Below are 72,089 nucleotides of genomic sequence, written 5' to 3' on the forward strand. Positions count from 1 at the left end.
CAGTCTGTAACTGGTCATTCCAGTCCTTCAGTGAAGCCAATTCAGGTTATTAAACATCTCCACACCGTCCGGTGACCCTCTCCGAGATGACATCCATTTTGCGCACTAACACCGGTAACGCAGCTAAAGCCAGATTTATGCTTCGTCTGCGTCAGTGCGGAGCACATGCAACGCCATTATCCGTACTTGCATAGGGATCCGGCAGGCACGCAAGTACGTACGGAGTCAAGCCCACTTTTTTAAACATCCGTCGAACGAAACGGATTACGCAAGCTTGTGATTGGTCAGGATTCCGCTGTTGTTTACAGCGCCGCCATTGCAAAGAGAGCCGAGGATAACTAGCGGCAGACACGGAGAAGCTTGAAGAATACCTCGTGAAAAAAACTCTAAAAATGTGAACGTTTAATTCTCCCGTGACTGGAGGAGTGAAAAGATGCGCAGCAAGTGTTTTGTTTGTGGACGGAAATGACGGGAAACGTGGGTTTAGAGGTGGGAGAAAGAGACAAATATGTCCGTGTTAAAAGTCTCTTAAATACACAAAAAAACACAATATAAACAAACGATCTTGGACCGATACATGACAGGATACCACAGAACAGCGCTACGCCCTCTGTGGTCCTGCCAGGCAATTGCTTTGCAACACTCTCCAGGAGACAGAGAAGTAAAAGAGCAAATTGGTTCCGTCAATCCGTGCTTGTCTGTCCCTTGCGGAGCTGACGGAGAAGCATAAACCAGGCTTAAGACATTGTCCAGCTTGCGATTCACCTCGAGTAACGTCCCAGTCTGTGAGGTCTCCACCCGGGCGGTGATTCCCGTGGGTGCGGGTCGCCCTCCAATCGCTCCCGTCTACCCAAATTTCCAGAAAACCAGATATCCTCCCACCCCAATCAGAATAAATCCAGTGATCATCAGGCCAAATATCCACATATCTTCGACGTCCTCAATGGACAGCTGAGAGAGACAAACGATCCTCCACGCCTCCCAGGAATTGAGCGCATATCCCGCTGCGTGTGTCCCTTGAGGGCAAGTGGGAGCCCCCTCCTCCGTTCTCATCATAGAAAAGATCTTATCAATCGCGTTGAATGACCAGTTAATTAAATCCATTTCCAAAAAATAGGGATTTCCAGAAGAAATGCAGAGAAGTGCTCTGTAGGCAGACAGGACAAAGAGCCTTGGGAAAAAAGATACGGGAGCAAAAGTGTCTGTTCTCTGTGAGTGCCGGATGAGGAGAAATTAAAAGAGGAGAGTAAAAGCAAAAAATTAAATCCTGAACAAGATTAAGAGGCCGGGGCATCGAAACCGGGTAAAATTTGCTAATCCTGAAAAGCCTTGACAAAAAAATGGGTCTTAAGGCGAGTCTTAAAAACCCCCAATGAGGGTGACTGATGCACCACCAAAGTGCAGGTGCCAACACCGAGAACGCACGGTCCCCCCGTGACCTGCACTTAGTGCGTGGAACGATCAACAGCTCCCTGCCAGCTGAGCGAAGGGCCTGCGAGGGGGCATGTCTATGCAAAAGTTGCCAAGATAAGCTGGAGCCGTTCCTTGTAAGGCCTTGTATGCCAGCACCAAGACCTTGAATTTTGCCCTGCATTGCACAGGCAGCCAATGAAGGGATGACATCACAGTGGTGATATGTTCCCTGCGCCTAGTGCCTGTCACGAACCTAGCGGCTGAGTTTTGTACTAACTGCAAGCGTGCTACCGCACCCTGACTAAGGCCGGCATACAGTGCATTGCAGTAATCGAGCCTTGAAAGAACAAAAGCATGTGTGACAGTCTCTAGATGTACTCTGGACAGCAGCGGCTTAATTCTGGCTAGTCGTCGTAAGTTAAAAAACACGATCGCACAACCTGGTTGATTTGCGCGTCGAATTTAAGGGCTGAGTCCAGTTGCACTCCCAAATTTCGGATGGTGGTCTTCATGTTAGATGCTAAAGGGCCCAGATTCACAGCATTGCATGGGCGTGTAGACATGCCAGGGCTAAGTACAATTACTTCAGCCTTAGCTTCATTCAGATGTAAAAAGTTTGTAGCCATCCAGGAGCGCACATCCTCTAAGGCATCTACAAGCTTTGATATTGACCCCTCAACCCCCCACTGAAGGGGGAGGTAGATCTGACAGTCGTCAGCATAAAAATGAAAACGCATGCCGAACTGCCGAAGAAGATTCCCCAATGGTAGTAAGTAGATGGCAAAAAGAAGCGGACCCAGTACAGATCCCTGTGGCACACCCCACTTGAGGTCTGGCTCTCAATTTCTCTCAGAAATTTCGAGGACTCGTTTGAAAACTAGGGTAGACGGAGCATTTTCGGAGGTGGGACCGAGACAGTGGAACAGCTTACCCCTAAAACTAAGGTCTGCACAGAGTTTAAAACATTTCAAATCCCTACTTAAGACATAATTATATAAACTGGCTTTTATGGCAGGTTAAACTTTAGTTGAATGCTCTTATTGCGTGGTTTTGTCGTGTTGCGCTATTATGATTTTATCTGTTTTATTACACTTTATAGTGTGCTTTTATGCTGATTCTTGTTCTGTTCAGCACTTTGGGGTTGCTCGCATGACCGGAAGGTGCTTTACAAATAAACGTACCTAGAACTTGAACTTGTCCTACACACACACTCGGATTCTTGGAGCAAAATAAGTGATCCTGCTCTCCTCTCCTATGGCAGGGGGAGCAGTAGCATTATGTACCGCTGAGCCTGTAGCCTAGCTAAGCATCAGTAAAAACAATAACATTCACATAAGAATGCGAGGAAGGTCCAGAACGGGGGAAAAACTTAAATCAAAGGACAAACTAGAGAATAGAGGGGAAAGACGTTCGGACAAGAGGACATTTGTTAACTATTTTTTTCCGGGAAAGACAACTCTACGTAAGCTCACCTGTTTAATATGACTGAATGCTTGGTGTGTGTGTACTCACAGCATGATCGGGTCATTTCAGTTGGTGTCCATGTAAATGGAGAGTTGGGATTTCTGATCAACCAAGGTTTGAACCGGGTAGAGGGAATATGGCGCGGGTAAACATAGCTACTGTGACACAGATCTGACTGGCTTCGATTGGCAGCTAATGGAGGAAATGGGGGTAGAAGATGATTTTCACCTTCAACCTGCTTATTAATGTTAAAGTGACCGATCATATTCCAAAAAAAGTTTCTGTTGGGATACTTATAAACCCCTTAACCCTGAAACCTGAAATGAACACACACAAAGAGGAGGGAGGTTGTTTTTACGCTGTGTGGCCAGAGCAGCGGAGGGAAGACATGGCACAAACCTCTCCGGGTCTCCGCCATACTTCTCTGCCCCTCTCTGTCCCACAGTAAGTTTTATTGAAAGACAGGACGAAGAAGGCGGGGCCTTCTCGAGTTACAGAGTTACAGGCTCGTCTCCTAGGGTACCAAGCACACACAAACAACGCACACACATCCCATTCCAAAGACATTCAGGTGGAAAGCTGTTTAACGTAGGGAGTAAAAACAAACCACATCTCCCTCGTACAGAACCAGGTGCATTCAGTCAACTCTATTTCTCATGGGAGTGTAACCCAGTATTACAGAACAGCGTGGTCTGAGGAAGGTCGCTGTCCTCCCTGTTGAGACAGGAAAGCTGGCACAGGATAACACTTTGCATTTAATGAAGCAACAGGTGTTTTACATAAAAGAAAGCAGTTAGGATTTTAAGCAGTAATGTCAGCAAAACCACTTTTTCCCTGACAATTTCTCAGTGAGCTTGGCCTTTTCTAGAAGCATCCTTCTCATCCTCATCCTTGGAGAAGACTTGTCCGTTGGGCTGCTCCCGCCACCTCAGCTGGACGTTGTTTCCTCCCTGACCCTTCAGCTTCAGTTTGAGCTGAAACACAAACGCATCAGTTACTGAGTCCGATCCTCCACGAGGCTCTTAGAGAGCTACTTTGGGTTCAAGGAGCCGTCTCATCAACCCAGAGAAGAGGTTCGGCTTTTTTCAACAGACATTTGAGACCAAGTCACAAGATCCAAAGTCCAAACAGAGGTCCATCCTGCAAGATGATCACCACTTAAAGAATAATGAGGAATGAGAGGGATAACGGGGAACCTGAAAACCTGAGTTAGTGATAAAAAAAACCTGACTAGAACTTACCTGATTCAGCAGGTCTTCCAGCACAACTGGGTCCTTTAGGTTCAGAGAGGAGTCTCTCACCAGTTTCAGTTTCACTGCACTTTGTGCGGCACCTTTGAGGAACAAACACTCATTATCGGCTAAATCATTGCTGTAAAATACCAAGTTCTCATCAGCTCTGCCTGTACTGGTAGTAGGGATGTACATAGTTAACCGGTTAGTTACCATTATTGTTGCAAATGGGTACAATTGCTTTGCCCGGTTAACGGTGCCGTCTTCCTGCTGCGCTGGGGTGTCATATATTTTGTGCCACTAGAGGGTGAAAGAGCGTCGCTATCAAAATATGTTTACTGGCCAACTGCAGAAGAAGAAATGAGCTTGTCACATGACCAAGCTAATGTGCTCAAACATGAAGCAGTTAGCAAAGAGCCAGCGTGGGAGCAGTTTATTCTTAGGTATTCCGTTCTTGGAACGCATGAAGTGCACGCAACACAGCCGCCTCTGGGACGCATCCGTTTCTACAGTTAACCACGGCCAGGCAGGAAATCACACACGGTTTTAGTGTAAAATCTGCGGTTATTTTCAAAAATAAAAGTACTGCAGCAATGCGATTTCATATACGTGTAGCTCACACGTGACTAGGGTTGGGCATTGGGCATCGAGCATCGATTGGAACCGGTTCCAACTGTTTATTTTTCCCGGAATCGCTCAACGTTTTTATTTCGATTCTTAGTTTAGATTCCTAGTATGCCGATGGAAGAGGAATCCGCGGCCTATCTTCGTGAAAAATAAACATGATTTGCAAGTTGTGATCAACGCTTTTCAGAGCTGACCACACCAGCTGTCTGTGTGCAGCACCGAGTCCCCCCTCCCCCACCCAGATATCAACAAACGCGTCTGTCGAACTTTTACTCCGTGACGTAAACTTTAACTCCTGCAGCGTAGAGGAAACGTGTTAAATACGTCAACACGGTGGATTTAATAGAAGCTTTAAAGAACAAACTCTGGACGGCGTGAGGTGAGTTCGTCTCACTGCAGAAATAAAAACACACACGGAGCGTCAGATGGCTGAACAATAACCTGTAGAATAATTAAAGTCATCATGAGCAGCTTCTCTGTGGTGGACCACACCAGCTTCTGCCACTATAAATAATAATAATAAATCACACACAAAGCTGTGAACATTTAAATTTCCTTTCTGAACTATTTCCGTTGAGTTTTAATGTTTAAAATCTGTTAGCTTGTTACTGACAGCAGCTACGTTTAGGTTTCACTTCCTGTTGTGACTGAATGCTGCGGCGGCATGGAGGTGTAGTTCTCAGTCATCCTGGACATGATCATCCTGAGAGTTTCAGCTGAGAACAGCTGGACGTTTCTGGATATGTTGGAGACGTTTAGCCTCTCATCCCAGAGGCGTCTTCCAGACTTCGGTTGTGGTCAGAAACAAACACACTGATTGTGCCGCAAGTATTTTTCTTTTTTCTCCAAAAACATGTTTTTGTCTAAATGAAGGTGATGTTGTTCATAGAATTAAAATTCATGTTGACGTTAAGATTATTTCATCAAGTAGTGTCAGTGTTGACCGGCGGCGGCACGTGGTTTGAAGGAGAGGCAAACAAGTAAATCAGGTTGAGGTGGCTTTATTGCAGCATGTTTTGTCACCAACACCAACCCTAACATGAACACTCACTGCCTTTTATACCCAAGTGACTGATTGGAAGAAACCAAGAAGAGGGGGTAATCAAAGAAATAATAACTAAATAATATTTACAGAACCCAACCACCAAAATAATAAATGGTACCAAACATTATTTACATAAATACAAATCATACTAAATAAATCCAAGTTCAATCAAACAAAAGAAACTAGGTTTCACATAACTCCTCAAAGAATCACCCCTCCTTATTTAAGTGGTATGATCCAGCAGCTTAAAAGCAGCACCTGGGACACAAACTTCCCTTTGCTGCCCCGCCCTGCTGAGGAGACAACACCAGAAAGGTGAGTGAAACTTTGGAGATTAACTTAAACACAAATTGACATTTAACCAACATTTCCTCTTTACACAGGAAGGGTGGCCAGTCCCTCTGCTTCTAAAGAATCTGTTACAAATGCCCAACACAAAATAAATCCCTTCAATAACAAAACCTTTTGTCTGTTACTCAATCAGAACTAACAGAACATAAATCATAAGGAATGGAACCCCTGGTCTCCATTACAAGTAGGATCGTGGTTAGCTGGCTCATGTAAAACATGTCATGTCTTCAAAGAATCGGAATCGGGAATCGATAGGAACCGGAATCGAAACGAGGAATTGGAATCGGAATTGTTCAAAATCAAACGATGCCCAACCCTACACGTGACCCAACGACTTATTTAATCCTGGTATCGTTCCAGAAGTGCAGCGGTGTGTTTTTCATGGCTTTAATCCTGCCAGTGGAGAGGAACAACAACATATATGACATCAAACATGATTTCATCATTTTTGGTTTAATGGTAAACAGCAAAAGCAAACTGACCTTTAAACTAGGCTGACCATACATCCTATCTCCCCCGGACATGTCCACTTTTCACTGTCTGTCCGGAGCGCCCGGGGGGGTTTCCTACATAGAACTAAATGTTCAGTTTTTCATCCAGGAGCAGGGATCGAGTTTTGGGGGGCTAGATATCTTTCAGGGAAAGATCCAGTCTCTGCCTATATTACAATATTTATGGGCTCAGCGTAGCGGGATTCTGTTGAGCGGAGAGGACGCAGAGCGCTGATCGTTGGTGCGCCCGCTGCGTCCCGGCGCACGATACATTCTCAAAACATTATTATTAACACATGATCAATCATATCTGTTTATATCCTCTGGTACTCTGTCTTTTACTCATGCCTGACGCGCTCTGCTCATCCTGTGCTGCGGTGATTTCACCTCACTGACGCAGCATCGAAACGCGCTCTCCGCTTTGCGGTCAGGAGATCCCTTTGATCTACTCAAATGTCACTGATGAGGTGAAAAAGTAGGAATCCAGGCAGCAGTTTTTCTGGAGTGTTTAGAGGAGATGCAGGAAGATGAGAGACAGACAGGACAGGAAAATAGTTACATAAAAACAAGAAAACAAAGCTTGAAAGTAAAATGTAGGTAGATTTATCTCCACTACGCGTTTTATAAAACAATAAGTTATACACGTGTAATATTTATACATCTGTTACAATTCAGATCACCTTCAAACACACAACCAGGGCCGTTTCAATGCATTTTGGGGGCCAAGACCAAACAGCATAAAACAAATCTTTATCGAGGTCAAATCCTCAATATATCGTGATATTGATTTTAGGTCATATCGCCCAGCCCTAGTGTGACATCATCGATAGGCACAGATCTCCTGTCCTCTTTTTTGGAAATGGAAATTTGGTCACCTTACGTTAAAGTCTCGAAGGATCTTGTGATCTCGTCCAGCGAGGAGGATGGCAAGGAAGCTGTTCCACTGCCAAGACTCTCCCGGGGTTCAATGGACAGCATTGAAGCTCGCAAGTAAAACGCTCTGCCCTGCTGATGCTTCCAGTGTGAAACAGGCAACACTAGCGCCACCGGTAGCGTTGGGTACCGAATTCGGTACTTTTTAAGGTACCGACCAAATTCCATAGTGCCGACTGAGCACCGATTCACGTCATTTGAAACGGTGCCTCGTTTCAGTACCGGTTCTTCTTAACAAGAACTTGACTAGACAGCTGCGCATGCGCAAGAGCATTATGCCGTCGGTCGCTGCGAGCGAGTTGTAAACAGAGCAGCATGGTAGAAAGAACGCACACTAAAGCTTGGGTCCACTTCACTAAATGTGATGGGTAACTGGGTGATGATGAAACCAGCAACAACGATCTAAGTGAGACATCTTCATCTTAATCTGCTCCGGTAGGTAAATAAAACGTTTAAGATAATGTTAGCTTGATATGCTAGCTTCCGTTCCGCTAATGGTGTGTTCGCGTTCTCCTCGGAACTCAGAATTTCTGACTAGAAGAACATGAACGCGCTCTAAAGTTTGGCTTCACTTTACTAAATGCAACGGGTGATTGGGTGAAGATGAAACCAGTGACAACGATCTAAGTGTGAGGCATCATCGTTTTAATCTGCTCCAGCAGCTAAATAAACTGTTTAAGATAACGTTAGCTTGATATGTTAGCTTCCATTGCCACCATTGTTATCAGCTAATGGTGCGTTCGCTTTCTCCTCGGAAATTCTAACTTCCCAGTAGGAAAAATCAATTGAAAAAAGACGGCAAAAGGAATGAAGATACACAGTAAATTTAGTTCACAGTAAAGATGTTTGCTTCAGTTTAATTATCAGCTTATAAAACTACAAGGACAATGTTAAAATACAAACAGCTGTATGTTATTTATCGTGATATTTATCAAATATTGTTATATATTGAGAAAAATATATATCTAATTATAAAAGAGAATTAAAATATTAAACACTCAAAAGTATCTAAAATTGGTACCGTTAAGTACCGGTATCGATTCCTAGGTACCGGCAATTAGTACCGAATCGATTCAAATGTCAAAGGTACCCATCCCTAGACCGGTCCCTCCGACCACCACCAGCAGGAAAAGCGGGTTAGTCGTCTTGTCCATGGACACAACAGCATTTTCTGGTGGAAGCTGGGATTGAACCTACAACCTTTTGATTACAGGGCAACCTGCCCTACCTCCTGAACTGCTGCTGCCCTGAAATAACCAGTAGTGTTTAAGATTCAAGATCCTTTTATTGTCAGTGCACAGGTGTACAACGACACTGACTTTGCGCTCACCATCACCCTGTGTGTCTGCCTGGGTTTCTGTGTTCCCGGAGCTCCTGCTTGCAGGTGGGTGCATCTGGGAGCTCCCTGTTGCTGCTGGTTTGGGTTAGGGGGAGCAGTGGGACACTCATTCAGCGCTGGAGGATTACTCACACTGGTACACGCTTGTGTTGCGTGAAGTCTTGTGTCCCAAATTTGCCAGTTAGTCTCGTTACAGCCTTGTTATTGTTTTTACTACAGATGTGATCCCGCCTCTAACAAGGGCGCCCCCAAGGGGTGGCCAGGGGTGGACATGGACCCCCCAGGAAAATTGCTGAACCCCCCCCCCCCTCCGGAAAAGCCAGTGTCAACAAATCATATTACTGTTCAGTCAAACCATATATTGATCTTGTTTATTCAAGATATAATTGTGAAACAAAATAAAATATTACTATTGAGTAAAGAAATAATCAGAATAAAAAATACACGTTTCTGCTGCTCACCATTTTAAAAAGGTTTTTATCTCCATAGTTTTTTTTAACACAAATTAACCTAAAACATTTTTTTAAATTAAATTTGGGATAACATTTTAAATAACTGAAATGTATTTTTCTAAAATGTTTGTTTGTGTTTGTAAAATTTAAGTTAAATGTTTCGGATACCTACAGTTATTTTAATAAAAACAAAAAGAGGTGTAATGCAGTACATTGCCACAGACTAAATTCAACCAGAGTTACCACAAGGATCAATTTGGTGTGCCACCCCAAAATTTCTTTGGCCCCATCCGACCACCCCTATCAAAATTTTCTGGAGGAACGCCTGGTTACGCCTCACCTCCAGGATCTTTGGTCCCCACCACAACAGCCCTCTGCAACCCACCACGTCTCCACGCCTGCCACGTCTCGCTGTTTGTTCCCCCTGGCCATCAGCTCTCAGCCGCCTGCCTCCCTCAGCCTTGCCTCTCGTCTGTCTGTCCTTGGAACCCACAGTGGTCCTCATCCATGCTCAGCTCCCTCCACATCTCCTGGACATCTACCCTCGGTTCTCACAGACCTGAATTTCACTGGTAAAATTTTATTGATTTTTTTTATCTATTATTATTTTTGTCAGATTGAATTTATTTCTGTGACCATTGTGGATTTTTCTTTCATTGACCAACAACTGATTCCACATCTGCATGTGGACTTGTACCTGGGCAGCTGTGTTGTTCTGGGATATTTGGGTCTCAGCGCTGCTTCAACAGCGCGATACCCTCACTAAGGACGAGCAAAATATCAATCATGTTTAATATTCACACAGCAACACGATTGCTGATCGGGAGCTGGTCATGAGGGGTTTATCATCTCTCGTTACCCCCTTTATACTACACGATGCAAAATCGCCCCGACATCAAAGATTCTCGCACGAGAGGAAAATCAGCTCAACACGGGCCAAAAAGCTTTACCGTGGATGACTCGTCTTCCAGAATCTTCTGCCACTAATCTGCACCTGGCAACAGTCACAAACTCACAAACGGGAGGGGACGTCACTCATTCCAGCAGGGACGGCAATAAACCCATTTGACCAGAGGATGTCATGTTTACGCATCTCTCATGCTGCTGCTCCTCATTTCCGAACGGAGCCCGCTGGGATTTGGAGCATCTGACTAGGAGGCCTCTGGTATTAAAATATACAAAATTTCAAGTAACGCCCACTTTTCTTGTCAGAATATACTAATAAATTATTTAAGTAGTAACAACTTGATTTGAAGTGAACTAAACTGAGATTAATTAAGTAGTCTCAACTTCAGAATAATCACAGCTCACTCATATATAATAACTTCACAATATTTTCCACAATTAAGTTTGTTTACCTACTTTTCCTAAGGTATTTGTTTTCCTAAATATTTTCAAGCAAACTTAGCTTGTTAAAATTTACAGTGTAACTTCCCAGATTTTTAATGAATGGAGATCCAGGGCCCGCTGGTTGGGAAACACTGATGCAGCCAAGCATGTTTCTCAGAGATTTATAAGTTAGAAGCAGAACATAGTCAACCCTCTAGCTTCACTTACCGCTGTAACAAATAAAGATTTTCTTTATGTCACACATCCAGTCCTCCCAGAGTCCAGAACTTCTGAAGTTGGCTGCAACGCAGCTCTGCTTTCCTCCACTAGGCTCAGCGTTTGGTGTATTCCAGTACGTAAACGAAAAGGTGCTGTCATCTGACCACATCCAGTTGTTTCTGTACAGACCGAACCAAGAAATTGAAGGTGCTATCAGTTTCACCAGCCCCTGGTTCTCCATCGAGTTCCTCACACTGGCCAGGTCTGTGTGATGTTCTCTGCAGTAGCTCTGAGCCTGAGTCTGGTTCATGCGGATGCTGATGGGGTAAAATGTTGCATCCATCCCTGAAAACAGAACATCTCCACAATAATGCTTGTAACGTGCAGGTGAAGGTTCTCAGTCATCCAGGTTACGGTGAGCCAAAGGTGTTCTAATGAAGGCAGCTGGACGTCTTAGTTTCTTGAAGACATTTTACTTCTCATCTGAGGAGCTTTGTCAATTCAGATTTGACAAACTCCTTGGATGAGAAGTAAAACGTTTTCAAGAAACTAAGACGTCCAGCTGCCTTCATTAGAACACCTTTGCTTGCAACGTTAGTTCGAAAAAGTCAAATACATGTTTTAGTTTTTCAGGAAAACATTGAATTGAGTCTGAAATGGTATTTCAACCTTTTACTCATTACTTCCTCATTCATAATACTACTACTACTACTACTACTACTACTAATAATAATAATAATAATAACAATAATAATAATAATAATAATAATAATAGTCGTCATCTTCCTCCGCTTATCTGGGTCGCGGGGGCAGCATCCCAACTAGGGAGCTCCAGACCGTCCTCTCCCCGGCCACCTCCACCAGCTCCTCCGGCAGGACCCCAAGGCGTTCCCGGACCAGATTGGAGATGTAACCTCTCCAACGTGTCCTGGGTCAACCCGGAGGCCTCCTGCCGGCAGGACATGCCCGAAACACCTCCCCAGGGAGGCGTCCAGGAGGCATCCTGACCAGATGCCCAAACCACCTCAACTGACTCCTTTCAATCCGGAGGAGCAGCGGTTCTACTCTGAGTCCCTCCCAAATGTCCGAGCTCCTCACCCTACCTCTAAGGCTGAGCCCGGCCACCCTACGGAGGAAACTCATTTCGGCCGCTTGTATCCGCGATCTCGTTCTTTCGGTCATTACCCAAAGCTCATGACCATAGGTGAGGATTGGGACGTAGATCGACCGGTAAATCGAGAGCCTGGCTTTCTGGCTCAGCTCCCTCCTCTCCACGACAGATCGGCTCAGCGTCCGCATCGCTGCAGACGCCGAACCAATCCGCCTGTCGATCTCCCGATCCCTCCTACCCTCACTCGTGAACAAGACCCCGAGATACTTAAACTCCTCCACTTGAGGTAGGACCTCTCTCCCGACCCGGAGTTGGCAAGCCACCCTTTTCCGGTCGATATGACAATAGTAATAATAATAATAATAATAATAATAATAATAATAGTAAAAATAACAATAACAGTAATAATAATAATAATCACACTAATAATAATAACAATAGTTATAATAATAATAATAATTATTATTATTATTATAACAACAGTAATATTAAGAATAACAATATTATTAATAATAATTATTATTATTATAATTATAACAACAGTAATAATGAAAATAACAATATTAATAATAATAATGATAATAATAATAATAATAATAATAATAATAATTAAATAAAAATTATTATTATTATTATAACAACAGTCATATTAAGAATAACATTATTAATAATAATAATAATTATTATTATTATAATATTATAACAACAGTAATAATGAAAAAACAATATTAATAATAATGATAATAATAATAATAATAATAATAATAATAAATTTTAAATATAAATTATTATAATTAGTATTATTATAACAACAGTCATATTAAGAATAACAATATTATTAATAATAATATTTATTATTATTACAATTATAACAACAGTAATAATGAAAATAACAATATTAATAATAATGATAATAATAATAAAAATAATAATAATAATAATAATGTTAAAATTTTTATTATTATTATTATTACAATTATTATTATAAATATTATTGTAATAAGAATTTTATTCATAATATTAATAACATTCATAATTAATATTTTTTGAGGTACCCAAAGCTCCCCCTCCACACAATTAATTATTCATTCACTCCCTGGAGGTGGAGGTAAACGACATCTGCCTTGCCCACCAACAATATCTTTATTATCAACACTAATTTTATTATTTTTCTTTAAAGCAGCACTGATGCTCCTCAGTAAAATGCTCACCACTGACATCCATGCAGACTGATGTTGAGTTCTGAGAACATGGAACATCAGCCCATCCACCGACTATACCGTTTATCACTGCACAGGCCTCGTCTCCACCATGATTATCTGGCTGTACGAAAAACCAGTTTCTGAAGTTCTCATTCTGTTGGTAGAAGCTGGGGTCTGACATGGACCACCTCCAGCTGTTCAAATCATTATAGAGTCCAATCCAGGCGTCCTGAAAACACAAACGTTTGTTTCTCTTTACAAACAGCTTCAATGTTCAGACTCATTCATTCACATTTTCATGACTTCTGCCTCCTGATTCACCAGGATATAAGTAAAAAAACACATCAACCACAACATTTGCCAACAGTATTATTGACAGTGATTAATGCCTGGCTCCTTGATGTACAGGTGACCTGTCCAGGTGACTCAGACAACCACAAAGCATGATTTAAGGACCTTAAGTTTCCTCACTGGGATCCTTTAGAACCAACAAACATGCAGCGGAACAACAAGACAGGCGATAAAACCAAACATACGTAGGCGTTTGAAGAGGCGAACATCTGATTTAGATTGGCCAGTTTGTTCAGCGTCGCCACGTCCTTCACGTCCGCTACAGTCGCCAGGTCGATGAAGTTTTCTCTGCAGTAACTCTGAGCTTCGGTCCAGTTCTTTGCCTGATAAATAAAATGATAGTTCCTCTGAGGAACTGTAGAGACGGCACACAGAGCTGCAACCACACACAGTAAATAATCAGTCCAGTGGTTCACATCTAAACTAATAAACCAGGTTTAAAACAACAGCAGTGACGACGTTTCTAATTCTCTCACAGACGTGAATAATGAGCTTTTATAAAACACCTACCTGATGCAACAGAGAAGATCAGGAGAACCTTCTCCATTTTCCCAGGTTCTCGACGTTCTGCTTCTTCACTCCGAGACTCCGGAGGCGCTGAATGACTCTGATGTCTTACGTGAAGTTTTATTCCGAACATTATTTGCATTTTTGTGTAAACTAAGAAATCCTCATTACGTGACAAGTCAAAAAGATTTAAATCTTTATTTCCATAGACAAGGTCACAAAAACCTGATGTCTGAGGAACAAAAGAGGGTTGATCCTGTTTCACCTGTTCTTCTAGACCTCTGTACGCTCGCTCTTTTGTGGCAAGAGCTGAGAGAGACACAAAGAGTTTCTTTTAGCAGCTTTTACTGTGGAAGGAGGCAGCACTGAGACCCGAACACAACCGAAATGGTGAGAGGGTGCTCGCTGCAGAACCACAAAGGCGGAGCTGCATCATAAGGTGGAGCTGCACCAGAGTCAGCCCCGCCCATTCACGCAAACTCAGCCTAGCCCACTGACTTCCGTTTTTGTTTTCAACTTTATCGCAAACTGACCTGACCCACATGAATTACGGCTGTTACTAGTTTACAGTCGTTAATGCTATGTTCTATGCTCCAATTAAACAAGATAAATATAACTTGCTACATGACAAAGACTGAATATATCTCGAAATGAAAAGGTTTCTTTCAGCGAATATCTGCCCACAGCCAGTCTAACAGAAATGGTCTATAACAGCATTACAGACTTTTGAATGGGCTTTGGTAGTCTAGTGGTGAGATCGTCTGAGTTAAGTTTTGCTTTCCCCTCAGCTGATGCTGGTTCGATTCTCGGTGGGGTCGTCAGCAATCTATTTAGCCAGCTGAAACATTTAATTTGTTTATATTTTAGTTGTAATGTTTATTTTCAGCAAAATATTTATGTCTGTAAAAGTTCTTTGAATTTGGTCGTTCCTAAACAGCATTTTAGTTGAAACTCTGCTCACAAATGGACTCACACTGGCTAAATAAACGAATAAATAAATAAAAAAACACATTAGTCATTATATGTTAAACTGTATGCCAGTAAATTGTTGTAAACATAGTACTGGCAAGTTTAGCTAGAAATGAAGAAAAGAGGTTGTACACTACCTAAAACTTACAGTAATGGGAGGCGAACCTGCGCAAAACTGCATGTAAACCTGACTCCATAACCACTACACCACCACATATGTTATAAGTCATGTGGCGTTACATCTAATTGTGCTTCCTAGTATGTCTCTGAGATGGGTTGTATGGTTTTTCGGCGGTGTCTCAGTAGAGGTCATTTCAGAAATAATTTGTCAGAAAATTCACAGAATATCCAGATTTGAGAACCAAGACCAGACCCGCTTCGGGGGAGGAGACCAAATTGAAGCTGAGATGGGAGGAAAATGCATGAATGAGGCTAAAAATTGCTTTGGCATGCTTCTTATGAGGAAATGACAATATAACATGATTAAAAGTTCCAAAAGTTAGATTTTCAATTATATGGAACCTTTACAAAAACTGTTCAATTAACTTCTCAACTCCATCCTCAATCTTGCATTTTTTAGCTATAACACCCTCTTTGGTTCCAGAATGCTATCAAGTCTGACAACTGGAAGGAATTGGACTGACTCTGATGGAATGGGCAGGGCTGATTCTGGAATGGGCGGGGCTGACTCTGGTGCAGCTCCACCTTCTGGTGCAGCTCCGCCTTTGTGGTTCTGCAGCGAGCACCACTTGGAAATGGTTGACGTAAACAGCAGGAATCCCTAAAATAAAAAAGTACATCTGGACCTTTATTCTGGTCTCCTTTTGAAACTCTGGTTGTCCTGGATGACTGGATGGATGCCTGAGGGTTAGTTTACTGGTTCATTGCTCCACAAAGTTTAATTATATCAATAAGACAACCTCAGTACAAAATGCTCCATAATGGAGCCAGGAGGGGTGCAACATGCGCGAGTGGAGAAAGATTGACATCCTGTGGTCAAACTGAGGTACTGCAACCCGTTTTCTAAACAAACAGCTACTGTCTCGCTGTCGTTTGTGAGTTTCGTGGCTGATCAGTGCCAGAAGGTTCTAGATGACCATGTCATACGCATTAAGTAGGTAAATACTCTGTCCTATCTGGATCTAGCTGTTGTATAGTAGGGGGCATCAGAGGAGACGTTGTTGTTTACGTCTTGCTGTTATAGTTCTAAACGAGTCAACAAAAGGAGTAAAACCACACGATTGACTCATTATGCGCTTCACACACATTTCACCGTAATGTGGAGTTGTAATAGAAAAAGAAGCTTGAAATATTTTTTTAAGTTGACTATTTGCTTGTAAAACATTGTTAGCATTATTAGCTCAGTGTTAGCCTCTAGCCCGCTCCAACCAATGTTAGAGTAAAATAAAAAGATGACATGGCTTCTTAGGGGCACGAGAAATGACTTCAGGGGCACTAGACCACGACTGATCAAGGTGACATAAGTTCACGCTATCAGATGCATAAAAAAACATAAATGAAAATACAAAATCATATATTTAGACTATAGCTTTGTACAGATGACTGTGAGTTTGTTTCTGGCTGGAAGTTTACATTTTGGGTCAATAAACCAACTTGTTGAAAATGTTGAGCCTCCACTGTGGACAGAGGCTATCACCTTGTCAGTGTTGTTGCTCTAGAATAATCTATATAAATACACAGGAACCATAAATCAATCCAAATGTTATTAAATGTTTAATCTTATTTAGACTCAGCTCTCAAACGACTTACGCTGAGGAGAAAGGAAATGGGAGTTCACTCACCTGCTGTTTATTTAGAACGCTTAGACTCAAATGAAAATTGGAAATAAAATATATAAGTTGAAACATCTATTTTTATCTACTTTGTAAAATATTCATTTAACCATCAGTCAAAATATGTCAACTAATTGAGAATAAAATAATGCAACTTTAATAGTTTAACTGAAATAGGTCAGTGGTACTCGTGGCAGTGTGTGTGTCCTGTCACAGCGTCCCGATTGATCATGCGTCCTGGCTACTTGGCCAAGTGGATGTCCCTTTGGCTGACTGGTTAGTGCGCATGACTCTCACCTGGGAGTCTGGGGATCGAATCCCGTCCGGGCCCTCGTTTCTCCACCTTGCCACATACTGTTATCAGTCTCATTTATGGACGGTTTTCTACATTTTTAAAGTTAATCCGTTTTATTTGAAATATTCTGAATTTGAACAACTCTTGGTTTATTTAAGCTACTTCAAGTCTGACCTTCTGACTCACAGTGATGCAGGGGACTGTTCTGTTCTGGTCCTGCTGGACCTGACTGCAGCCTTTGACACTGTTGACCATCACCTGCTACTGGAGAGGCTGAGAGACTGGGTTGGCCTATCAGGAACTGCTCTGGAGTGTTTCTTCTCTGTGGCTGTCTCCAAGTTTAGGTCCTCCACCACCTCCTTTACCCATGGTGTCCCGCAAGGATCTGTGCTGGGGCCTCTGCTCTTCCTCCTCTATCTGCTTCCTCTTCAGCACATCCTGAGCTCCTTCAAATGAATCTCCTACCATCTTTATGCAGATGACATCCAACTGTACATCTCCTTTAAGCCCCATGAGATGTCTAAGCTGCAGCTGTTACACACCTGCTCTGACTCTATCAAAACCTGGATGGTGGGAGCTTTCTTCAGCTGAATGAAGATAAGACTGAGATCCTCATCTGTGCCCCAGACAAGCTGGTTCCCAAAGTCAGAGACTCTCTTGGTCAGCTTGCTTCTCACACCAAACCCTCAGTCAGCAATCCCTGAACTGTCTACAGGTGGTTCAGAACGCCTGTGCTCGGCTTCTGACCAAGTCCTCCAAACACACCCACATCAGCCCTCTTCTCCTCCAGCTTCATTGGCTGCCAGTCAAGTTTGGGGTTCATTTCAAGATCCTGGTTCTGGTCTATAGGGCCTTACATAGACAAGCACCATCTTACATTGGTGATCTTCTTAGTCCCTACACCCCCAGCAGGTCCCTGAGGTCCAGTGATCAAAGCCTACTGGTTGTGCAGCACCAGGCTAAAGGTCAAAGGTGACAGATCATCTGCTGCTGTGGCCCCCAGACTCTGGAACTCTCTCCCCCTGAGCCTGAGATCAGTGGACTCAGTGGTCTCCTTTAAACTCGCCTGTTCAGGCTTTGGTGGGACCTTCATCACCACCCTGTCCTTAGTCCGCCTTTCCCGGGATCCACTGATTTCTCCCTTTCCTTACATTTTTAAATCACAATTTTTATATCTTCTAATTTTAAACATGTTTTAAATACATTATGGAAATATTTTTTACACTTGAATTTTTTTCTGTTTTGTTGAAGCGCCTCATGTTTTTTAATCTTTGGAGGCACTAAATAAAAGACTTCTTTCTTTCTTTCTTTCTTTCTTTCTTTCTTTCTTTCTTTCTTTCTTTCTTTCTTTCTTTCTTTCTAAATGGAACAAGCTTCAAACAGATTGGAACTGAACTGAATTAATTTCACTAAACTCCAGAGTGAGAGCTTTTCTGTCAAACTCTTCACACTGTAATTGTTTTTCATGATGTGCATAAAATAGAATTTTTTTGTTTTGCTGTCTCTTGGCCAGGACACCCTTGGAAAAGAGGCTTTTAATCTCAATAGGACCATTCCTGGTTAAATAAAGGTAAATAAGTCTGAAATGTGTTATTGGCAGAGGGTTTTAGACAAATGCGGGATAACTTTTTAAAATTATCTGAATTAAAATTGTTTAAATGTATTTGTATCAGGACGAATCGTATTGGCAGAGGGTTTCTCTGTGTCGTTGATGTATCACATCACTGGTAGCAGATCGAATCAGCCTCAGTGGTGGGGATTCACATCTTTAAAGGTCGACTATGGAGCACAAACAATCCGGTGACCTCTGGTGTTCAGAGGTGGTATTGCAATAACAGGACAACTTTTCCAGCTGCTGGGATGTTGGTTCACTGCTGACATGCTCCAGCACCACGTTCAGAGACCAACCGTACAGGATAAGGACTCAATAAGTTTATTTTACAACAGTATTTACCGTTAGAACATCTTCTGAGCTCTGAATCAGCTGCTTGACTTGTCAAGTCTGCCATTTTACACAGTCCCAGCAGACTTTTTAGAGCAACGGTGCCCTCTAGTGGCTGGTAGACGTAAACATAAACAGTGTCGTGCCCGACAGAAAAAAATTTGATTATTTATCTTTTTAAATATAGCTTTTAGAGGAGAAACTACACTCATTCTGCACACCTCTGAACGCCCTGCAGGGGAATCGTTTTTTTTAAATATAGCTGTTTATTAAAATGTTCCATATTCTAACTTTAATGTGCATACACAGACTCCACCCACACTTCCTCTTCGAAAACGACACCAAAAGGAGGCGTCGCCTGAAAGACTATGAGAGCAGGGCTGCAGCAGTGAGTCAGCTCATGTAAGCTTTTGCCTGAGAAAGGATAGCGTTTAGGTTAGTTTAGACACAGTAGACAGCTACTAGGTCTGGTTTTGTTCAACCACCATTTACTCTTGTTTGATTATTTAATAAAACTCATTTTTACAAAGACTGTCACTCCATTGCAGTTGCCACATTGCACCCCTCCTCCTTTCTATCTGACGGGTGGTAAGAATAGCATCGTTTCCTTGTAAAATTGATAATTGCTTATCTGTGAAATGCCTTATTTGGACAAGGGAAGTAAAGGATTGTTCTGGAATTGCTGTAATTTTCTAGCTGTTGAATCGGACACGTAGATTTGGAAGGGAAATCGTTTATAGCACCAGCTACCACTGCAGTCCTCAGTGATCCACCACTCCTCCACAGAAAACATCCACTCTCACATTTCCTTTTTATTTTATTTTAATTTGACTTTTTCTTAATGTGCAGAAATTTTGAAAACATTCAGCAAATATCATCCAGAACATCTCGAAGTGTTAAAAATAGTAATAAAAACATAATTGACGTTATTCAGAGAGCTTTTTGACCAATTTTATCCAACACATATTGAACAAAAAAGGAATTTTTTGGATTGTGGTGACCATAGCTTTTTATTTGTTAATTAGTAAAGACTCATAAAAAGGCACCAGACAGAAAAGGTGTGAGCTCTTAATCAAAAGGAAGAAAGTTCTGTTTCGCAATGAGCTGAATTTCACACAAAATTCAGGATTAAAGGGGATTTTGTAGAGAAAACATAAAAAGGCACACCAAAAATATTTTTAAAGATTATGAAGAGCATCCTAATGTAGAAGAAATGCTTTAACATGGAAGAAAGAACACCTTTCTAGGAAAGAATTCGTCCTCCTGAACGTTACAACCACTGTACAGAAATTTATTTTTCCAATAAATCCTAGAAAAATTCTATTAGATAAATACTTGCTACTTTTAAACATCATACCTAATATAGACGATGAACTGAAAAAATCACACGCTACATAAACAGCAGAACAATCAAGAGCAATCATGTTTAGGCTTGACTTCCTTTGAAGGATTCTTCTCCTCATCCTTGGAGAAGACTTGTCCGTTGGGCTTCTCCCGCCACCTCAGCTGGACGTTGTTCACTCCCTGACCCTTCAGCTTCAGTTTGAGCTGAAACACAAACGCGTCAGTTTCTGAGTCCGATCCTCCACGAGGCTCTTAGAGAGCTACTTTGGGTTCAAGGAGCCGTCTCATCAACCCAGAGGAGAGGTTCGGCTTTTTTCAACAGACATTTGAGACCAAGTCACAAGATTTAAAGTTCATCGTGCTAAATGATCACAGCCAACAGAATTATTATTGAGAGGGATGTCACCACACGTGCTTAATTCTCATGTTGATGCTTTAAAAGCTGAAAATCTGATTGAATCATAAAACTATCTAGAACTTACCTGACCGAGCATGTCTTCCAGCACAACAGGGTCACTCAGGTTCAGAGAGGAGTCCCTCACTAGTTTCAGCTTCACCGCTCTTCGCGAGGGACCTTAGAGGAACAAAAATGCATCGTCATGGTTTCATATATCAGATTCTCCATCATCTCTGCCTGTATTGGTATAGAGCTCCAGGAGTTGACGTCACTTCTCCCGGCATGCAACAGTTCAAATCGAACGGCGCCATCTTGGCAGGCAGAAGCCCACAGCTGGACTATTTGTTATTGTCAGAAAACTCAATCAAACTGGAAATATGGTAGATTCCTGTTGTGCCCCAGGATGCCAGAAGAGACGCGGACGAGATAAGGGCAGAGCCTTCTACAGGATTCCCCAAGATCCGGAACGCCGCAAACGTTGGATCATTGTAATAAAACGTGCTAGCCTCCGGGCTAAAATGAGGCTGTGGGACCCCGAGAATAAAGGTTTTCACTTATGCAGTGACCGCTTCATATCAGGTACTTAAACCAACGTTTCCTAAACTGTGTATGGTATTTATTTTAAATGCTTTTATTACGATTCTTAGTGGGCTTCCTAAACTTATTTTGGCGTGGCTTTTTCTGTCTTATTACTCATAGCAACAAGTAAACGTCACGTAAAACGTTGCCTCGTGAGTTCTGCGTGCTGCCGTTTACGTGTTTTATGATCACAGCAATTAACCGGCTAAGCTGTATTTCATTTTTAAGCAATGGTTGAACAGTTGTCAGATCACACATAAAAAGCACTTTGGATGCTATTATCTGTCTCTATTATCTCCACTTACCCTCCCGGTGACCACAGCGCTGCCCTTTGCAGGAAGAATCCAGATCTGGATACCGACAACAAACTCTGATTGAGTCCATTTGTATCCCTCCAGGCTTTTATATGCTCTTAGCGATGCTCCGGAGTAGGACGAGGGAAAAGTAACAAGGAAATTATAAATGTCAGGGTATCTCAAATCCGGTAAGAGGTCCGCTCCGACAGCTTCTGGCGTTTTAAAAAGTTTCCCAAGGGCATGGTAAGGGTCGGAGATTCAAATTCAGACAAACTTTATTAATCCCAGAGGGAAAGTAGAGTTTCAGTACGCACAATACTGAGATCAGACCTACATAGGCATAGACACATGACAAGAATTGGTGACTGTGATCATTCGCAATCCGAGTCGTGCTACCTTAATAGAGATCAGAGGGTTCATATGAGGATTGGGTCAGGTGGAGGACAAAAAGGCACTTCAGAGTTACCCTCCACAGGGAGGGCAGCTTTGCTATGCAGAAAACACCTCAGACAGAAACACAACAGGCTTCAGACATTACACAACATAAGTGTCCACTAGGTGGGGTGGTAGGGTTTGGGACTCTCCACACATCAGTGCATGCAGCCGCGATAAGCAGCGCTCGTCACCTCCATTTAGTCTATTTAATTTCTGACGATATGAAACAATTTCTTCGGTTTTAAAGTGTGAAGTGAACTTGGACGGAGTAAAATCCAAACTGATCCCGTTCATTTTGTTTACCTTTGTTGCCTGCCAACATGGCGTCTACTCTCTGAGAGTCACGTGATGTCCGGAGCTCTATTGGATATATCTGAATCTCCGTCTTTCACTGCTGTCATGATCCCTCTGTACTCGCCGACGCTTCCGTTTTGGGGGTTCGTGAGTGCGCTCCACACGGTCAGAACGGTGCTAAAGTCCCGCCTCCTAGTTTGACAGCAACGAGCAGCTTTCTCCAGTTTATGCAAGATTGAAACTTCAAATGAGAGCCTATTAATAAGGCTAGACACGAGTTTCAATTTGTGGAACACGTGAAAAGTAATGAAAATGCAGGAACTGTCCCGCACAAAGGGGGAATCTCGTCACCCTCCGAGTCAGGACTTACCGCTGTAGCAAACAAAGACTTTCTCTGCGTCACACATCCAGTCCTCCCAGCCTCCAGGGCCTTTGAAGCCTGCTGCCACACATCCTCTTATCCCACCTGCAGGATATTTTTTATTCCAAGAGGTATACGACATGGTGCTGTCATCTGACCACCTCCAGTTGTTTCTGTACAGACCGAACCAGGCTCCTGAACTTTGTACCAGCGTCATCAGCCTCTGGTTCTCGGACAGGTTCCTCACGCTGGCCAGGTCTGTGTGATACTGTCTGCAGTAGCTCTGAGCCTGAAACCAGGTCATGGTGGTGCTGATGAGGTAAAATGTTGCATTTCTCCCTGAAAACAGAAAAGCTGTCACATTCATCAGAGCTCAAAACTAGGGATGTTCGATATTATTGATCTACCATTAATATCAGCCGATATCAGCATTAAAATTTAATAAAGATAATATTAAAATACCGTTATCAGTTTTCAGTCTTTGAATGACTTTTACATACCCTACACCTGTTAAACCAAAAACTTCATCTACTTCTCCCCTTTCTCAAAATGTTAAAATATGGCAGATCTGAGATGAAAATGTTTGAATATTATAGTTTTTGGCAACACTTGTGAGGTAGAAATTTGCCCTAAGTAGCGAACGTACGCCGTCCTCACAGCACGTTTAGCTAGCCAGCTAACAAACAACTAAAACACGAATCTTCACCCAGAACTGCCTTTCTTATCTCTGGGTCTTTATAAATGTTTTATCACCATAGCTAACATGCGGAAAAAGGTCAAGCATGACTGATAGGAGATATGTGATGTTCGACCTAAAATGTTTTATGAGAGGGGACACGGCATATATCGGTATCGGTTAATATCAGTGTCAGAATTAAAAGTCAGACAATATCTGTATATCGGATATCGGAAAAAAAAAGATTCGTGATAAATGACCTGCACTTGTACAGAACCTTTCTGAGTCCTAGGACTCCAAAGTGCTTTACACTACGGCACGAAAGCAGACAGGTGTCTCTGCTCAAAACAAATCTCACATCGGAAAAAAAGTATACAAAACGGGGACAGAAAGATTCAAGAACAGCTTCTTCCCCAGAGCAATCATCGCTGCCAACAGCTCACAGAAGGTTTAGGGAGGATCTTGTGCAATATACATAAGTCAGTACAATATACAATTTACATAAATGCAATATACATACGCCAGTGCAATATATCATGCCTTGGACGATATGTCACCCGTTTCCTTTGACTGTAGCTCTTCTTATTTATGTTTATTACATTATTTTTCTTTATTTTTCTTATGTTTATTACATTATTACGTTCGGCACCAAGGGAGTAGCACTCCAATTTCATTGTACTCTGTACTATGACAGTAAAGGTGATTCAAAAGTTAGCTTGTTCAAATAAAATAGAAACGTTTGTGAGTGATCAAAAGCAGAAAGAAAGAGTTGGTCTATGCATGTTTGTTTAATCTTAATTCCTACTAAATGTATAGTTTTGTAAATTAGAAAAATGTATCAATCATTAATTGTTTATTATTGCTATTCTCTGATAAAACTCAGAAGACAACATTAAAGAGACAAAGTGTAGTTTTTACCTTTAATCTCTGGAAACAGCCATTAAAATATTGTTGTAAATTAATCAATTGATGCCCAGTTGTTGAAAAATGTTGGTGGTTTTATAACATATGACCATAAAAATCTGTTATAAAATACATGTGAGCGGGCTATGGGTGTTTCTCACCGTCAAGGCGCCTGACCTGGCAAGGTGATGTCTGGCGAGGCCAGGTGCCTTACACTTACGAGGACATGTCCTTCCTTCATCAAAGAAAACCATTAAATGGAACAGACTTGCATCACGTGACCGCAGCTTCCACGGTGGTCACGTAACGTCACGCGAGGTAACGTCACGTTTTATACGTATGTGCTTCAATATAAATATACAACGAGCCTTTCACTTTTTACATTTTGAATAGGGTTAGGGTTAGTCACTATAATAAGGTTCAAATATCCTGAGTAATGTGTTAATGTTTGAGACTTATTGTGAAGGATTAAAGGAAGTTCTGGGTTCTTCTGTAGACGCTGCTATGGAAGCAGCAAAGACATTCAGTAGCTTCTTGCATCAATGAACGGCCTCAATATTTATAGTTTAGTCTGTAAAAGCACACTCTAATCCTCAATAATAATAATAGTAATAGTAATAATAGTAATAGTAATGGTAATAGTAATAATAACAATGTAATAATAATATAATAATAATAATAATAACAGTAATAGTAATATTAATAATAACAGTAATAGTAATAATAATAATAACAACAACAACAACAGTAATAATAATAATAATAACTGTAATAGTAATAATAATAATAATAACAACAGTAATAGTAATAATAATAATAATAATAACTGTAATAGTAATAATAATAATAATAATAATATTAATAATAACTGTAATAGTAATAATAATAACAGTAATAGTAATAATAATAATAATAATAATAACTATAATAGTAGTAATAATAATAATAATAACAATAGTAATAATCATAACAGTAATAGTAATAATAATAATTATAATAAAAACCAGACTAAATAGTTATGAGAGATATTTTCAACATCTTTATAATCAACTCTTATTGTATTATTTTTCTTCAAAGCAGCACTGATGCTCCTCACCACTGACATCCATGCAGACTGATGGTAAGTTCAGAGCACATGAAGCATCGGTCCAGGCTCCACTGTATGAACCGGAGAATACTGCACAGGCCGCGTCTCCACCATTATTATCTGGTTGTGAGGGATACCAGTTCCTGAAGCTCTCATTCTGTTGGTAGAAATTGGGGTCTGACATGGACCACCTCCAGCTGTTAAAATCACTGTAGAGTCCAATCCAGGCTTCCTGAAAACACAAACGTTTGTTTCCTCATTACAAACAGCTTCAATGTTCAGACTCAACTGTATTTACATTTGCACGACTTCTGTGTGAGTCACCAAGAAGATGAAGGTAAAAAGCTAAATAAACCACAAAATTTGTTATTTTTCTCTACAGAACGGCTTGAAGCATAATAGCCCTACACACACCAGGGGACACACTCCGGACCTTGTTTTCTCCCTGGGTCTAGGTGCTGTTTGTCCCGAGGATGTTAATATTTCAGATCATCGTTGCCTTTTCTTCATCTCATCAGTTTCTGCATCTCCACCTCCTGCTCGTTGTTTAGTCAGTTCTTGTTTTCTTAATGAGAGCACATCTAGCAAATTTTCAGCTGATTTTAATCCCCATTTATCCTCTGATAATGACCCAGATTCTTTAACTACCAAATCAGTTCCTGCTGTAAACTACAGTCCTCAGATTGATGACAGCATTTGAAGCCTAGAACGTCAGCAGAAAAATCCATGGAAGAAAATCCGTCTCCTTGTCCATCTGCTGCATCTGGTCAGGTCCCTGCTGATTTTAAAGTATCATTCTGCAACTCTTACAGCCTAAATAAGGGTTTATTTAAAGTTTTTGCATCATTCTATCACCTATTATGTTCATTTTCAGAGCTGTGATAGTGCTATGGGGTCCTACGTCTGTTTATCACACTAGTTTTTAACCCACTGTCCGCTGCCGGAAGTACTGACGACTTTACGCCAGGATCACGTAGACCCCATTGACATGAATACGTAAATGCCCCATCGAGCGCTGGATAGTGTAACAGCATCGCCTCCATATTGGATGGGTCTCACTATTCAAAGCAATGACTTTAGAAAAGTCCAAAGAAAGAAAGAAAATCTTTTTTACAGCACTGCTCAAGATAAAATTCATGAAGTGCTTCACAGAAACAAAAATAATTAAAGATAAAAAAGATGATGATTAAAAATATGTTTAAAATGACATGAAAAATAAAGAGGCACCGCAAGGCTCCGGTCCAGTCCGTCCAAGAAGCACCAGTCCAGTCAACGCCAGTTCCAGCGGTGGTCCAGGAGGCTCTGCCCCCGGGTCAGCCTGTCCAGTTGTCAGCGCCCAGTCAGGCGGCACCAGCCAAGGAAGCGGCCCCGTCTGCAGCAGCTCCGCCTCCACTCCAGAAGTCGGCAGTTCCTCCTGCAGCGGCTCCGCCTCCACTCCAGAAGTCGGCGGTCCAGAAGTCGGCGTTCCAGAAGTCAGCGGTCCAGAAGTCGACGGTCCAGAAGTCGGCACCTCCGTACCAGAAGTCGACGCCTCCTCGTGTCCTGAAGTCGACGCCTCCTCGTGTCCTGAAGTCGACGTCTCCCCCTCCAGTCCAGTGTCTTCGCTACAATCCCCTCCAGCTGAGTCCCTGCCTTCGCTACAATCCCCTCCAGCTAAGTCCCTGCCTTTTGAGTCCCAGTCTCCGTCCCTTCTTCCAGAGTCCCCTCAGTCTCCAGAGTTTCCAGAGTCCCCTCAGTCTCCAGAGTTTCCTGTGTCCCCGGCCTCTTCGTCCCTTCCTCGTCCTCATCCAGAGTCCCCTCTTCGTCATCCTCCTCCAGAGTCCCCAATCCCTAGACTTCCCTGGTCCCGACTCCTGATTCCCTGTCGCCGGCCCCCAGTCTCCCGCGGTCCCGGCTCTTGGTTACCCGTCGCCGGCCCTCAAGATTCCCCTGGTCCCTGCTCTTGGTTCCCCGTCGCCGGCCTCCCAGAGTCCCCTGTTCCCTGGTTCCCCGTCGCCAGCCTCCCAGAGTCCCCTGTTCCCTGGTTCCCCGTTGCCGGCCTCCCAGAGTTCCCTGTTCCCTGGTTCCCCGTCACCGGCCTCCTGAGTCCCCTGGTCCCTCCTCGCCCGCCCTTGTGGGTTGATTTTTGTTTGGTCCCTCCTCTCCCCCCCTGTGGGTTCTCGTGTCCTGTTTTGTCTTTTGTTTGTGGTTTTGTTTTGTTTGTGTTTTGTGCGTCTGGTATCCGCCCCTTGGGGGGGCACTGTCATGGTCTGCATCTCCCTCATGTGTCTCCTTGTGTTCTCCATCCCTCTCTAGGTTCTCCGTTTGTGTCTCCTAGCACCCTCATGTGTCCTTGTTTGCGTCTTCCTCATGTGTCTCCTTGTGTTCCTCATTTGTCCCCAGATCTGCAGCCCTCTAGGTTTCCCTCTCCAGGTATCCCCCTCCCAGGTCCTGTGCTCCCGTGGTTCCCCTTAGTCACGCCCCTGTAGTTTTTCTTTCTGTAGTGTTTTTCCTTTAGGTTCAGCTTTTCATTTTATTAGTCTCTTTAGTGTGTTTTTCCACTGGTTCTTTAGTTCTCCTTCCTCAGATTATTAGTAGTTATTTTGCTCTTCTTGTTGTTAGGTTTTGTCTTTAATCTTAGGTTTTGTCTTTAATCTTAGGTCATGTTATTTTTCTTCCTCTTCAACTCACTGCCCTCTCCCTGATTAGTAATTGAGTTCACCTGACTTCTCTCCCCACACCTGCAGCTCATCTCCCTCTCATCCTTCCCAGTTTATATATACCCAGTCTGCGTCTCTATCTGTTGTCGGTCCATTGTCTGATGTCAGCGTTGTTTTGTTCCCTCCTCTTTGTCTCTAGTTCTCTGCTCATGAAGTGAGCTTTTGGTTTTGTCCTTGTAGCATTTTGTTATTAGGTTTTGTCTTCCTGCCCTTTTGGATTTTTATTAGTTTTTTTTGTCTTCCTAATAAAGGAATGTTTTCGTTTACATCTACTCCTGCCTCGTGTCGTTCTGGGTTCTGCATTTTTGGTCCTACTCCTCCACCTCTCAACGTGACAACTACGGCAGTGCCAGCCCATGGGGCATCTACGTCTATGTGTCTGTGGTTGACCCGCAGTTTAGAGACTTGCGCAATGGCAGATCCACCAACGAAAGCTAGAAATCCCTCATCAGAAGAGTCTAGGAAAAGAAAAAGAGAACGCGATAAAGAAAGATCAAAGACCAGAGTCGATATTGGGCCGGCTTTTCCTCGCTGGAGAGCTCTTCTTGAAAAAACAGCATGTACTACGGACTCTGACCTAGCTGTGCTGCTGGTGGACAGGCAAGTAATAAAAGGATGTATCTTTAAGAATACTGTAATACACCCTCTTCATAGAAAACCCAGTCTTGACCCATTTCTCTCTCCCTATTGGACCATCTAGAACCATGGGTCAGTCTCTCGGGTACCATCATCCAACGAGCAGATGGGAGACTGTGCCTCCTCCTGTCCTCTGTTGAACTGCGGGTGCCACAAGGTTCTGTCCTTGGCCCTTCCTATTTTCTATCTTCTCCCTTTGAGAAAGATTCTTGAGCAGTACTGCATCAGCTATTGTATCTATGCTGATGACGTTCAGATCTACTTGGCGATGAATGGGCCATACATGGACTTACAAATCACCTTAATCACTGATGTGAAGAAGTGGCTGGCTGCAAACTCAATGAGTCAAACACTGAGTTGCTTCTTTTGGACCCTAGGAACCTCTCTCACGCATTGTCTGTTCAAAATCTTCCAATCATCAATCCAAGTTTGGCCCTTAAACATTGTGTCATCAGCCTTTGGGGGGATTGGATATTGGGTTTTCAATGGTCCCTCAGATGTATGCAGTTGTGAAAGCATGCTTCTTTCAACAAAGTCGTCTAACAAGCCTGAATTCTGCTTGGACTACAAAGCCCCTCCTCACTGGCATCCCTGTTCGGCCCTGAACAGAAGACTGCAGTTGTTGCAAAGTGCTGCTGCAATCTTCTTAACAAGCACAGACGTAGCCGTATGACCCCGATGGGCACGTCTCCATTGGCTGCCTGATACTTTCAGGGCCACAGTGGCACAGGAGTTAAGTGCTTGGAAGGTTGCAGGTTCAAGCCCCGCTCAGTCTGTTGCTGTTGTTGTGTCCTTGGGCAAAACACCTAACCTACCTTACCTGTTGGTGGTGGTCGGAGGGACCGGTGGCGCCAGTGCTCGGCAACCTTGTCTCTGTCAGTGCGCCTCAGGGCAGCTGTGGCTACATTGTAGCTCATCCCCACCAGTGTGTGAATGGGTGAATGACTGTGTTGTAAAGCGCCTTGGGGGGTTGCAGGACTCTAGAAGGCGCTATATCAAATACAGACCATTTACCATTTAAGCACTGAGCAGTCTCGCACCATCATATGTGCCTGACTGGCTTTGTTTCATCCCTTCTTTTATATAGCTTTTAGGTTGTTTATAGCTGTATTTATTGACTGTTTTAACTGTTTTAAAGGATCATTTTATTATTCTCTGTGCTGTGCTACGATCAGCTCACATGCTGTGTTTAAATACAGGGAGTGCAGAATTATTAGGCAAGTTGTATTTTTGAGGAATAATTTTATTATTGAACAGCAACCATGTTCTCAATGAACCCAAACAACTCATTAATATCAAAGCTGAATGTTTTTGGAAGTGGTTTTTAGTTTGTTTGTAGTTTTAGCTATTTTAGGGGGATATCTGTGTTTTATAATTTTTAGGCAACTTAACAAAAAACAAATATATACCCATTTCAATTATTTATTTTTACCAGTGAAACCAATATAACATCTCCACATTCACAAATATACATTTCTGACATACAAAAACAAATCAGCGACCAATATAGCCACCTTTCTTTGCAAGGACACTCAAAAGCCTACCATCCATGGATTCTGTCAGTGTTTGGATCTGTTCACCATCAACATTGCGTGCAGCAGCAACCACAGCCTCCCAGACACTGTTCAGAGAGGTGTACTGTTTTCTCTCCTTGTAAATCTCACATTTGATGATGGACCACAGGTTCTCAATGGGGTTCAGATCAGGTGAACAAGGAGGCCATGTCATTAGTTTTTCTTCTTTTATACCCTTTCTTGCCAGCCACGCTGTGGAGTACTTGGACGCGTGTGATGGAGCGTTGTCCTGCATGAACATCATGTTTTTCTTGAAGGATGCAGACTTCTTCCTGTACCACTGCTTGAAGAAGGTGTCTTCCAGAAACTGGCAGTAGGACTGGGAGTTGAGCTTGACTCCATCCTCAACCCAAAAAGGCCCTACATGATGATACCAGCCCAAACCAGTACTCCACCTCCACCTTGCTGGCGTCTGAGTGGGACTGGAGCTCTCTGCCCTTTACCACTCCAGCCACGGGCCCATCCATCTGGTCCATCAAGACTCACTCTCATTTCATCAGTCCATAAAACCTTAGAAAAATCAGTCTTGAGACATTTCTTGGCCCAGTCTTGACGTTTCAGCTTGTGTGTCTTGTTCAGTGGTGGTCGTTTTTCAGCCTTTCGTACCTTGGCCATGTCTCGGAGTATTGCACACTTTGTGCTTTTGGGCACTCCAGTGATGTTGCAGCTCTGAAATATGGCCAAACTGGTGGCAAGTGGCATCTTGGCAGCTGCACGCTTGACTTTTCTCAGTTCATGGGCAGTTATTTTGCACCTTGGTTTGTCCACACGCTTCTTCCGACCCTGTTGACTATCTTGAATAAAACGCTTGATTGTTCGATGATCACACTTCAGAAGCTTTGCAGTTTTAAGACTGCTGCATCCCTCTGCAAGATATCTCACTGTTTTTGACCTTTCTGAGCCTGTCAAGTCCTTCTTTTGACCCATTTTGCCAAAGGAAAGGAAGTTGCCTGATAATTATGCACACCTGATATAGGGTGTTGATGTCATTAGACCACACCCCTTCTCATTACAGAGATGCACATCACCTAATATGCTTAATAGGTAGTAGGCTTTCGAGCCTATACAGCTTGGAGTAGGACCACATGCATGAAGAGGATGATGTGGACAAAATACTCATTTGCCTAATAATTCTGCACTCCCTGTAATCCTTTAAGCCCCATGAGACGAAGCTGCAGCTGTTCCACACCTGCTTAGACTCCATTAAACCTGGATGGTGGGAGCTTTCTTCAGCTGAATGAAGATAAGACTGAGATCCTCATCTGTGCCCCAGACAAGCTGGTTCCCAAAGTCAGAGACTCTCTTGGTCAGCTGACCTTTGACCCAGCTCTCACCCTGGACTCTCATGATGGTTCAGCAGCAGGGGAACACTCATCATGGCTTTAAGGTGACCTCCTGTTCATCCTCTTTCAGTCTATTTTTACATCGTTGTCTTTTTAAATTGTTTTTTATTTTTATTCTTGTGTAGCAACTTGTCTTCAGATATGCTTCATGATAAAATTTCACTTGCTGTATAAATCCTTTTATCTTCTCTAAGGTTCTCTTTATTAGCGGTACTTAGTGCATTTTTAAGCATTAAGACCCTTATGGTGAAGTGTTACCTCTCCTTTCTAGTAATTCAATAATAATAATATTGAAGATTAGCGCCTGGTCCTATGACAATAGAAAACAAACAAACAAAAACACACAGGATCAAATCCAATCAAAGGTAAAGGAGAACATACGTAGGTGTATGATGAGGCGAACATTTGGCGTAGATCCACCAGGCTGTACAGCAGCCACATGTCATTCACGTCCGCTACAGTCGCCAGGTCGATGAAGTTTTCTCTGCAGTACCTCTGAGCTTCGGTCCAGTTCTTAGCCTGATAAATAAAATGATAGTTCCTCTGAGGAACTGTAGAGACGGCACACAGAGCTGCAACCACACACGGTAAATAATCAGTCCAGTGGTTCACATCTAAACTAATAAACCAGGTTTAAAACAGCAGCAGTGACGACGTTTCTAATTCTCTCACAGACGTGAATAATGAGCTTTTATAAAACTCCTACCAGATGCAACAGAGAAGATCAGGAGAACCTTCTCCATCTTCCCAGGTTCTCGACGTTCTGCTTCTTCACTCCGAGACTCCGGAGGAGCTGAATGACTCTGATGTCTTACGTGAAGCTCGTTTCTTAATAATATTTGCATTATGGCCTAAACTAGGAAATCCGTGTTAATTGAAAAGTCAAAAAGATTCAAACTTTTATTTCCATGAACAATATCACTAAAACCTGATGTCTGGGGAACAAAAGAGGGAGGATCCTATCTTACCTTTTCTCCCAGACCTACGAGAGCTGTGAGGATTAAAGGTGATCTTTTAGTATTTGTACTGGAGGACTCGAGCAGGGTGACGCTGAGATGTTCAGAGACTCGTACAATATCATGTACACGACGACTTGTTGCCGTCTACTGTACTCGGACACTCTACAAAACATGAAACTGAACTTGGTTGGAGCTCAAAATGGCCCAGGAGCCCTGATAAAGGACTGCCCCTCCCCCCCCCCCCCCCCCCCCCAATGGAAAGACCATCCAGCTGGTCTACCGTGACGGCTACATGAGCTGCCTGAAGTAAAATAAAATACCTATAATAAAATAGAAAAAAAAAAGAGGCGCACTGTGGCCATCGGTCTGGGTACTCTCTCTACAACCTGGAAGGTTACAAAGGTGCTGCAACATTTTTACTTTGTTTTGACAAAAGCATGGGCTAGTGTTAGCATTAGCCCTTTAGCATCTCTATTCTTTGACAGAAAATCTCCAAGCGGGGTGGACGAGGAAGTGTGCAGCAGAGCAGTCGCAGGGAGGAGGATGGCTCCATCAGACAAGGCAGGACCTGACCCGACCCAGTGGGCCACTTCAGCCTCCTGGCCACTGGGAAACGTCCTGGTGCTCCCGATGGCCAGTCAGCCACTGGTTGGGACATGCAAATGTAAGGGTGTGTGTGTGTGTCTAAGCTTAAGATCATTTATCCCAATGAACCGTTTCTCCGTGGCCAGCGCATGACTAATTTACACAGGAAAGCAGGTCAGAGACGGATCAGCCTTTGGTGTGTTTTTTACGCCCAAGCTGCTCATCCTGACTCGGAGAAACCACCACAAGATGCCCGAGAGTTCAAATTTGCTTTAGTATAACAAGTTTTAGATCCATCCAACTCAATCTCCTGTGGAGGTTTTAATCCTTAATGTTTAAAACATTTTCACAATAACATAGAAAACTACAGATCAATACAGAAGCCATTAGGGTTCTATTAGGTTTGCAATAACGAGGACTCTAGGGACAGCTCCCAACCTGCCTGCTTTGACCAAACTCAAAAATCCGTTCCAGAGCTGCTCCTTTTAACTCTATCGTCTGAGTGATTACTCCAGCTCAGCCGGAGATCTCCTCTCACGCTCCGATCCTTCAACTTCTGCTTCAGCTGAAACACAAACAGTTACTGAAACTGATGAAAACACTCAGCGAAACTTGTTCCGTTCTAATCTGCAGAAGTTATTTTATTTTTCTCCTCACCAGCATGTTTTAAACGCTGAAGCTTAAAAAAAGGTAACCCTTTAGTTTAGGGAACACAAATTAACCATTAATTAGCTGCCAATTAATGTGCATATTAGTGGACTACTAAGTCTGAACTAGTCATTATTAAGCACTTAAGTTATTACTAATACTGCAATTCTAACTTTAACAGGTCATAAATTAAGAGTTTAGTCAAAATAAGCCATTCATAATCTAATCAAACTTTATTTATGTAGCACTTTTCATGCATAGGATGCAACACAAAGTGCTTAAAATGACCCACTTTCCCTCCCTTCCCCACACTTAAAACAATTGTGATAGTTTCACCCCAATCCACAAACCATTCTCTCACACACACACACACACACACACACACACACACACACACACACACACACACACACACACACACACACACACACACACACACACACACACACACACACACACACACACACACACACACACACACACACACACACACACACACACACACACACACACACACACACACACACACACACACACACACACACACACACACACACACACACACACTAGGCTGAGCTCAGATTGGACAGGTAATGAAAGACACGCCATCAAGGGAGCCATCTGCCTCGACAGCGTTGATTCCACGGTGGGGAAGTTTGTGCATTGCCATAGCTCAGGATAGATAGCAAAAGAGTACAAATGTGACCAAAAATACGTGTTTTGATGCAGGGAAACAACAAAAACATCCTGGATAGCAGCGCTTGAGGAACAGGATTGCCTACGCCTGTCCCAACCCACAAACACAACACAAAATGGAAGACATGGTGGTGATGTAGAACATGCTGTTTAACGTGGCTTTTTCTCTGAACACGGAAAAGTGTGGACAGCAGGCGGAAAGCTCTGGAACGATCAGCGGCTCCACTGCCGACAACCTCTGACCTTTTGTTTGCAGCTTGACTTGGTACACTTGGAACGAAACAGGGACAGACAGGGAAGACAACCACGGAACGCCACTGATGGAAATTAGGACAGCAGCATCTCAGGAGGCAGAGCGGGTTGTCCAGTAATCGGAAGGTTGCAGGTTCGATCCTGGCTCTGACCAGAGAATGCTGCTGTTGTGCCCTTGGGCAAGACGGTTAACCCAGCTTGCCTGCTAGTGGTCGGAGGGTGGCGCCTGTGTTTGGCAGGCCTCTATCAGTGTGCCCCAGGGCAGCTGTGGCTACATCGTAGCTCATCACCACCAGCATGTGAATGACTGTATTGTAAAGCACCTTGGGGGGTTGTAGAACCCTTAAGTTTGGTTTATGCTTGACGCATTGACTTTCTGCGCGGTGATGCGGCTTGCGGATGGAACGCGCTTCACAACTCGCAGCGTTTATGGTTCATGCGGCTCGTCTCTGCGGTGAGCCAATATTCTCCCAGACTGTAGGGGGCAGCATGGAGCTCTACGGCATGCATCCAACACTACACCATAGTAGAAGTAGAAATGACTGTTTACAACATGGCATTTCAGCATTTTTAACAGCGTCCTCGTCTTTTCCGACAGTGCGAGCTATTTCTCTCCAAGAATTATTAACAACATGTTGATCACGGTGATCTCTGAGAGCTGAATCATACAAATGTCTGTATTTACGAACCTCTGCCATACTAGTTATTGCCAGTCCACCATGTTTTTCCGCGTCTGACCGTCCGCGTGGTTAGAAAATTTCCTAGGTGCGCGGTGCGGTAAGTTTGGGCCGTGCGGAGGCGCGGTGGAGGGGCGTGGTTGTTAAAATGACGCAATTTAGCTGCGCGGAGCCGTGTGGACCTCGCGGACGTGTCAGGCATAAACCAACCTTAAGAAGCCAAAGCCCTCTAACTGGACCGAATCAATCTGAGTCACTCCGAGTAGGTACTGATGGAAAAGCTCCATTTGCGTCTATCCAGATGTTTTCCAGATGGACTCGGGAAGGCCTTCGTCTCGGTTTTATGTTAAAATCACTGTTTTCTTTCTAAGATTTTACAAAAGGTTTATGGAAATACCTTTTTTAAAATGATCGCTGTACTCGTGTCTTTTGGTTTGTTTCTAATGTGAAACCCTGAACATTTCTGGGACTTTCAGCCGTAAAGATCTAAACCAGACCTAAAGTGTGGATGGTGGCTCACCGCCGTAGCAGACAAATGCTCTCTTCTGGTCACAGGTCCCGTCCATCCACTTCCCAGCACGTCCAAAGTCTGCTGCAACGCAGTTCTCTGTGCCACTATTGGGTTCGTTGCTATTCCAGAACCTAGAGGAGGAGCTGCTTCCATCCGACCACTTCCAGGTGTCTGTACAGACCGATCCAGACCAGAATAGTAGATGGTATCATCACCTTCAGCTTCTGGACCTCTGACAGGTTCCTCACACTGGCCAGGTCTGTGTGCTGCTGTCAGCAGTGCTCCTGCAGTTTATTTATGAAGCACCATTTCAAAATAGCATGGCAGCTAACCAAAGTGCTGTACATAAAAGAGCCAAATGCTCGAACAAATCAACAAAACACTCCTCCTCCTCCTCCTCCTCCCCCCCGCCGAGGAGCACAGCTGAGCTGAATCCCTCTGACGACCCACACCTGGGATGAAAAGGCTGTGCCTTCAGCGGTGCAGGGGTCCTGCTGTCCTCCAGGCCTGGTTTTGGGTCAGGGTTCTGGTGGATGTCAACTTAGTTGACTGAGTTTTAAGGTTAACTCTGTTCTGGTTTTAAGAGCTTTGTGGATTTTTAAAACGTCTTCAGTTCCTGTAAAACTTTTAACCAGTTTCATCAGTGAACGTTTTAACCAGGTGTTGTGACTGTGTCTTTGAACCGTTTACCCTTTAGAGAATCTTCTAGTTTTGTTTGCGCTTGTTTTAAAACCTTTTATGACAATTAAACACTTTTCATTCCACCGTTCCAAGTTCTTTTGCTACCCCCTCCGTCACATTTTGACAGCACATGTCGGAGTTGTAACAGCAGGCATAAAGATGCAAAAAATAAAACGGGAGTTGTTGTTTTCATTTAGAGTAAACGTTTAAGGGTCAAAGGGAATTATTAATGACACCAAGTTACTTTTTCATATATTTAAAGCAGTTTCTTGAGCCAGAAGGTAATAAAGTGACTTTTTACAGGTGAGCGGAAAGCGGCTCACCTAAAACGTGTCTTCATGTGAAATCTGAGGCCCATTTCCAGCAAGATCACAACATATTTTTTATGACTAAGGCGCTCTTTGCCTTTAGCTGATGTAGGTTTTTAACACGGCCGGTACGACAGTGGTTCCCAACCTTTCTACCACAGGGACCCACCTTGCCTGTGTCTAAGAGCAGCCATGTATGGGGACCCCCTCGAGGGGCCACGGCCCTCAGATTGGGAACCCAAGATCAATCAAACCAGAGAGGGAAAGGTGATCATACATAGCTGCTGGAGATCATCTGGTTCAAATCTGCCGTGATGTTCAGCATCTCCACACCCTCCAGGTCCTCCACAGTGGCCAGGTCTGTGTACGTCGGTCTGCAGTAACTCTCAGCTTCAGTCCAGCTCTTCGTCTTGTAAATAAAAACGTGTTTATGTGCAGGAAGAGATGAGGCAGCACACAGAGCTGCAGACACACAAACGCACACATACACTGATGCATATGGTTGTTTTGCTTCAGTGTGAGGCGACCTGGCGGTGAATCATCAACATGAACATTTAAACACTTACCTCGTGCAGCGGTGAAGAACAGGAGAACGTTCTCCGTCCCTGTTCTGGTTCTTCACTCTGTCCAGAGGAGCTGCTGCGTGAACACCATTAATTCAACGTCGCTTGATTCGGAATATTATTTGCATTTTTCCTCCACATCCTAATCCACCGACAAGTCAAGACGATTTATTTACATGGACAAGGTCACAAAAGCGGTTTCACATCAGGAGGCTGAAGACAAGTCTGTCAACTCATTCTTAAACGGCCATAAAGATGTTTTTTAATCCGAGCTAAGATGAAACTGGGTAAAACGAGTAACTGGTCATTCTAAAACTGAGCAGCAGTTTAAATGCAAATGTCGCACATTCAGCAGCTGATTTTTATGGTCATTATGGAAATTTTCTCTTCCCATGCAGCATTTTTCTTGTGGGCGGGGCCATCCTCCTGCGAGCAGACACACCTGATGCTTGTCAGCTCGTTACCTGCAGGCTCCACAACCCCTCAGCTGCTGCGCCTGACCCAAAGAACCAGGTTTATTCCAACCAAGCGAATAATTTCCTCTGGTCTTAGATTTAGAACAAACCCCACAACTCACCCTGGTGATCGCATCTCAGCTCCTGTAAATCACCTGAAGAAGAAAAAGAAATTATTTTTTGTAAAGGACCTCTCGAGATAAGAGTCAGGAGGAGCTTCACAAGCAACAATTAACAAATGTCATTGAGATCATATGAAAAATGGGAAAAAAGAAATATTAGGAGAAGAATAAATGACCCCTACCTAACGCTGGTGCTGCTTCAAATGGAATCCATTATAATCTGATTCAAACCAGCAGCGCCGCCGCGCCGCTAAAGATGAGACTGGGTTCTATTTTTGCCACGTGCGGCTTCAGTTTCTGAGGTTAACCCTTCCACTGTCTTTATGGGTGACCCTGCAAGGAAAGTTGACCTTTGAGCACAATTGATGGTTTATCCCTTGAGGTCCACATGGCATGGGTGAGGTGGTGCTCACTCCTCACCCATGCCAAATGGACCCAAGGGATAAACCATCAATCCTGCTCAATGGTCAACTTTCCCCGCGGGGTCACACCCATTGGGAGAGTGGAAGGGTTAAATCTGACTAGACAGGAAATCACACACAGTTTCGGCTTCTGGTAACTTTCACAATAAAAGACTATTGCAGCGATGAAATTTCATACGGATGTAGTTTACATCCAAACATGTGACCTCACAGCTCCTCTTCCCCAGCATCGTTCCTGAGGTGCAGCGGTGTTTACACGGCTTTAATCCTGCCAGTGGAGATGAACACGGTGGCACAGGAGTTAAGTGCTCGCCCCGTAATCAGAAGGTTGCAGGTTCGAGCCCCGCTCAGTCTGTCGCTGTCGTTGTGTCCTTGGGCAAGACACTTAACCCACGTTGCCTGCTGATGGTGGTCGGAGGGACCGGTGGTGCCAGTGCTCGGCAGCCTCGCCTCTGTCAGCGCGCCCCAGGGCAGCTGTGGCTACATCGTAGCTCATCACCACCAGTGTGTGAATGTGTGTGTGAATGGGTGAACGACTGATTGTGTTGTAAAGCGCCTTGGGGGGTTGCAGGACTCTAGAAGGCGCTATATCAAATACAGGCCATTAATCACTTTTACCAACATCATCATTTATGACATCAAACAGCAAATCTAACGTGATTTCCTTCGTTCAGGTTTACTGGTGGATGCCATAAACAAACTGAAGGATTTGGTGATCTCACCAGTTAAGCGAGGAGCATGGCTGAGATTGTCCTGGTGCTGGCACGCAGCGATGGACGCTACTGGTTCAGTTGTGTTGCTGCTCGCCTGCACAGTCACCTAGTTTGTTTATATTTTATTGGTCAGAGATTGCTGAGGTCAGCGTCTAAATTCAGGGTAAGGAGATCCGGCAGGGAACCAGAATGCAAACGTTTGTTTAAGTAAGGAGCTAAAACGGGTATAAGCAACATCTGGAAGCGTGACAGACCGGTAGAAATCCACAGGGGGGGTGTGAGGAGTTAACGGGCACTGAGGGAAAACACCAGGAAATGAAGAAGGCTGGTAGGAATAACAAAGATATCCCGTTAAACTGAAATAAAGACCAGAGCATAAGAGAGAGTGTTAGGACAGAACGTAAGGCACAAACATAAACGAAGACCTAAATAATCCTAATGAAGCTAAACTGAACACAAAGACCAACGTCTTACCTGAGGGACAAACTAAGCATGAAAATGAAGGACAAAAAAATATCCAAAAACAGCTCCGAGAAGGGTCAAAGGTTACAGACACAGCAGGAAGCTAAACAAACCGACTGGAGAAAAACTACAAAAACTACAGAGAAAGGAGAAAGGGACGACTGGGGACAAGGAATAGGACAAATCACAGGGAGGGACAAAACATGGAGGAGACTGCGAAGACACGCGACACAGGAGGACATATTTTCTATATTTGAACTAAAATGAAAACAGAGCTGGTCTATAGATGATCTTGTTACCATAAGCTGCTCAGACCGGCTTGATGTTTTTCTCATTCGTGTGTTTTTACTTTTTCATCTTAGATCGTCCTCGGGTTTAAAGAGCATCATGGCATCCTCAGCGGATTCCTCTCAGTGTTTCAGTCTCGCGGCGAATCAGGAAGCTCCAAACTGCATTTAGAAGGAGGAGCATCTCCTGTCTACAGGATGCGTCTCTGCCAAAAGTGCCTCTTTTGGACCAAATTTACAATATTTTCTCCTCCTTGTACTTCCTGACACACACGCTCTTACGTGTCTCCACAGTCACGAGAATACGCTGTTGTGTTTATCTGTTGGCTGTGAACCACTTCCCACAAAATCTCACTGCAGACTAGTTGGCCCGAGTCCAAAGGGGCATGAAGGATGACCGGGCCGTAGCTGAGAAAGCATCTTGTGACCAGCGTGGCACCAAACATGGACGCACGTGCTACTACTCCAAATCCAGCCTTCAGTGTGCATCACACACACAATAATTCATGTGACCCTTACTGGTGACATGTTGGAGAAGCTGGCAAGGCTGAGTGATGAGGAGGAGGCGGCGTGGGTTCCTCTTCCTCATTTAACTCAAATGTAACGTCGCTAACAGTGGAGTTGTCTGAGGAGAAGAGTGCTTCGGGGTCGAGGGTCATCCAGATGATGAAAATGCTACATCATGCTCTTGAACACCTTAAGCGACGACTCCTTTAAGCGTTTTGACGCCACCAAAGCAGACGCCAGACTTAAACAGCTCGGTTCGTGTGGGTCTCAGCCACAAGCTGGACCTTCTTCACAGCAGTTACCGGCACCAACTTCAGGCGTGTGAGACAAAAACTTCATCTTTTCGTTTGCCAGGTAACCTGTGGCAGAAGCTGGATGAGGAAGTTGGCAGGCAGAACACCACCGCCACAGCCAGCTCCACCCCTGAGGTTCGGAGACACCTGGCAGAAAGGAACAGTCCCAGATCCCAGGATGCTGGGGTCCTATTGGGAGACCAGACACGCACGTCCAAACCTCTTCAGCTGGTCATTGCTGCTCTTGTGCTGTCCAGCTTCATCCGTCCCATCTGAGCGTGAGATCTCCAAAGCTGGAGAAACGGCATCTAAAAGCGATGAAACCTTAGAGAAACGGATCTTTTTCAAATCAAATCAACTCAACTGTATTTATAAAGTGTTTTCGCATGCCCAAAGCGGACAAACAAAGCGCTGTACACCAATAAAAAAATAAACAATAAATAAATAAACAGCAATAAAACAAACATATAACCATTAAAAGAACAATAAGAATTCCCGAGTACAGTTTCGCAATCCAGATCAGTCCTGTTTCCAGAATCAGATCCAGAAACAGTCAAAGTGACGCTGCCCACCCAATCCCAACTTCAATGTCCAAACGAGAACAGACGGGTTTTAGTCGGCTGTTAAAGCTCTCAAGTGATTGGGCCTGCTTCACATCGGCCTCGGTCTGAGCACTGAGAAGGCACGGCTCCCACGAGACTTCAAGCTGTACTTGGACACAGTTAGTAGTCTCTGGTCAGCTGACCTAAGGGAATGCACCGGGACATGCCGGTGGATGATGTCTGACAGGTATTTCGGTGCCGCCCAGTTTAACGCCTTAAACACAAACAGGATTACCTTAAGCCTGATGCGATAGGAGAGATTTTTAATTGAAAAAAGCCAACAGCCTGCCTCAAAGACAAGTCCACAAGCAAGTTGTGACACGTGTGAAGTTTAAGCCAAGGATGTTTTAAATTTGGATAACATATTAAATAATACGATCTACAATGTGAAATACGTTTACCTTAAATGATTTTATTGTTTTCCAGGTCACTGAATCAGTATGACCACTGACTCTCCTTAGTGTGTCTGCAATACTGTTGAGGATCCAGCAGGAGTCAGTAGAGCAACACAGTATCAAGAATGTGCCATTCACAGGCCTCATCTCTCCATCACGAGCATGCCCTTTCACCACGTCCTTAAATCTCTCAGCCTCCTGCCTGGTGGCTCCATCCTCAGCATCCTTCTACCTAGAAATCAGGGGAGCCCAATCCTGGTCCTGGAGGGCCAGTACCTAGCAGGTTTTAGTTTTAACCTGCTTCCACATGCCTGATTTCTGTCAGCAGGTGATTAACAGGCGTCTGCAGAGCCTGATGAGCTGCTGCAACCCTCCCACTGTCCTAATGGGTGTGACCCCGCGAGGCAGGGGTGAGGAGTGAGCACCACCTCACCCCTGCCTCGTGGACCTCAAGGGATGAACCATCAATCCTGCTCAGTGGTCAACTTTCCTCTCGGGGTCACCCATTAGGACAGTGAGATGTGTTGGAGAAGAGAAACCGCAAAACCTGGTGGATACCAGCGCTCCAGGACCAGAAATGGGCACCGCTGCTATAAATCATGGTCTCTTCTCTGGACCTGTCCAAACCATCTCAGTCTGTCCTCTCTGACTTTATCTGCTAAACTTCATGAGTCCATCCCTCTGATGGACTCATTCCTCATTCTATCTATCCCCACAAAACTCTGAGGGAGCATCCTGCTGCTGTTGGCTCGAGTCACTAGAGTCCTGCTTGTAGCTTCGTAGGATGATGTCATTTTTTTCATGTCCTTATCTCAGATTTTTGAGGAAATGTATCTTCATAATCCTCGTGTTTGGTCTGATAAAGCTGCTTCAAACTGGAAACCTTTATCATAGAAATGGTCTCTAGGCACATGGTCTGGTGCTGGATGGAGGAAGAATAAAAGCAAACTGTTCTGCCCGTTCATCTTTAAACAATCTAATTTCAATGTCCAGAATTTTGGAACACGCCAGTTTATCGCATTCGAGGAGAAATCCATAAACAAGCTGCTCCTAAGTGAAAGTAAAGCTGAAGCAGGTGAGCAGCGGTGATGAAGCGACATTATCTCCAAACAGAGCTAAAGTCTGAATAGTAACTCACAGCTGTAGCAGACGAACGCCCCCCAGTTCCAGTCCTTCTATGCTCCAGTGTGTGCAAAGTTTGCTGCTGCATTCATCTCTGTACAATTCACATTATTGGGTTCTCCGCTCCTCCAGAACCTAAATGAGGAGTTGCTTCCATCCGACCACTTTCAGGTGTCTCTGTACAGACCGATCCAGGTCTTGTCCTGATGGGATCAGCGGCTTCACCTTCTGGTTCTCTGGCAGGTTCCTCACACTGGCCAGGTCTGTGTGGTGCTTTCTGCAGAAGCTCTGAGCATCTGTCCAGTTCATTTTGGCGCTGATGAAGACAAATGCTGCATTCAGCCCTGAATTAGACAAATTAACAAAGAAATGGTTCAACTTTAAAGCCATCAACAGCACAGGTGAAATGGCAAATCTATGATTTTACCAATAAACATACAGTTAAACATCTCAAAGCTTCATGTTGTTCTGGAATGATGGAAATCCTCGCCGCACCCATCAGTGCAGGCTGGGTTATGCGTTGTAAAAGAAGATCTATCAGACCGAGATCCATCACTGGTCCTCACTTCACAGCTCTGTTTTCTGGCATAATTGTTTGGTTCTACAGTTAACCAGGAACGGAACGCCATCTCCTCCTGTTGGTAGAAGCTTGGGTCTGACATCGACCACCTCCAGCTCGCTACATCATCATACACTCCGTTTCAGGCCTGCTGGAAACCCAAGTGTAATTAGTTGTTCCTCAATACAAACAGGGTGCAGTTCCATTGTTAAAACTGTTGTTTAAACATTTGCATGACTGTCACGACTCCTGAGCTCATTTAAAAGAAATGTAACTCATCCTGGTTCAGGACCCTGGACAGCGCCCTCCTGCTCTTGTCCCTGTTCAGGGGATCAGCACCACGGAGAGGGGCACGCTGAGACTCCTCACCTGCCTGCCTGCCTGCAGACACCAGCTGCACCCGATCAGCCCTCATGCCTCTACAAGAGGGAGCCGCTGCAGCTCACTCGAGGAGCTTCAGGAGGGGACAGAAAGGAGCCAAGAGGGAGGCAGTAACAAGGAGAAGGCCGACACCAACGAGAGAGGAGAGAACAACAGAGGGTTACACCAAAGACTATGACCAAAAGAAAAGAAGGGAGGAGCACTGGGAGAGGAAAGGAAACTGGTTCCAAGTGACAGAGGGAGGGAGGGAAGACTTCTCTATCCACCACCTTCAGCCTGCCACTGATAAATTCTGAACTGCCAGGAAAGGATCACCTGGAGACATTGGAAAAAGGAGAGAGTGAGATACGGCTCCTTGCTGAGCCGTAGTTGCTGGACTGATCTTTTTCTTATTCCTTTAGGATTAGATTACTAAATTGGTTCTCTGCCCTTTTGTTGAGTTTACCATTTCAGAGTTTATTTACAGAGACATCTTTTGTTAATAAAGTTTGTGTACGATAATACCTAGTCCCCCAGTTTTGCTCCCACCCCACTTGTGTTGTCCCTCCTGGTCATTCCTAGAACTGGAGGGGTGTAACAATGACTCTGCCAGGTGATGATGGTGTTGGGAAACAGAAAACATGCAGGTGGAGGTCCTTCATGACCAGGATTGAGAAGCCCTGGTTAGGGCTGGGCGATGTCTCAGTAAGGTTTATATCAGCGGTGCCCATTCCTGGTCCTGGAGGGCCGGCATCCAGCAGGTTTTGTGGTTTCTCTGCTCCAACACACTTAATTCACTGGTTGAATCACCTGTGCAGCTGCTCACCAGGCTCTGCAGAAAACACAATTAGAAAAGCTGAAATATTTAACTTTTGTAAAGAATTTTTTTAATTCAGTTACTCCAAAGTGAAATTTTCCTCATTTTAATATTGATTTTCATATTAAGATTAAAATGGAGCAGAAAAAAGGTAAAGGAAATTGGGACAATATTGTTGAAAGATTAGTATTCGTGAAATGTCCGTTCCTATATTTACGGACGGCTCAAAAGACTCAGAAAATGAGAGCGCAGGTTTCACTTTTTGCATTCCAGTTTTAGAAAAGTGTATAAAATTCAGAACTTCTAATTTATCAGTGTTTATGGTGGAATTGTTAGCAATCTCACTTAGCTTACTTTGGACTGAACAAAGTAGAATAAAAAGTGTATTTGTACAGCTTCTCTTTCAGCTCTAATGTCAATCAAATCAATTTAGATTGAATAAATTAGAAATAGAAATAAGATTTCTGTGGGTTCCAGCACACAGAGGGGTTGGGGGAAATGAAATAGCGGATTTTTTAATGCAAAACGAGCAACAAAACTAAACACATGGGTAGAAATTACAAATAGTGTCAACGAAGTGAAGGCAATGATCAGGAAACACGATGAATGAATGGCAGGAAATGTGGGTGAGGGGAGTAAAGGGAAGGCATGTATTTAATATACAGGGAAAGGTGGGTATGGTGAAAATTATGGAAATTAAAAATAGAGAACAAACAATAATATCAAGGTTAAGGATGGGACACACGTTTAAATAGCACTCTTCATTTAACAGGGAAACATCCTACGGATTTACGTGAACGTGGAAACGGTAGAGCATGTTTTATGTTATTGTAGTAAATATGTAGTGGATAGAAAAATTATGAGAAAATTAAAAGTAAAAGGATATGGAGAATTGAGTTTAAGGACTTTGTTGAATGGGGATAACAGAATTTGTAACAGTGTTGGAAATCCTTCTTCCGGCTCTTGGAGAGTACAGACACTTTTTCCTCCTCTCCTCCCTATCTTATCCCAAGGCTCTTTGTCGGTCTTTGGGTGGACGGCGCTTCTGCATTTTTTCTGGAAACTGAAATTACTAAAATGGACCTGGTCAGTTGGTCTCAATGCGGTTGACAACATTTTTTTTAACGATGAGAACGGGAGAAGGGGCTCCCGGGTGCCCCTCTGGGACAGAGCCAGTTGGACACATCATGGACTCCTGGAAACAGTGGAACCTGATCTGCTTATCTCAGCTGTCTGTAGAGGATTCTGAAGACGCCTGGATATTTGTGGTGTTGGTGTCAGGTTTCCTGCGTTTTGGCCTGAGCGGTTATCTGGCTTACCGGAAAATAAATGAGCTGTCGAGGAATATTGGCTCTTTCCTGGAGCTCAGGGATGGATTACACCGTGCTGTGAATGCACAGACTCATATAATTGTTGAGATGAGTCGTAAGCTTGGAACTTTGGCTGAGACTTTGGCACAAAAGATGGATGCGATCAAGGAGCGAGTGGACAAATCAGCACGGATTGGGATAGATTAATTTATGCCATTATTGGATTAAGAGAGGTTGAGGACCAACAGAACTTTAAGACAGAGAGGAAATTGTCTCTGTCTGGCTCCAAAACAAGTTCTTATCTGAATCTGGTGCCCTTGAGCCTGTGAGGCTGAAACAAATTCTCCCCCCTCAGAAGAAATGTGGAATCCTGCCGTCGCCATGGCAACTCTGTCTCCCTATCCCAGCCTGGGCGGGACTGCAACCGGTGAAGGCCGTTGAACCGTTTCCAGGAGTCACTGTGCTCTCTAAACCCAACAACCTCTCTCTCCTGTCCAAACGGAAATGACGAGCGCTGCTTATCGCGGCTGCATGCACTGATGTGTGGAGAGTCCCCAACCCTACCTCCCCACCTAGTGCACACTTTTGTTGTGTAATGTCTGAAGCCTGTTGTGTTTCTGTCTGAGGTGTTTTTTGCATAGCAAAGCTGCCCTCCCTGTGGAGGGTAACTCTGAAGTGCCGTTTTTTCCTCCACCTGACCCAATCCTCATATGAACCCTCTGATCTCTATTAAGGTAGCTCGACTCGGGTTGCGAATGACCACAGTCACCAATTCTTGTCATGTGTCTATGCCTATATATGTATGTCTGATCTCAGTATTGTGTGTACTGAAACTCATGTATATATATATGTGTGTGTGTATATATATATTGTAGCGTTATGGTTTATGCTCTTTTATGAAAGAGGAACCATTCTACATGTTAATTTGTGATATTAATTTTATTAAATTAATAACCAAATTGTATAGTTTTAAGAAGACTCAAAGGTTGTTTTCATCGATAAACTGACGATAATATCCGTGGGTCTGTGTTTCAGTTCAATGAAGAAACAAGTTTGGAAGTTAAAAGTTTTAATTCTTCAAATTAAACTAATGATTTTGAAATGACAAGCAGAGGAACATCAATCAACATTGGCAACTTTGTTGAACAATCTTTAACAGTTGATATTGTAAGCTTGCACAAATAGACCTTGTGGTGAGTGTGTGAAAATTGAATATGAGGTGAGCTGAGTGTGGGTGTGCATCTGATTTTGCTTCAGGAAGAAACAGGTGTCTGAGTGAAAAGTGATGGTTTGAATAAACTTAGGTTTAGTTGGAAAAGATGCATCAAAACGCTATCTGTCGTGGAATGCCTCACCGTACTTGGACTCCCTGTTGGACCCGGGACGTCACCTTAGGATGATGTTTCATCCAGGGCACCTTGGCTGGCAAAGAAGACAAAGATGCGCCACGAACCGGTCCAGAGTTGCCCTCGGTACATGTTGATGGTAAAGCGTTTTGTCGATGCGCTTCCTTAAGTTTAGTTCACTCAGAAATCAAAAGACTCGGTATGAGTCCGCGTTAGAAGTTGCGATTCAGCTATCCTGTCTGGCTGACAGGAACAGCGTGAGAGGGGGGGGGGGGGGGGGGGAGAAACGAGCCGATCGGCTCTGTCTCCCCTTTGGTTTCTTCAGGTCCTCTCTCTTTCGTTGTCAAGCACAAACTGAATCATAAGACAGAAACTTACCAAACCCAGTTCTCTTCTCAAAGCAAAACGTGTACGTCAGCAAATGTGTTTGGAGTTTACTGTGAGAATCTGTGTGTGGGTGTGTTTGAGTGTGTGTGTGCTTGAGTGTGTGTGAAGGTCGCTAACAAACATCCTCAAACATTATTTAAGTATGGATTCATTAATCCATTATAATTACCCAAAGCATAAGAATCATTCATTTGATTAAAACACATTTATAATGAGCAAAATGATAATGATTATTCTTTAACATTAAAATCAAGAAAGGAAGTTTTTTAAGACTTGTTATGACTACATTTCCTGGGAACACATCTTCTGGCAGACTGCAGGTGGCAGATGTTATGGTTTCCAGCAGACTCTTGCAGACTTCATGTCTGCAAGAGTCTCAATCTGTGGGTGAAAGTTCTCAGCGACCCAGCTCTTTGACCCAGCCGAGTCAAATGACCTTTTGCACAGAAAACCCATATTTCCTCACGTTACTATATATATATATATATATATATATATATATATATATATATATATATATATATATATATACGTACAGAACGTACAGAAGATATTTTATTCTGATATATATATATATATATATATATATATATATATATATATATATATACGTACAGAACGTACAGAAGATATTTTATTCTGATATATATATATATATATATATATATATATATATATATATATATATATATATATATATATATATATATATACCTGTATTAAAAATAGGGTATTCCTCACTTTGACTCACACTCCTCCACAGTAGGTGGCGGAAATGCACATTAAGTTGGATGCCACCCACTATTTAAATAAAAAGAAGAAGAAGGCTCTGCAGAAGCCTGCTAATGATCTGCTGATTGAAATCAGTTGTGTTGAAGTAGGGTTAAAACTAAAACCTGCTTGGTACTGGCCCTCCAGGACCAGGATTGGGTTCCCCTAGTTTATAAAAATATACAGAGGGGTTTGTGCAAGTTCTCCCACTTAAAATGATGAGAGAGGCCTGTAATTTTCACCATAAGTATACCTCCACCGTGAGAGGCATGAGAAAAAAAAATCCAGAAATCACATTGTCGGATTATTCAAGAATTTATTTGCTAATTATGATGAAAAAAATCTCACACAAACAAGCAATATTCCCAGCTGTCCCAGACCTGCACCTGTAGACCTGCAACTGTAGACCTGCAACAGGCTGGGATGACAGAACCTGCAACAGGTAAGCAGCTTGGTGTGAAGACATCAACTGTGGTAGCAATTCTTAAAAAGCTGATAAAGCCCCACCTGAGCCAGACCACTAAACCCTAACATTCTAGTTAATAAACTAAATAAAACCCAAACCCGAGAGATTAAATGCAGAAAATAACAACCCAGCTTTGGAAATGACTAAAGGAAACCCGTCTCATGCTGCAGATCCGTGCTTAAAGCTCATTCCTGCTCTTTTTCTGGTCCTTCTCCTTGTGGAAGACTTCTCCATCCATCTGTTTCCTCCAGCTCAGGCGGACGTTTCCATTCACTCCCTGATCCTTCAGCTTCTGCTGGAGCTGAAACACAAACATTCATTCATTTATTTTAACACCTGCGGTGGCAAATACACCTAAGCTGTCCTCTTTTCTCTCATCTTCTAGAACCTTCAGTGCAGTTTGTTAACGTTAGGGAGCAGTAGAGGATCTATAATGACTGATAATCCAGTAGCTGTTTGATAGTTGTACCATTACTATAGCCATCCTCAGAGCCGAAACGTTAGCAGAACAAGCTAAAGAACAACCCTTTTTTCTGTGTTTTGAAAGAACCAAGCAGTGCAAGTTGACAGAAAACACAGAAAGAACGTACAGAAGATCTTTTATTCTTTGTCATTTTAATCTTAACCTGCTTCAATCACTCTTTTAATTTTGTCTCGACAGAATTATGTGTGCATCTTCAGCTAATAAGACGGATTTGAAGACATTTGACACAAACATTAAGACAAGAACAGTGGGCACAGAGGGAGTGAGCAGGTCAGAGGGTGCAGGACATTTAGGGCTTTGAAGACAAAAATCAGGATCTTGGTATCTGTAAGAGGGACAACCCCACTATTCATGAATGTGACTCATTTATGAATAAACGAATAACTTTTATTTGTTTGACTGTCTCTCCCGATGCTTTAAACGTCTCCACGTTGACGTTTGTAATAATCCAGGAAAGTGCTTCACCTGTTTCTGCAGATTTTCCAGCAGAACAGGATCATTCAGGTCCACAGAGGAGCTGCTCACCAGCTTCAGCCTCACCACTCGCTTTGAAACAGGAACTTAGAGGAACAGGAAATGAGTCGTCAGCACTTTCATCATCAATGTAGTTTTTTATTTATCTAAGAAGCTGAGAACAGGCGTAGTCATGGCAACGTCTCCTCCTGGTGATTGTTAGATTTTACCTTAAAGGCCATGAAGGAGTGTGTGTGTGTGTGTGTGTGTGTGTGTGTGTGTGTGTGTGTGTGTGTTGATGTTTTGCACAATAAATGTTCTTTGAATGTTATTTTACACACTTTAGAAGTTTCTGATCGGCCTCGATGTGAGAATGTTCTTAAATAATCATGTTGACATAAATAAAAAGACAAACAGAATATATCACAGTAAATATCAGTAAAACACTGCGGATGGTGACTCACCGCTGTAGCAAACAAAATAATTCTTCTTTTCACATTCCGTGTCCTCCCATCCTCCAGACACGTCGAGGTTCGCTGCACCGCAGTTCTCCGTGCCGCCGTTGGGTTCCCCGCTCCTCCAGTACGTAAACGAAGAGTTGCTTCCGTCCGACCACTTCCAGGTGTCTCTGTACAGACCGATCCAGGCAGCTTGTCCTGATGTGATCAGCTGCTTCACCTGCTGGTTCTCTGACAGGTTCCTCACGCTGGCCAGGTCTGTGTGGTGCCGTCTGCAGTAGCTCTGAGCATCGGTCCAGTTCATTTTGGTGCTGATGAAGATGAACGCTGCATTCAGCCCTGAAAGTGGACGATTACCCAAATGAATCTTTTTTATTGACAGAAAGTATTTAGACAAAATAAACACAGAAATTAGGAGCTCTGCTGGGTTGTGGTTCTAGACGGGTAAAGTTCTCACCGTTGACATTAAAGCAGATGAAATATTCAGTGGAAGAGCAAATAAAGTCACCCCACTGCCCTGTAGTCCTAATCTTAGCACAACTCTCTCCTATTCCTGCATAGTTATTCGGTTCTCCGGGTACCCAGAGTCTGAACGTCTCATCATGTTGGTAGAAGTTTGGGTCTGACATGGACCACCTCCAGCTGTTCACATCATCATACCATCCGATCCAGAGGAGCTGGAAACAGAAATGAAAAGTTGGTATTGTGAGCATTTAAACAGGGTTCTCTGATATGTTCCTTTTTTAGTCAATTTCAATATTTTTGAACTCTGGAAAAACTGTCATGACTCCCAGGCTGCCACCCTCCTCAGCCTCAGCTGCCTCCTCCATCAAGCCCTCAGCCACTTAATTATCATCACCAGCGGCTGTGCCCTGTCATCAGCTCATGCCACACACCTGCCTCCTCTGCTATACAACACCCGGCCTGCCATCCAACCATTGTCAGATTATTGAAAGCCACAGCTGGTAAATTCTCCAGCCTTCCAGCCATCGGCTCTCTCATGTATGTCGACCCGGTTCCGTCTCCCTGCTTTGGACCCCTGCCTCGTTCCCTACCACGCTATTTGATTTCTCGTATTATCGACATTGGATCTGTCCCCTGACTTTAAGCTCTTGCCTACCTCCTCGGATCTCTCGCCGTCATCTCTGGTTCTGACCCAAGCTTCCTCCTCACTGCAACCCAGCCATCTCTCTCAGCAGTGTTGGTGACAAGCTCCTGAATTGTTTTAATAAACATTTTAAACGTCTTAAATGTGTTCAGTGTCCTCACGGCGGGTCTGAAATTCAAGCTCAGGTCATTACCAAAACATTTCAGTTACAGAATGCTGAATACCTGCTTTAAAATGCATTTTCTAATATAGTCCGTGACTTTGCTTAATCCTGGTACTGTATCCTAAATACTTGGATTAGTTCCCCTTATAAACAGCATCTAAGTCTATGAAACGTCACAATATGTGCCAGCAGCCACTCCTGCAGGAAAACAGAGGGCGTATTAATGCTAAATGTTATGTACTGACGGGAAAAACAAATAAAGCAAAGTAATTAGTTTTGGCTTATTTTTATTTTATCAAAGTGTCAATAGATTATTTTTCTGTAATAAAGGGAAACTTTTCTACAGGAGCTGTAACAGATTCAGTGTGTTTATTTAGAAAAAGCACCTCTTATTTTGAAGGGGATGCTCCATATTGGCTTTTTTACCAATATCTGATATCCTTTATTGTCTGACTCTTAAATTCTCCCCAATAAAAAAAATAATTTGGGTCACTAACACGACATACTGTAAGTTGGGTCATCAGTGAAAACTGATATTTTCCGATATCACATTTAAAGGCCAGTAATGGCTGATAATATTGGACATTCCTAATTATTTATGTTTTTATGTCGTTCTTTCATGGTGTAATGGCGGACTGCCCCGGTGACTGACATCCGTAGCGGTCTAATCACAGCTCTTTAATCGTTTGGTGGGCTAATCGCAGCGCTGGTGGGCAGGATGTCACTGATACAAATTTGGCGACGGCTTGTTTGGACTATTTTGACGTGGGTTTGTCTTTGACTCAAGGGCAGATAGAGGTAACAAAGTTCTTTTAGAAAGAGGATGTGTTTGCATCTTTGACGGCGGACTGCCTCGTTGGGTGACATCTGTAGCGGTGAGTGTGTCACGTTGTTGTTATCCAATAGCATGCAGGGACAGCCGTAAATCCCTCTCCATAACTGAGAGCTGTAAAAGGACCGTGGCCAGACTGAACCACGCAGACACATTGTCCAAAATGTATTTGTTCATCTTTCGGGTGGAAATTTGAAAACACACAAGTAATCCACTGGGATTACAAAAGTAATTGTATTCTACCTTGTTTAAAAACAGCAATTGTAACAGAATAGTTACTCTAAGTATTCTAAATACGTAATGGTGGTACAAGTATTCCATTACTCAACAATGAATGATGGAAAATGTTCAACAGCATTGATTGTATTTTATTCTGTTTATATTTAGTAACCTTAACTTTTTAACGATTTTCGTTTTAGTGCCAGTGGAAATGGTTATAAATGACTGATCTTTTTAAATGTTATAAAACAAGAGAGGAACTGATCTTACATAGGTGTTTGGATCGACCCTTTTGGTCAAATCTGCCTTGTTTTTCAGGATCGTCACGTCCTCCAAGTTCTGTATCGTCACCAGGTCAGTGTACAACTCTCTGCAGTAACTCTGAGCTTCAGTCCAGGTCTTCAGGTCATAAATAAAATGAAACTCACGAGCAGGAAGAGATGAGGCAGAACACAGAGCTGCAAACACACAAGAACACACCTGGTTGTTTATAAAGACTCAAATGCAAGAAAAGTATTACTGTACTTAAAGTACTGATGTTCTGAGTGCTGCAGACACACCTGATGAACAATATTCTTATGAATAGGACACGTAGACATGAGTCTGTGAACATAAATATTTTACCTGAAATGATGGTGATGCACAGAAGAACCTTCTCCATCGTTGCCTTTTGGTCGTTCTCCTTCAGTCCGTGGCTGCAGGTATTTAGCAGCTGCAGAAACACGTCATTCATGTTACTGGTAGAGTATATTTGTGGTTTTGCTGGAACCATCAACCACTCCGAATGCAAACGTCTGACAAAAGTTCTGCCGGTTTCATTTACATTATTTGCCTTTGTGAATATTTGCATCGAAGGGTTTTTTAAGTTGAGCAGTGCTGTCAAGTGGCTTTGGCAGGGTGCTGAGAACTATAATTGCTGGAAAATCAAACCACCACAGAGGTTTCTGAACCAGGCTTGAGTTGGAGGAGGAAACTCAGCATATTGCATGGAAGTGTCAGGGCTGTAATGTGGGCCTGTATTGTCAGGTCCTGTCTCTGGCTGCAGCATCAGGACATCAGACAGATGAAGAGGAATGCAGGAAGGTGGAGAAAATATCCATCCATCCATTTTTGGCCCATTATCCGGAGTCGGGTCGCCAAGGGCTGCTCACCATTTAAAAAAAGTTTTTATCTCTGTTATGGAAAAACTTTTGTTTATTCATTCTTGATCATGGACTCAATCAACTGAATGTAAATGTATTGCTCTATGCCACTCTGCATGCTCACTCATTCACACACACACACACACACACACACACACACACACACACACACACACACACACACGCACACACACACGCACACACACACACACACACACACACACACACACACACACACACACACACACACATATTAAATCCACAGCACAAAATCATAATTTACGCGTCAAATAATACAACCACAAACACTGTTCGATCTTTATTATTATTATTATTATTATTAATATTTACTTTTCTGTTATTTATTAACATACAATTTTATACATTTAGTTACTTATTCCACCTTTTTCACATGAAGGCGTCATATTTATCTACTCACACATACATCTATGGGTGCACTGAGGTTTGTCTCATGGAACGTACATGGAGCTGGCTCCAGAGAGAAAAAATTAAAGATTTTTGATCCGCTAAAGAGAGTGCAAGCAGACATAATATTATTTCAAGAGATTCATAGATCTGCCACATTCGCAGTTGAACTTAAAACACCTGAGTTTCCCAGCATGTTCTCTGCCTGCTATAACTCTAGGCAAAGAGGTGTAGCTATTTTAATACACAAAAACATCAATTTCCAGTACTGGACACAGTTTCTGATCCAGAGGGTAGATTTATAATGTTAAAAATATCTGTACAGAACCAAAGCTTATGTATTGTCAGCATATACTGTCCAAATATTGATGACCCTTCATTCTTTCGTAATTTTTTCTCTGTACTCTCCGAAAACTTGGACTGTCCACTTATACTTGGAGGCGATTTTAATTTTTGGATGAACTCTTTAACAGACAGGCTCAGTACAGCTGGGACTCAGCGCAATTGGCAATCCACTAACGTAGTTAAACAGTACATGAGGGATTTCTCTTATTAATGTTGATCTCAAAATAATTTGTAAAGCCCTGGCAAAAAGATTAGAGAAGGTAACCCCCTTCATTATACACCGTGACCAAACTGGTTTCATCAAGGGTAGACAGCTATCCACAAACTCACGTAGATTACTTAATTTGATTGATTTCTCTTACAGTAGAAACATAGAAACTAATATATTATCTCTTGTAGTGTGGTTAACTACATTCTAGAATTAACGCTGTTTGCTATCAGCTTTGTGAGATTCTGAAGAAAAGATCGGACATTAGCAAATGAACTTTTGTTATGCACAAATATCTAGGATATTCATGCAATCGATAGACGTTCATACACTAACTGTCTTGGTCTATATTTTAATCCAAAGATTAATGTTTAATTTAAGATAATTAAATGTAATAGCAGAAGTTCATTTATTGAATCAGAACTTTAAAGGAATCTTTGCTTATTCAATAACCAAAAATATACACCATTCCATGTTTCATTTCATAGAAGAGTCAGACTTTTGAAAGTTAAGAATTTATTACTAACACTTTTAAAAAATGACTATTTGAAATGACAATTTGTAACTGACAATTTGAACAGCTTGATATTAAACCTTGTAATCAAACAAACCTGTGTCTGGATGGAAAACTAAGGTGGAATGCGAGGTTTTGGATGCATGAATGAATCTCAGAAGGTTTCTTTCAGAGAGAGAAGTGCGTTCTGGGTGGGAAACGATGTTTTGCAGCTAACTCAGTTGTTTATTAGAGAAAACAGCATCAGACACCATCTGTGTGGTACCTCACACAGTTAGACGACCCTCTCTGTGAATCCGGAGGTCAAAGGAGGATGTTGTCAGCCTCAGGGTACTCGGTCCGGTAGAGAAGACCCGAGTGGAATCGACTCTGGTCTGGAGATGTCACAGGGTACACGGTGTCGAGCTTGCGTCTGGCTTAGCTCTGAAGGGGTTTTGTGTCAGCTGGTTACAGGTGCGTTTATTCGAAGCAAGTCTATCAACATGACAGAATGCTTAGTAGAGACTTGGGCGGCCGTCCGTCGTCCCCTAGTATGGTTCAAGAACTGACTTTCAGCTGCAGAGATTTGGTTTTAACAAAACCCCAGAACACTCTCAGCATCAGAAAGCTTGTTGTTATGGAGTAAAGACATGTGAGATGGTTTGCCTTTACCCTGGATTCCCCACTGCATGAGGTGGTTAAAGTGCAAGTGACCTTATGGTTTACTGAACACACATTACTGATTATCATAATAATTATTATTATTACCCAAAGCATAATAAGTCATTTCAGTAATTAAAATACATTTATACTGAACCAAGATGATTATTTATGAAGATTGTAATAAACAGTAATAAAGTCAAAGAGTTTATTAAAATTAATATTGAAAATTTATTATTGTGAAATCTTGAAGTGTCCTTCATCTTGGGACGGAACAGCAGCAGATAAAGATGGTGATTCAGCAGACATCACGGCTCCTGGCGGGTTAATCTGTGGAGCAAAGTTACAGCACGACCCAGCTGGGAAAATGTGACCTTTGTCACAAATTAGAGGCCATTCATGATGCTACAAATTATTGAGTAAAGAAATAATCAAAATTTTAAAATACATATGTTTCTGCTGCTCACCATTTAAAAAAAGCTTTTATCTCCCTAGGTTTTGTGAACACAGCAACACGGGTGAATTAACCTAAAAAATACATTTTTAAAGTAATTTTGCATTAACATTTTAAATAACTGAAATACATTTTTCTAACATGTTTGTGTTTGGGAAATTAAAGTTAAATGTTTTGGATATGTAAAGTTTGTTTTTGTTTTGTTTTAAATAAAAACTAATAGAGGAGAAATGCAGCACATCGCCACAGGCTAAACTCTCCCAGAGACCACAAGGACCAATTCGGTGTTCCAGCCCAAAATTTCTTTAGCCCCATCTGGCCACCCCATCAAAATTTTCTGGAGGCACCCCTGCGGGTTGTGGGGGCAGCAGCCTAAGCCAAGAGGCCCAGACTTTCCTCTCCCCAGCCTCTTGAGCCAGCTCTTCCAGGAGACTCCTAAGGCTTTCCCTGGCCAGCCGACAGACATAGTCCCTCCAGTGTGTCCTGGGTATTCCTCTGGGTCTCCTCCCAGTTGGACGTGCTGGGAAAACCTCACCCGGGAGGCATCCAGGAGGCAGAAGAAAACATCTAGTTTTTTTTTTTTTTTTTTTGTATTTTGCACAAAAGAGGAAAATAAATCAGAATGTTTTAGAGAGTTGAAAGATGTCATTTTTGATAGAACATCTGTTCGTGTTCATCTGCAGTGTTTAAATTTCACTAAAACTCAGTTTCACATTTAGTTTTATCTTGTTTTCATTCCCACATAAACAATAACATTAACCAAAAACTACAATGAATGTCTCATTTCTAAAAACTACAACTGGCTCAAAACATGGACACACTCGATGACTGGAGACCTAAAACAGGAAATGAAAACAAGCTGGAGTGATAACCATGGCTGTCAACCATGGCTTCCTTTTGTCCACACTCTCTAGCATGGGCATTACAGAGAAAGCACACGCCTGGTTTGAATCATACCTCACAGGGCAATCATTCAGTGTATCTTGGCTTGGACAATCGTCTACCGTGCACCATCTTGCCACAGGAGTCCCCCAGGGCTCTGTACTAGGACCTCTTCTCTTTGCCATATACACCACCTCACTGGGTGAGATCATTCGATCACATGGCTTCTCCTACCACTGCTATGCTGATGACACCCAGCTCTGTCTGTCATTTACACCGGACGACCACATTGTCTCTGCACGAATATCAAACTGTCTCTCTGACATATCAAATTGGATGAAATCCCATCATCTCCAACTCAACCTCTCTTAAACTGAACTACTTGTCATCCCGGCAAAACCATCCATACAGCACAATATCTCAATCCAAAATGACTTCCTATCTCTGGCTCCTTCAAAGGCAGTTCGAAATCTGGGTGTTGTGATTGATGAATACCTGACCTTTAAAGATCACGTTGCCTCTGTTGCTCGTTCATGCCGCTTTGTGCTGTATAACATACGAAGGATCAGACCATACCTAACACAACATGCCACCCAGCTCCTGGTGCAATCTACTGTCATCTCCCGCCTCGATTACTGCAATGTCCTTCTAACTGGTCTTCCAGGCTGTACTGTGAGACCTCTTCAAATGGTCCAGAACGCAGCGGTGCGTCTGGTCTTCAATCAGCCAAAAAGAGCACACGTCACCCATCTGTTCATTGAGCTCCACTGGCTACCGCTAGCTGCACGCATCAAATTCAAATTGCTAACACTAGCATACAAAGTCCGAGATGGTACGGCTCCCATCTACCTGAATCCTCTTGCGAAGGCTTACGTCTCGGCCCGGCCGCTCCGGTCATCACAGGATCGTCGGTTAGCAGTGCCTACACCACGCTCAGGACAATCCAGACTCTTCTCATGCATTGTTCCGCAAATGTGGAATGACCTACCAAGCACTACCAGAACAGCGGCTTCCTTTTCGACTTTCAAGAAACTCCTGAAGACCCTGCTCTTCAGAGAGCATCTTCTAAACTAGCACCCTCCCTGCACCAGTCCCCCTCTCTATTGTCCACTCCTTGTTCCCTCCTCTCCATGATTGATGCCAAGTTGTTGTTGTTATTGTTGTTGTTAGCCTCAAGGGAAACATGCTGATTATCACTTGTAAGTCACTTTGGACAAAAGCGTCTTCTAAATACATAAATGTAAAATGCTGTAATTATATCAAATAACTATGCAAATATAAAATAATGCATGACTACAGGTTCATCACAGACTGTAACACCACTGCTAGTCAGTTACTTCAAAGACGCGTGCACACTCTGCAAAGTGGCAAACAGCCTGCTTCCTCTGTGACCCTTGACCCCTTCAGGCTGTAGCGTATTTAAGCTACATAACTAGAATTTAACGCTGTTGCTATGCAGCTTTCTAAATTCTGAGAAAGATCAAACGAATTGGCAAATGAACTTATATCATATATACATATACATATATATATATATCCATGGATATTTATATAATCAATAGAAGTTCATACACCAACTGGCTTGGTCTATATTTAATCCAAAGATTAGTTTTTAATTTAATAAATTTAAATTAATTGCAAAAGTTTGTTAATTCAGAAGATTTAAAGAGATTTTTGCTCGTTCAATGACCAAATATACACCACTCTTGTGTTTTATTTCAAAGAAGAGTCAAGTTTCAAAAGTTAAGAAATTTATTACTGACAATTTAAAGATGACAATTTAAAAGACAATTCATAAATGACCATTTATAAAAGCTTTGGTATTAAAACTTGGTATTAAAGCAATCTGTGTCTGGATGAAACTAAAAATGAAGTGTGTGTGTTTGGATATGTGAATGTAATTCTCAGAAGGTTTCTATCTCAGAGAGAGAAAACGCGTTCTGGGTGAAAGAGTTTGGTTTGCATCCAAGCTCAATTATTTCTTGATAAGAAACAGGCAAACAGACGCAATCTGTCTGAAGTGTCTACCTCACCCAGTTAGGAGACCCCCTTTTGGATCCCAAATGTCAGGAGGAGATGATGACCCCCAAGTACGAGGTGGGTAGAAGAATCTTAGTGCGACCAAATCGGTCCTGAGATGTCTCCGGGTCACAGTGACTGATGAAACTGGTTGCGTCTCAAAAATCAATATCTCTGAAGGAGTTTTGCATCAGCTTGTTGCAGATGGCATTTTGTCGGAGCAATTCTATCAGCGTGACAGAAAAGCTTTTAGTAGAGGTTTCGAGCGGCCGACCCGATCCTCTGGGACTCTCGTGCCACGGAGAGATTTTGGTGAGCTCCAGAACTGAACTTGAACTGAGGAGTTTGGGTTTTAACATACCTCAGAACACACCCTCTCAAAGATAGAAAGCTTTGGTGTTATGGAACAAAGACATGTGCGTGCAGTTAACTTTACCCTGATTTCTGTGTCCTGCATGGTGTGTATAAGTGCACATGACCTTCTTGTCACTGTTAAACATTACTGATTATCATAAATAATAATGATTATTAACCAAAGAATAATAATTCATTTCAGTAATCAAATACATTTATAATGAACCTTGATGATTATTTATGAACCTTGTAATAGAGTGAAAAGTTTATTAAAAATGATTCTTTTAAATCTTGAAGTGTCCTTCGTCTTGCGGATGGAACAGCAGTCAGATCAAGGCAGTCAGATTAAAGATGGTTTACAGCAGACTTTGTGTCTCCTGTGATGGATAATCTGTAAATAGAAGTACAGCCAGGGCTCACCTTGACTAAGCTGCATACACCTCTGACCACACCCCCTCCCCTCACCGGTGTCGGTACAAGATCTGCTCGGGTGCAAGATCGGCTCGGGGTCCTTCAACTGCCGATGACGTCAAAGTACAGCAAACCCACTTGGACAAAATACACTACACATCTATACTGTTGGAAATAATTTAGCAGTTTCATTATTAAATAATGTTTCTTAAGACATAAGTTTGTGTTTATAATGGCATTTGTAAAATAAAACACTGTATTGTATTCATAAAGTTGAACTCCTCTTTGAGCACATCCCTTGAAGGATCATAGGTTTTAGCAACACCTGTGAAATTGTATTTGCAGGAAAGAAGTGTGTCCCGTTTATTGAAGTATTTTGTGTTTAGAGTTTTTGACGTCTTGTCCATGCGTAGTTCAGGTACGCTCATAGCTGCTAGCCAAAACTCTGGAGTTAAAAGTTTTCTGGCTTTACTAAAATACCTGTCTGTACTTATTTGATTGATGGTAGTTTTACTTTCTATTAGACTCCAAATGTAATCATCTGGCACGTTTCTAATTCATAATTTGTAATAATGTAATCGGTGATATTAGCATTAGCATTCCTATGGGTTTTTCCACGTATATTAGAATTGCGCTAACCACTCGCTGCCAAATTGCAGCCTTTGAGATTAGAAAATCTCCTTTTGTCACATCGCAATTTAATTGCACATGCAGTTAATCGTTCAGCCCTACTATACATGCAGCTCTATGCTAAAAGTGTATTTTCAAAGAGGTAATGATGGATTTCTTTGTAAAAGTTGTCCATCTTTCCAACAGAAAGATTTGCCTGGACCAACGTAACGTGATTACGTAATTCCATAAGGTTCATGTTTAGCCAATCCGCAGTCGACGGACCCCGAGCCGATCTTGCACCGGCTCTCAAGGGCTCTGTCTCATTCAGGACCACGGACAGCAATGCGCCGACACGGTTCGGGGCGACTCATCACCTCCGGGATCTTCCACCCGAACCCCCGTCCAGATAACAACAACAATAAAATGAACTGAACCAAATTAAATGGACTTAGAGGACTAAAGCAGACCCGATGAGATACCCGGATGAAACGATTCATTTCCTTTACCGGATTTTATTTATTTTTTTTACCGTGTCCTGTCTGGCTGTGAAGCAAGCAGAATTGTTGTCTGAATGCTGGCGACAAGCCTTACAGATTTATTCTCAGGTGGAGCATCAAAGCGTTTGCTTTTAATGTCACGCCTGATACTTAAAACTTTATTTGTTATTGTTGTTGAATGCTTTGTAATTCCGACCAGACACGGAGACAGAGGTGAAAGAGAAAGGAAAAGGTGGGGAGAGAGGGGGGGGGGGTTCCACAAAAATAAACAATGAACAAGAGTCTGCTTCTAGACCTGCAGAAAAAGACAAAAAAAACACAACAAAAGGACAAAAAAGGGACACAACAACAATACAACAAGATCTAGCTATCACTGCGTCAACTTGATGAAAAAAATATATAATCAACATTGCTTAACTGAAGAATCACGATAATAAATCACAGTGCATTCAGTGCCCACCATAGGCTTAAGACCTGTGTTTAACATGCCCAAGCCCATACTTTTGAGAGCACCATGTGAGCACCTGTGTGTGTACACGCGCTTGTTTATTCATGGTTTCTCTATAGGAGCGTCCAACAGAGAGTGTGAGGGACCACAGATCCGCCCCCCAAAGATGCGCAGGAGACGGGGCGAGCTCCAAGTCCGTGAGATCCAGGCGCTGCCCCAGAACACAGGAACCCCAAGGAGACTGCAAACAGGAAGGCCCCCGCCCCCCTCGAGAGGCACAGAGGATCGCCCCGGGGAGTAGGGCTGGGCGATATGGCAAAAATAGAATATCACGATTTTTCCAATATTTTATCACGATTTCGATTTTATCACGATTTTTTTTATCCATGAATAGCATAACTTCAATTGCGTATTAAAGAAGAGAAACATTGAATAAATAGACATTTATTCATATTAGGGATAATCAGCACAGTGCTAACACACTTATATTTTAAACTCACACCAGAGATGATAAAAGCCCTGAGAGAAACAATTACAATAATCAGTTTTTCTCGTTTTTCAAGTAACAACATAAATTAAAATCGTTAACATATTTAAAGTGCAAACATGTCAATTGCAAACGTATTGTGCAAACATTAACTTGTTCAAAAATACTATGTAGCTCCCAGTTGCTCATGTAGTGGATAGTTAAGCTCAAATACGGCTCTGATGTGCAGCTGGACCAGAGATCGCTTGTGATAGCAAATAACTGCACATTCTGAATATTTTCTGCAACAAGTCTCTAAATAAAGTAAAATTTTCCAGTGCAGATTGGAGACAACCCATAGAAGCACTGATTTGATCTCATTTCAGAGAAAAATAGAACAGGTTAGATGCACCTAATAAATAAAATTACTAACAAACTCAGGAATCTTTCTTTGCTTCCCTGTTCTGGTGCTGAGAATGTCACAGTGCGGATCAAAGGAGATACACAGATAAATGCACCTCTTATTATTTGGAAACTACATTTACTGCAGCTGGCAGAGGCAGAGATTGTTTCTATTGATACACGGAGTTTACAGAATCATTTTAAATGTTAATAGGGGAAGACTGCAGGAGGGAGCGGTAAAATACAGAGGTCCCTAAGAAACTTTACGAGTCTGATGAAACCCGCTGGTTTTCCATCAGGCAGTCACGGGGCAGCTCCATCGACCCAGTGACCGAGCTCAGTCGGTACCGACACCGGCTCGGCAGAGGGTGAACGAGCCGAGGTGACGTCGTGCTTTGCTTAAGAAGCGGTGATATTTTCCTGCTTCAGAAGAAGCGTCCAACGTGTTTTTACGCTTTCTCCGAGACATGTCACGTCGCTAAGTTGTTAGCGCCGCGCGCTAAGGAAACCCTGCGTTCCTCTTCGGAGCGAAAACCTTGTTGTCGCTCAGCCGCGGCGAAGCCATGTTTGTTCACACACAGGTGAAGGTGAAAACAAGCGGGGCACTAATATATTACTATGACTCACTCTGATTGGTTAAGGGTCAAACAAAGGTGTGTCATTCGCCTGGGGTAAGTTCCCTTTTCATTCAGAGGCAGAAATTCAACAGCAGAGCTGTGAATCGTGATAAAATGGTCTCTCAAAAATGACAGACCGTCAGATGTGTAGATCGTAAAACGGTCTAAAATCGTCATATCGCCCAGCCCTACCGGGGAGCCACAACCAGCAGCTGGCAGAGTCCCGGGAGACATCAGCGGCAAGCCCACAGGCCCGCCCGCAGCCTCCCACCCCCTAGCCGGCCGAGCCCGGGACCCAGCGACCCGGAACCCAGGGGCGACCACCCCCGCCGGGGACCCAGCAGAGCCCAGGGACCCAGACCCCACCAGGCAGCCACCGGGATCTATCAGGCAGATGCCAAAATCTTAAACCCCCAGACCCGGTTGCCACGAACACTCAGGCAGACCATGGCACAACCCCTCACACCAGGTGTGGCAGGGGGAGGGGGGACAAAGATCTATATCATCAAGAGAAGTTCCAGGAGAGGGGAGGAGTCAAAGGCCCCACCTGACATATACAGTCATACACAAACACAAGCACACACTCCCTCCCTCATGCTCACACATGCACATACAACCCAAGACTTACAAAAATGCACGCCGGACACCCACTCGTGCTCCCCATACACACCCTATTCACTCTGGTCCCGGTACTGCTGCACATTGGGTACAACCATCACCGGCAACCAGAGTTTGACCCTTTCTGCTGGGGTGCTGATGAGCAGGCTCCCCCGCCCAACGCCGAGCACAGCAACCCACCACCCCAGACCCCAACCAGACGGCCAGATCTCCCTCCTAGCCTCCAGCCCCAGGAAGCCTAGTGACAACAGAGGTGGCTAAGACCCCTAGTCTCCCTCCGCCTGCTCCAATATAATGTTGTGTGATCATGAGGTGTATTCCATTGCTGTGGTGAGCGGGCAGTGCGGGCATCATCCGACCTATGCCAGCTGATGCCACCGCACCACCCCACTTACACCCTCAGCCATCAGTGTCTAAGTGCGGTTTAAAATTGGAAGTGGGCACCGGCACTCGGGAGGAGGCTGAAATATCCCCCTGCCAAATGCCGTTGATTGTGCTCACTCCCAAGGCCCTAAGTGTGTGTTTGTGTGGAATGTCGTCAGTGTAAGTGTATAAGGTGCAAATAAAATTGGGGGGCAGGTTGCCACAGGAATGCGGAAATGGGGTCCATACCTGCACTCCCTGACTTGCCCACCCCCCAAGGTCCTATGTGTATGTTTGTGTGATGATGTGAGGGAGCAGGAGGAGAGAAATATGCGGGGATGGGGAGGAATGGCTGGTTAGGCTTAGCCCTCCAGGGAGCCAGCTCCCCTACTGGCCCCAATAGGCACCTCTGTTGTCAAACCGCCACCCAGGGCATGGAGACCCCAGCCCATCCTGCCAGGGCCCAAAGCAGCAGCATTACAGAGCCCCACGGAGTCCGAGGGCACCAACCCAGCCCCACCCCAGCAGAATATCTATGCCCATCCCTGCATTTGCACAACTTCCAGAATATATAAGACATGGGACATCCAGGTAAGGTTGGGTCCTCCCCCTCCTGGGTCTCCCCCTCCCCTGTGATGGAACGGCAGAGGAGCCAATGTCTACCTGAGGCCCCCGAACCCGGGCCAGGCACTGCTAAGTGTTCCTGCCTTCTTCCCGGCAGCATACATGTCAGGACCCGACCCCCCAGGCCCCTCCCAGATCCCCACACGGGGCCGGCCGCCCCCAAACCCCGAGCCCCCAGGCCCCCACCCAGACCCGCCCAGGGGCATTGCAGCCACCAGGCAGTGACCCATGGCCGCCGCCAATATCCCCAAGGGGCCCCACTCACAACCGCCAGTAGTCCACCCCCCGAGGCAACCCAAGCACCTCCAGAGGGGGGCAACGGCCCCCCAGTCCCAGACACCCCCAGTGAACCCACCTCCAGGGAACATCCGGATACTCCAAACTCAGACCCCACACCCCCCCACCCACCCATCCCGCAGGACAACATCAACGGCCCCCCACCTTCGCTATGTAATGGAACCGATCAAAGGAGCCCAGAGAGATTCATCTGAAGTGGAAGCAGAGGCTATATCAAGTGCAATATGATCTAACAAAAGATTTCTATACTGGTTAATGCAGAGAGTTTCTCTATTTTTCCAATTCAAGAAGATGGTTTTCTTAGCGAAGCATATGGCAGTCAGAACCACGTGAACCAAAGATGTTTGAATCGGGACATCATCCAGGTTTCCCAGTAAACAAAGAGAAGGGGAAGTTGGGATATGACATTTCAGACATTTTGACAGATCCTCACATACTCTACCCCAAAATTCCTGGACAGGTGGGCAGGACCACAGCGCATGAATGTAATTGTCAGGAATGTTGTTTGTGCAGTGTGTACAGGTGTCAGACGACACAAACCCCATCTTTAACATCCGATGACCTGTATAGTGTACTCTGTGTAGAATTTTGTACTGAACTAATTGTAAATTGGAGTGTCTGATCATTTTAAAAGTTTTTAAACAAGTTTGGGACCAGAAGTCCTGGTCAAAGCTAACTGATAGATCCATCTCCCATTTTTCAAAAGGGATTGCCATTTTATCGTCTATTTTGGACAGTGTCTTATATACTTTAGACAGTAGTTTGGGGGGGTTGAGATTATAGAAGTCTAATACCCTTGGTGGTGTTTGTAATTCTATTTTATTGAGCTTAAATTTTTGTTTGACTACAGATTTAATTTGGTGGTATTCTAAAAAGCTACTCTTATCCATTCCAAATTGGGAGACTATTTGATTAAATGGGATGAAGTCCAATCCTTCATATATGTGTTCCAGGTATAGGATTCCTTTATTTTTCCAGTCCGGAAGGTTCATCATTTTATTCTTTTGCAAAATATCAGGATTATTCCAGATAGGTGTGCGTCTGCATGGTACTAGTGAAGACTCTGTCATTTTAAGATACTCCCACCATGCTGTCAGAGAGGTGCTGATACTAATACTTTTGAAGCTTTCATGTTTTCTTATGCTTGAGCTAATAAATGGTAAGTCTGAAAGCTCTATCGTATTGCAAAGTGTCTGTTCTATATCTAACCAGGACTCATCTAGTGGGTTATCTTGCAACCATCTTGGTATATATTGCAGCCTGTTGGCTAAGAAATAATAATAAAAGTTGGGTAAATCCAGTCCTCCTCTGTCTTTGGTCTTCTGAAGTGTTTTTAAGCTAATTCGTGGAGGTTTATCCTGCCAAAGGAATTTAGTAATTGAGGAGTCCAGAGATTTAAACCAGTCAGCTGGTGGTTTGTTTGGGATCATCGAGAATAAGTAATTTATTCTGGGTAAGACCATCATTTTAATTGTAGCAACTCTCCCCATGAGTGATATTGGTAAGGATTTCCATCTTGCAAGACCATCTTCCACTTTCCTTAAAAGTGGGATGTAGTATAGTTTGGTTAGATCTGCCAGCTTGGGAGAGACGTTTACTCCCAGGTATGTGATATTCCCTGACTTCAATTGTGTATTAAGCAAATTGACAAATGAGAAATTAATTGGTAGAACTGTGGATTTTAACCAGTTTATAGAGTAATTTTAAACTCTTGAAAAAGAGTTTATCAGTTCCATTGAATGGGAGAGAAAGGATTGAGAATTCTGGAGAAATAGTAAAACATCATCTGCATAAAGACTGATCTTATGTTCCATTTCCTTTACCGGATTAACATAAGTGCGAGGAAAAGCATCAGATGAAAGGTCCTTGCGTGTCCGCTGCGTGCTGCGCATCTGTCTCCCCCTCACACCCAGTTCTTTCTAAGTTTACACCTCTGACAATATCAATGATGATATTGATCAATGATCAATGCCCACCCATAGCTCAGCCCCTGTTCCTGACCCTAGCATCTAAGACTGAAACATCAAACATATATAGAAACAAACAGCAGGCACAGGTAAAGGTAAGCTGATCTCATGACAAAGACATGTAGGGACATACGTACACGGACACACACACATACAGACAAAATTACATGTACAAAACACACGTGTACACACGTAAACATACATATACAGAGAGAGGGAGATGGGATATAAGCACAATCTTTACCGGGCAGGAGGAGGCAGAGGAGACCGTCCCCTTGATCTTTAATGCTGCGTTCATAGCCCCAGGATGACTTTGGTCAGTGATTAAAGTCCACAACGACATAAACAGGAATAGGCATCAAACACTCATGCATTCTCCTCTCACACGCTCTATAGCTACAGCGAATGGGTCATGAGAATAAATAAAACAGAGCCTACAGCAAACACAAAAAATAAACCCAACATCCGCCTCAAACCTCACATCAGCAACATTTCCTTTAAACAAATCATCTTCATGGTAAAAATGGCAACAATTTCCAAATCATTTGTTGAAATTCAAACCGCCAAAGACGAAATATCCTGCAGAACAAATCAGCATGAAAGAGTTTATTCTGAGGAGTCATAACAACACGGAGCACTGGACCTGCTGTTTTACAAAACAACATCATCCTCCGCTGGGGCGACTATGTGGTCTGATGTGTACTCCTCCGTCTGATTAGGGTTTGCAGTAGGACTCGCTTACTTCAGCCACTGTGCTGTCGGACCGGGGGGAAATGTAGTAGAGAAGAAAGTACATAAGATCTTTAAGTCAGACAGAGTAAAAGTAGAAAGTAGGCTTCAAGAAATTGACAAGTACAGTAACTAAGTACTTGTACTTTGTTACAGTCGATTACTGATAAAGCCCCATCTCAGCCAGAACACCAAAATAATTGTAATGGGTGTTGTCACATAACTAACAGCTTCTAGACCAGCAGGTGAAGCCCCACCTGAGCCAGACCACTAAACCCTAACATTCTAGTTAATAAACTAAATAAAACCCAAACCCGAGAGATTAAATGCAGAAAATAACAACCCAGCTTTGGAAATGACTAAAGGAAACCCGTCTCATGCTGCAGATCCGTGCTTAAAGCTCATTCCTGCTCTTTTTCTGGTCCTTCTCCTTGTGGAAGACTTCTCCATCCATCTGTTTCCTCCAGCTCAGGCGGATGTTTCCATTCACTCCCTGATCCTTCAGCTTCTGCTGGAGCTGAAACACAAACATTCATTCATTTATTTTAACACCTGCGGTGGCAAATACACCTAAGCTGTCCTCTTTCCTCTCATCTTCTAGAACCTTCAGTGCAGTTTGTTAACATTAGGGAGCAGTAGAGGATCTATAATGACTGATAATCCAGTAGATGTTTGATAGTTGTACCATTACTATAGTCATCCTCAGAGCCGAAACGTTAGCAGAACAAGCTAAAGAACAACCCTTTTTTCTGTGTTTTGAAAGAACCAAGCAGTGCAAGTTGACAGAAAACACAGAAAGAACGTCCAGAAGATCTTTTATTCTTTGTCATTTTAATCTTAACCTGCTTCAATCACTCTTTTAATTTTGTCTCGACAGAATTATGTGTGCATCTTCAGCTAATAAGAAGGATTTGAAGACATTTGACACAAACATTAAGACAAGAACAGTGGGCACATAGGGAGTGAGCAGGTCAGAGGGTGCAGGACATTTAGGGCTTTGAAGACAAAAATCAGGATCTTGGTATCTGTAAGAGGGACAACCCCACTATTCATGAACGTAACTCATTTATGAATGAATGAATAACTTTTATTTGTTTGACTGTCTCTCCCGATGCTTTAAACGTCTCCACGTTGACGTTTGTAATAATCCAGGAAAGTGCTTCACCTGTTTCTGCAGATTTTCCAGCAGAACAGGATCATTCAGGTCCACAGAGGAGCTGCTCACCAGCTTCAGCCTCACCACTCGCTTTGAAACAGGAACTTAGAGGAACAGGAAATGAGTCGTCAGCATGTTCATCATCAATGTAGTTTTTTATTTATCTAAGAAGCTGAGAACAGGCGTAGTCATGGCAACGTCTCCTCCTGGTGATTGTTAGATTTTACCTTAAAGGCCATGAAGGAGTGTGTGTGTGTGTGTGTGTGTGTGTGTGTGTGTGTGTGTGTGTGTGTGTGTGTGTGTGTGTGTGTGTGTGTGTGTGTGTGTGTGTGTGTGTGTGTGTGTGTGTGTTAATGTTTTGCACAATAAATGTTCTTTGAATGTTATTTTACACACTTTAGAAGTTTCTGATCGGCCACGATGTGAGAATGTTCTCAAATAATCATGCTGACGTAAATAAAAAGACAAACAGAATATATCACAGTAAATATCAGTAAAACACTGCGGATGGTGACTCACCGCTGTAGCAAACAAAATAATTCTTCACTTCACATCCCCAGTCCTCCCATCCTCCAGACACGTCGAGGTTCGCTGCACCGCAGTTCTCCGTGCCGCTATTGGGTTCCCCGCTCCTCCAGTACGTAAACGAAGAGTTGCTTCCGTCCGACCACTTCCAGGTGTCTCTGTACAGACCAATCCAGACAGCTTGTCCTGATGGGATCAGCTGCTTCACCTTCTGGTTCTCTGACAGGTTCCTCACGCTGGCCAGGTCTGTGTGGTGCCGTCTGCAATAGCTCTGAGCATCGGTCCAGTTCTTTTTGGTGCTGATGAAGATGAACGCTGCATTCAGCCCTGAAAGTGGACGATTAAATGATGACGTTAACCACGGGCAATATTTTTGGGGGGGGGGGGGGGGGGGGTTACAGGGGGACATGACATTTTTGTCCCCCGCATTTTTCACCGTCCAAAACTCATATTGCGCTATATCAAAGTCAAGTCAAAGTCGTTTTATTGTCAATTCTACCACATGTGCAAGACATACAGAGAAATGAAATTGAGTTTCAGTACACACAATTCAGAGATCAGACATACATGGGCAAGACACATGACAAGAATTGGTGACTGCGGTCATTCGCAACACGAGTCGCGCTACCTTAATAGATGAAAAGGGAATTACATGCGGATAAGTTGGGGGAGGGAAAAAAGGCATACCAGAGTTACTCCCGACAGGGCGTAGCTGTACTATGCAAAAAAAAAACACCTCAAACATATAAGCATGAACATCAACATTCACAACACGAGACTCTGATAGGGAGGCGGGGGGGGGGGGGGGGGGGGGGGGTCCACAGCATCTGTCTGCATTCCTTCCTTCGTGGGGGTTGTTGTTAGCAGCTTCAAGGCTGCCTTGGCGTCAGATTAGGATAACAAGACTGTGTTTGGGTCAGGCAGAGATAATTTTCCCCTCTGCCTTCAGTCTGTAACTGGTCATTCCAGTCCTTCAGTGAAGTCAATTCAGGTTATTAAACATCTCCACACCGTCCAGTGACTCTCTCCGAGATGACATCCATTTTGCGCACTAACACCAGTAACATAGCTAAGACATTGTCCACCTTACGGTTCACCTCGAGTAACGTCCCAGTCTGTGAGGTCTCCGCCCGGACGGTGCTGTCCATGGGTGCGGGTCGCCCTCCAATCTCTCCCATCTTCCTAATTTTCCGGAAAACCAGATATCCTCCCACTCATATCAGAAAAAATCCAGTGATCGTGAGGCCAAATATCCACATATCTTCAATGTCCTCAATGGACAGCTGAGAGAGACATACGACCTTCCACTCCTTCCAGGAATCGAGCGCATATCCCGCTGCGTGTGTCCCATGAGGGCAAGTGGGAGCCCCCTCCTCCATTCTCATCGGAGAAAAAATCTTATCAATCGCGTTGAATGACCAATTAATTAAATCCATTTCTGAAAAATAGGGATTTCCAGAAGAAATGCAGAGAAGCGCTCTGTAGGCAGACAGGACAAAGAGCCTTGGGAAAAAAAGATAAGGGAGCAAAGCAGCAGCGTCTGTGCTCTGTGAGTGCCAGGAGAGAATTGAATTAAAATTGAATTGAATTAAATAACACTTTACAATAAGGTACGCAAACTTGTGCTTCGTTACTAGGGAACGACTTAGGGGTTAATGAGTCGTGAAACAGGGCAGAATAGGTAATTTTAGAGTGTTTTTACATGTCGATTTCAAAGTTTAGAAATGTAAAAGTGAATTTTTGAAAAGTTTTTTGTGTACTTTTCAGATTACCTAAAAAAGTACCCTAAACATTCAACATTTTGTTAGTGACTGATTTGAGCCAGGTAACATTGCAACCTGCAGGATTTTGGTCACCCATCTCTGGAATTTTACACAAGATGACAGAAAATGATGTGTGAATGAGCTCAATGTCTTCATGGTAAATGGCCGTGTAACAACATATAAGTAATGGTTAAGTACTGAGTAAGTACAGATTAGTACCTGAGTAGGTACTTGAGAGAAGGCTTCACTTTCCATCATCTTGAGATAAACGGATGCCGACGATGAAGGACGAATTGACAGAAATGAAACTAGGATGTTAAATCACTGATGTTGCAAATTATCTGCATCCTTCATGAAGTTTACAAATGAGAGTCCACATGCACTACGTTCATCTGGGATTCGTTCCTTATTGCTTTCATAGATAACTACCTATTAGTCCTGGGAAAAGACTGTTGGGTGTTTACCAGTGTAGCATCACGAAGGTCCTCTAATTTGTGACAAAGGTCCCATTTTCCCAGCTGGGTCAACTGGGTCGACTGTAACTTTGCCCCACAGATTAAAGAAGCGAGGAGCCGTGATGCCTGCTAAATATTCTCTATATCTGCTGCTGTTCCGTCCCAGACTGAAGGACACTTCCAGATCACAATAATAATTTAAATAATAATTTTAATATACTCTTTGACTTTATTACTGTTTGCTATAATCATCATAAATAATCTCTTGGTTCAGTAAATGCATTTTAATTACTGAAATGACTTATTATGCTTTGGGTATAATTATGATTTTTGTGATAATCGGTTATGTGTGTTCAGCAAACCAAAAGGTCATTTGCACGTAACCAGCCTCACACAGAGGGTACCACAGGGTAAAAGTAAACATCATCACGTGTCTTTCACTCATGACCAAAGCTTTCTTGCTGAGAGTGGGCG

The 72,089-nt window shown here is 43.2% G+C and overlaps 2 protein-coding genes across 4 annotated transcripts; both read right to left on the reverse strand.

Moving 5' to 3' along the window:
* Positions 1 to 3,225: 3,225 nt before the first annotated feature.
* Positions 3,226 to 14,447, reverse strand: LOC107391489 (macrophage mannose receptor 1). Its single transcript, XM_015968813.3, has 6 exons — positions 14,070 to 14,447; positions 13,745 to 13,935; positions 13,218 to 13,437; positions 10,905 to 11,240; positions 4,119 to 4,210; positions 3,226 to 3,851 (listed from the first exon to the last, which is right to left on the reverse strand). Exons 1-6 carry the CDS (start codon positions 14,206 to 14,208, stop codon positions 3,723 to 3,725), a joined length of 1,107 nt encoding a protein of 368 aa, XP_015824299.3. The 5' UTR covers positions 14,209 to 14,447; the 3' UTR covers positions 3,226 to 3,722.
* Positions 14,448 to 19,906: 5,459 nt separating this feature from the next.
* Positions 19,907 to 37,928, reverse strand: LOC107391488 (putative C-type lectin domain family 20 member A). 3 transcript variants are annotated; one of them, XM_070545088.1, is made up of 7 exons: positions 37,573 to 37,928; positions 37,284 to 37,468; positions 32,071 to 32,208; positions 25,447 to 25,669; positions 22,781 to 23,110; positions 20,892 to 20,983; positions 19,907 to 20,613 (listed from the first exon to the last, which is right to left on the reverse strand). In XM_070545088.1, exons 2-7 carry the CDS (start codon positions 37,329 to 37,331, stop codon positions 20,476 to 20,478), a joined length of 969 nt encoding a protein of 322 aa, XP_070401189.1. In that variant the 5' UTR covers positions 37,332 to 37,468; positions 37,573 to 37,928; the 3' UTR covers positions 19,907 to 20,475. The 3 variants fall into 3 exon arrangements, with proteins under 3 accessions (XP_070401189.1, XP_070401188.1, XP_070401187.1); XM_070545087.1 differs by lacking the exons at positions 37,284 to 37,468; positions 37,573 to 37,928 and adding an exon at positions 36,027 to 36,379 and having other exon boundaries at positions 22,781 to 22,876; positions 22,955 to 23,110; XM_070545086.1 differs by lacking the exons at positions 37,284 to 37,468; positions 37,573 to 37,928 and adding an exon at positions 36,027 to 36,379.
* Between the last annotated feature and the right edge of the window lie 34,161 nt (positions 37,929 to 72,089).

This window comes from Nothobranchius furzeri, chromosome 15 (genome assembly GCF_043380555.1).
Source record: "Nothobranchius furzeri strain GRZ-AD chromosome 15, NfurGRZ-RIMD1, whole genome shotgun sequence".
NCBI classification, from domain to species: Eukaryota; Metazoa; Chordata; class Actinopteri; order Cyprinodontiformes; family Nothobranchiidae; genus Nothobranchius; species Nothobranchius furzeri.

Bases quoted from the DNA above. Each gene is read 5' to 3' on its own strand.
- LOC107391489 (XM_015968813.3), bottom strand. From the start codon at position 14,208: ATGCAAATAATGTTCGGAATAAAACTTCACGTAAGACATCAGAGTCAT. The intron at 11,241-13,217 runs GTGAGCATTTTA...TTCTGTTTTCAG, and splicing joins AGTCTGCATGGATGTCAGTG to GGATGGATGCAACATTTTAC. The intron at 3,852-4,118 runs GTAAGTTCTAGT...TTTGTGTTTCAG, and splicing joins TGGAAGACCTGCTGAATCAG to CTCAAACTGAAGCTGAAGGG.
- LOC107391488 (XM_070545086.1), bottom strand. From the start codon at position 36,170: ATGGAAGCAGCTCCTCCTCTAGGTTCTGGAATAGCAACGAACCCAATA. The intron at 25,670-32,070 runs GTATGTTCTCCT...TTGTGTTTTCAG, and splicing joins TCGCCTCATCATACACCTAC to GAAGCCTGGATTGGACTCTA. The intron at 20,984-22,780 runs GTAAGTCCTGAC...TGTTCCTCTAAG, and splicing joins AGTCTTTGTTTGCTACAGCG to GTCCCTCGCGAAGAGCGGTG.